Source organism: Vitis riparia, chromosome 13 (assembly GCF_004353265.1).
Source record: "Vitis riparia cultivar Riparia Gloire de Montpellier isolate 1030 chromosome 13, EGFV_Vit.rip_1.0, whole genome shotgun sequence".
Classification (NCBI taxonomy): domain Eukaryota; kingdom Viridiplantae; phylum Streptophyta; class Magnoliopsida; order Vitales; family Vitaceae; genus Vitis; species Vitis riparia.
In genome coordinates, this window is record NC_048443.1 from 15,243,759 (window position 1) to 15,315,847 (window position 72,089).

At 32.0% G+C, this 72,089-nt stretch overlaps 1 protein-coding gene across 1 annotated transcript; it reads right to left on the reverse strand.

Moving 5' to 3' along the window:
* Positions 1–26,876: 26,876 nt before the first annotated feature.
* On the reverse strand, positions 26,877–30,193 carry LOC117927530 (cationic amino acid transporter 6, chloroplastic-like). The gene is made up of 5 exons (XM_034847071.1): positions 29,776–30,193; positions 29,472–29,691; positions 29,045–29,396; positions 28,557–28,791; positions 26,877–27,764 (listed from the first exon to the last, which is right to left on the reverse strand). The coding sequence occupies exons 1-5, from the start codon at positions 30,158–30,160 to the stop codon at positions 27,196–27,198; spliced, it is 1,761 nt and encodes a 586-aa protein (XP_034702962.1). The 5' UTR covers positions 30,161–30,193; the 3' UTR covers positions 26,877–27,195.
* Between the last annotated feature and the right edge of the window lie 41,896 nt (positions 30,194–72,089).

The window sequence follows — 72,089 nt, forward strand, 5'->3', positions numbered from 1 at the left end:
CCCACGTACTCTCCTATGGTCACTTCCTCACTAGAGTATTCAAGGATGTCGGCGTTGATTTGAGCAAAGAAACAGATTTTGAGGCCCCTAGCACCTATGATACATATGATGAGCAGTCTTTAGAGTAGATGAAATTTGATAGGGCCCCCGATGGTTCTTGGATTAGGAGAGCAGAGAGACCACCAACATAGGCCCGAGGATAGGGACAGGTGCATCCCGAAGTAGAGGAAGAGGCCGAGATACGAGAGATGGGGGGTGGAGTAGACCCTCAGAGAGGCTTTCAAAAGAGAGAGTCTGAGCTTGACATTCCTCCACTCCAGTCAGAGGATGTTCAGTTTGAGGCCACATTTTTTTAGTCAATGATGTTTGAGTCGACTTACACAACAGGACCATCTTCTCATCCATCATTCACTGAGCCTTCTCACACAGAGATACCATCTCATCAGGCACCTCACGCTCCTGATCATGCACCTTGGATGGATCTATCTGCATAGATTAGCTCTCTCGACACTTGCATGAAGGAGCATGTAGTAGTCAATGATATTCGATTCTACTCCATGGAGGATCGCATGGATCAGTATCAGACTGGCTTCACCTCTCAGTATGAGTATCTATAGCAGAGATTTGAGCGTATGGAGGATCACATAGATCAGTAGCAGGCTATGTTTGAGCATCTCCAATAAAGGATTGAGCGCATTGAGAGTCTCCAGGAGAGTCAGTATGAGGAGATGATGGCTTACCTACGCTCTGTGTTTCCACCTCCACCTCCACCTCCTCAACCTTGATTTCATAGAAACCCCCTTCGTTTCTTTTTTATGTTGCCAAAAGAGGAGAGATTTTTAGGATCTATAAGACTTACATGCATATCATTGTCATATCTTTTGTTTGGATCATATATATGATAGGCTTATATGTTTTCATGTACTTTTGACTTATATATGATATGCTATATGTTTCATGACTTACACTGTTTCCTATTGAAAATTCGCATGTCTTGATTATCTTTGTTTTAACTTCATAAATTTTGATTGATTGATCCATGATTGGTTTGAGGGGGAGATTTTTCTTCTCCTAGATAATCAAGGTTTATCATCATAAAAAAGGAGGAGATTGTTAGCCCAAGGATTCTCCTAATCAGGTTTTGATGATAACAAACCATGGTTAAGTTACTAATTGGTTTGAATTGTAAAGAATATCAAGTATTAATTTGGAAATTCATCAAAGGACCTAATGGATACAAGATCAAGACATTTGGAAGACTTTTAATCATAGGAAACAAATGTAAGATGAATGCATGGGTGCACTTAGGTTTTACATTTCATTTCATGCATCTTTGGAAAACTCGGTTTATTTTTTAAAGTTACAATTTCATTAATACCCGAGTTTTATCAAATGTACATTAGGCAAAATGTTTCAAAATTGACATATCATTTTACCTAAAGACCTTGCCTAAGTGTTAGAAAGGAAAAGAACAAAAAAGATAGGTTTTCGAGGCCAAAAGGTTGAACAGGTCGAGGCATTGGCCAACCAGCCAGGGAATCGGCCGACTAATTGCCCTTGTCCAGTCGAAGCAACGGTAACCTACCAAAGAATTTAATGCTCCAACGACTAGTGGATCGGTCAACCCCCAACTTGACCAGTTGAGGCTGCTTTTTGTTTTTTCTTGGCTCCCGAGGTTAGAAACCTATAAATTGAGAGTTCCACTTCATTTATGACATAGAGAACTCTTGCATTTAATTGTCTACCCACTTATTCTTACCTTAAAAGCTCTCATTTCTTTTTTGGTGCATTAAATCTTCACTTGCATATCTTTTAGTGCACCCTTGTGAGTCATCCTAGCTTTGATTTGTATTTGTGACATTATTGAGCTAGGTTGAGAGAAGATCATTCTTGTAAATTGAGTGTTAGAGCCTTCAAGTGAGTTGAATCTTGAAGAGATTGTGTAAGAGCCCATTGGAACCGAAATCCAAGTGTAAAGAAGATTAGATGCTTGGTTGAAGCTTCAAGTTAGTGGAATCCTCACTCAGTTAGGAGCTTGAGGAGAGTGGACATAGGTAAGGAAGTGTCGAACCACTATAAAATCTGAGTTTGAATTCTCTAACTCTATCTCATTATATTTGCTTCTATTGTGCTTAAACTTGTTGTGTTGAAAAAGTTTTTGAAAAACCCAATTCACCCCCTCTTGGGTGTTTTTCTCATTTAAGATTAGCCTTTATTTTCTCATAAACCAAATTAAAACTTTTATTAAAAACAATTAATATTATTATTACTATATTTTTCAATACCCAGCAGTACCCAAACAACCTTACTGTATGTCACTTACATGCAATCAAAATCACACAATTCTTACTACTACTACTACTACTTCTACTCCTCTTATCATTATTATCATTATACTACTACTAACTACTACTACTACTACTATTATTATTATCATTATTCTTATTAATCCTAATGTCCCCTCTTACTTAACAAAATACCCCATGTACTTTTAACAACTCCAACAACCCCATCAACTCTACTTATTATTATTATTTTAATTTATTCCACTACCACCCTTTGGCTCTTACGGTTATATATTGATTTTTTTTTTTTTATCGCCCCAACATAGTGCCTCAAATCCAAAATCCAGAAACATGCAATTCTTCTTCTTATTATTTTCCAATCTCTTAAGCCACATATAATCATATATTTATTTACTCATTTAATTTTTAAAATTTCATTGTTTAGATCTATTCATCTAAAAAAAATTTGAATTTCCCAACTTTTATCAATGAAACAACTTATATTCATAATTTCAATATTTTGATCTTAAAATAAATTAAATAAATTGACCCTAATCTAAATTAAAATTTCCTAAATAATATCTAATGTGTTCAAAACTAACTAACGAATATAATATATTAATCTAGGGTTAGAATCTTACCTAGAAAAATCTGAACTTCAAACTCTAGACCTCCAAACCTTTAGCCCTACATTCTCCAATTCTTTGATTTTTGGTTAATAAAGTTTTTTAAATAAAGAAGACAAAAGAAAAATCTAATTTATACCTAAGATTATTAATTGTAAAAGGACTTTTTTACCTTTAATGAGTTTAATTAATTAATCAATTTATAATTTACTATTTTGCCCCTAAAGTTTATTTTGGGGTGTTATAGGGGCACAATTGTTAAACACAAAAAGGTATTTCCAATAATTTGATATTTATACAAGCAACAGAGGATAACAACTCAACAAAAATGATTCACATAGGAAATAAACTTTACTAATATGAATAATAAATAGCAATATCTTAAAGGAGAAAGTAAAATCACTTACTGAATTTGCTAGGATGATGTTTTTATTCCCCTCTTAAATGTCAATTCAATTTAAATTCTTTTATTGTAACTGTATACACCTTGTACACCTTTTTGTAATGCTTAGCACAAGAAAATGAAGTTCTTGAGAAAGAGAGACCAATAAGACTTTGGATTACGAAATAGGAAACAATAAACTTAGAAAGTAAACAAAAGTTCATGTACAAGGAAATCCAAAACAATTCATCCCCATATAAAAAGGTCTTTGAGTGTGGGAGACAATAGCACTCTCATGTCCAGACATGGGCAATCAAGGTTCACAAACGTGTATAACAACTCTAGCTCTAAGTCCCAACCTCGATGGGATTCATATTTAGGACAAAACTCTATTATAGAAAACACAATGAAACACAAACATTGCCTTATTGTTTTAAAGTTCTTCGCACATAGTCAATAAAAAAGCTCCTACACTATAATCAAGCTATGTACATTAGCAAATGTTGAAGAATCTCACTACTTACCCATGAACTATCAAAGTAACTATCAAGGTAAATAGCATTCATTAATTTAAACAATGTCTAATTTTCTTTAAAAAATAAAAATAAAAAGCAAAATAAAAATTCTTAATGCATTACATGAATCTGCTAGAAAATATAAAATACTAGAACTTAAAAAAAAATAAAAATTCATAGTCCAATACATAAATCTGCAAGAAAATATAGTATTCTATTTTACAAAAAGCAAAAAGTAAAAAAAAATTACTATTCTAAATCTGAATTCAAGCTTTTATAGTAAACACAAATATCATTTATTAAGGGAAATACAATATCAAATACAATAGAACACAAACATCATCCATAAATTCTAATAAAAAAACACAAAAATTCCAAAAATCTTCAAAAAAAAAAAATAACCCCAGAAAACTTGTGAACGCAAATATCATCTATTATGGGAAATACAATACAAAATATAATAGAACACAAACATCACCCTTAAATCCTGATAAAAAACACAAAAATTCCATAAATCTTAAAAAAACAACCCCAAAAAACCTTTAATAAATGAATAAAACAAAAAAGATTGATAGAAGCAGAGACTTACCACTCATAGATATGGGAAAGCTTCAATAAACATCATAGATATGGAAGTCTAACAAGTTAATGATATATTTCACCAACGAGGGGCAACCTAGGTTGTTATGGTGAAGAAAAGGTTTCTCCCCATTTGGGTTGCCAACAATTGAAGAAAGAGCCTTTGATGTCAAAGTTTTGATCTGATGTCAAAAAGCTTTGATTTATGTTGACAAAGATTGAAGAAAGGGTCTCCAAAATAGGGTTAGCTTTGATTAACACATTCAGGTTTTAGGAAAATGGAAATAGGGATATGGGATGATATCTTAGAGAGTTTTTTTTCACCATTCACCAATAAATCTCCAATAACTTGTAATCTAGTCGTTGTTCACAACCTGATTTTAGTGTGCATTACATCTAGGGTTTTTCATGAGGAAAATGTTTTGTGAGTAAGATACAATGGAAGGGAAAAAAAAATTTGGAGAGTTTATTTATACCCATAGATCTATATATATCTATTAGATTAATGACAGAAAGAAAAAGTGTCAAGGATAAAAAGTAAAACTATGGCACTTTTAATAAATGCCATTATTCACCTCGTTACAACTAAATATCCAAAAGAGCCATAATGTTCACTTAACAATAACGCCTCTAATAAGCACCATTGTAAACCCCATTATAATGGCTCTTTATCAAAGTGCCAAGAAATGAAGTGTCATAATTTTCAATATTTGTAGTAGTGAAAATATTAATTCAAATCATCGAGGATAAATATTATTTAAAATTAATGAGATAAATATGTCAATTTGATGATTTAGAATCAATTTTAAGTTAACTTTACAAAACAAGGTTAATACTTAAAAGTAAAAATTAAGTAATAAGATTTAAGTTAACACATAAGAATAATTTAAATTAAAATTAAATTCAGTTATAAAGTAATAAGTTTTAAGCTCTACCAAACACCCTTTTAAATTACAAATAAATCAATAATAAAATCCACCTAAAAATAGTGTCCTTGCTAACACCAAAACACTCCAAAGACAGGATAGTGGTATAATGGATGTTACACTGACACTTGATTTGGAATAGATGTTATAGACTAAATGATGATTTCTATCGACAATGGAGAGATACACTATAATATGTTCAAATTGCTTAACCAATGTGAAGTCATGGGATCTATATGTTCTTTTAGTTTTGAGTCTAAGTTTGTTATTGAAGTTGTGCATACCGTATGAAAATGGTAGCATGATTTCCTTAAAATGAAATCTCCATATCATATATGACTAAGATGAGTTTGAAAACAAGTTTGAGAATCAATAATTTTGTGAAAGGACAAATAAAAAAAATTTAAAGCACTGAAATCATGTGTAATCTCAAAATCCAAGCAAGAATGCAACTAAAGGTGTTCGTTGTGATTAGTAGCAAATGAGCTTTGGTGTGTTATTAGAGAAGAAAATAAGTGGTTGTGAGTGTGTGTGAAGATGATTATGTGGCTGCAGGTGTGAACAATCTAAACATTATAAACAAAAACAAACACCCAAAAAAAAAAGACAATAAAAATTAAATATTGAATCTCTTAACCACCTATCATGTATTGTCAAAAGGCCTTAATCAAGTGAAGAAAAATAAATACAAACCAAGGAGATGTAATCTTGATCCTAAACAAGATGCTAAAAAATCAACCAACCATCAACAACATCCAATTAACAACAATCAAAGTGGCCCTCATTATCTACCCCAAACAAGACCTAATATCTATATCTAAATTTAGGCAAAGAAAAAGATGGAAATGAAGATGAAATGTGTAGAAAATTTAAAAGAGATTATGCACTTAGTGATCTCTTCCAAAATTTATTGAAGCTTCTCTCCAAATATTTTTAGCACACAAAGACATTCATGGTAGCCACTCAAACCTTCAGTAATGACAATCAATCAATGGCAACCATGGACCTTCAACAATGGCATTCACAAACTTTCAGCAATGGTCATCAATCAATGGAAACTATGGATCTTCAACAATGACAACCACAAATCTTCAATAATGACAACCGTGTATGGCTCTCAATTACTCTAAAAATCTCCATCAAAGACCTTTATTGTGTATGGCTCCTCTACCCTAAAAATCTCTCTATTTTTTTCCTTCCTAATGTTGGGATTAAGCCCCTAAAAGCAAGACATGATGTAACAAAGTTAGATTTAATTTTCCTTTTTCTATTACTTTGGTGTATTGACATTGACTTGAGCATTCAAACTATGTCTCTTACATTATATATGACTCGGGTGTATTAGGAGTTGCATAGAAGATACAAGTACTGAGTTTCTTATAAGTAGATAAGTTGTCCACAATCGATTCATGGATTTAAGCAATCTAATAGAGGTTATAGTGCATCACCTTCTAATTGAAGGATGACTTGTCTTGGCTATCGAGATGAGTTTCTCATGGTGCGTGCACTAGTGTATGTAATGCACATTGGACCAAACATATGATAAATCATGACTCAAGGCTATTAATTTTCATGATTTACCAAGCTACTATACTACATGGATTCTTAACTCTGAGAGAATATTGAGTCTATGCCAAAATCAATAGGAGGCTTTAACTTATGGGTGAGATCTTAAAGTAGTCATATATCCTTATAGATTGGGTCGCTATTAATGGAGGTTGGTGGCAATAAGTATTCTCAATATAGGCACCATGATATCTCATGAATTGAGACAATGTCCCATTGGGTAATATAACGGACATGTGATAGTGAAATTTGTGGTCGTAGTAATTCCTTTAATGGAATTTAACATATGCCCATTGATCACATAATAAGTGAGATATGTAACTCAAGGATTTAAGAAGTAATCTTGATAGGTAATAACACTACCTTGTTTAGATTACAAGCACCAGTTCATGGGGAGTCTACATGTAGTGGATAGTAGGTCATGGACCCAAACTTCGTCTCATTGTTATTTACATACAGTATTGGAGTGTAGTTGATTCTCTTTAGTGGAATGTTGAGTCAACTTCAAAATTGATTCAGTACTCCTATGGGTCTTAATGGTCCTCACTCTAAACTCATATACCATGATGGCATGGTTTATGAGGTTTGGATTAGCTTTAGGTTCACTCTTGCATATAAGGGCATTTTGGTAAATATGCAAGGTTGCCTAGGAGATAGTAAACAAGATCTTTAGATTGAGATAATTGATTAATTAGATAGCCCTATGTGATTAATTAATCAATTAGGACCCGTTTTGGGCTAGATTAAATGACCCAAGTTTTGGTTGGTTCAAGTCACTTAAGCCTAGTAGAGGAATCCTATAAATACCCTTTTATGGGGGTTAGAGTTTCCTTATGACTTTAGTTAGTTATCTTCCACCTCCAGAGAGAAAGAGATAGAGATTCAAGGTTTAATACCACACTTTGGAGTGCAAAGATCATGGTTCAAGTCATTGGGCAGAATATCCTGGGTGTACGAGACCTCTAGACTTTTCAAGCTTCATCTTCATCAGAAGGATTTTGATCTAGGAACATCCAGATCCAAGTATGAGTTTCAAGTCTTTATATCTTTATTCTAAAATGTTTTTGAAGCCATTATTTTCCACTATGATAGATTTAAATGTGCTTAGAAATAGATACATGCATCCTACAAGATCCAGGGCATGGGAACAAAGCAATCAGGGGTTCCCAACAACTAAGACACCTCACCTTGTGGTTTTTCTCACATAGGTGAGTATATCTCTCTCCCTCCTTCACAGTCATATAACAAAGGGGTTCTCCTTCCTTCCTCAAAAACTCTTCATATCTTTGTCGCTATGCCTTATTTCCTTACTTGAACCTTCTAATTTTGATTTTTTTTTTTTTAATATGATAGTCATGATGTCCAAGGGATTTTCCCAATTATGATCCTCTTTCCTTTGAAACTGTGAGTCCTTCTATATCTTTTCATGATACTCTCAAATTATCTTGCCAAATCCCTTTTAAAAAATCCCTCTTATCGTGAGTCTTTCCCTGATCTCTCCAACGCCATGATTCTCCTAAAGACCTTTCATTTTGATTTCTCTTCATGTGGCAACTGTGCACCAAGAGGATTCTCTCACTCTCCCTATTTGGTTGCTCTCCTTATTTCTTTTTAACAGCCTTCCTTTTTTATTTCCCTTCATGCGTTAGTTGTGTATCCTCATTCATTCCCCTCTCAAATCTCACTTTTGGAATTTTTCTTTACTTTCCCAAACAACCTTCATGCACAGGCCATGCAAGGTGACATGAAATGTTACCCTAAGGTGTAACTAAGAATTTTCCTAAAATGAAATTAGATGTACTATCTTAAAGTGAACCTTAATGAAATGAACTAAAAATGCACCTAGATGAACTATCCTAAGATGCTCCTAAATGAAATGAATTAAAAAGACATCTAGATGAACTATCATAAAGTGCACCTAAATGAAATGAACTTTCCTAAAAATAAAACTACTATATTCTTTAACACCCTAGCCCTTTCTTGTAACACTCTATTCTTTCTTTCAACTACCACATTCTGCTAAGGAATTATAAAGGCTGAAAATTCATGTTTAATTCCTTTAGACTTGCAAAATAGGTCAACATCTACAATGTCAAACTCTCTCCCTCTATTACTCCTAATCCTTACAATTGGATGGCCTATTTCCACTTGTATTCTATTGAATAAAGACTTTAAGTGCTCTATGGCCTTTGATTTCTCCCTTAGAAAACTCACAAAAGAGTATCTTGAAAAATCATTTACAACAACTAGAACATATTTTTTGCCATTTCTACTTTCAGTTCGCATTAGACCCATAAGATCCATATGAAGCAAGTCTAAAGGCTTAGTGGTCTTTATTTCCTTAAAATTTTTGTGTGACCTCTTAGTTTGTTTTCGTTTCATGCACTCACCACTAAGTCTAGGGATACTTCTAACTTTTTCAGTATTCACTAAATGCACAAGATCCTATAGTTTATGTGACCTAGTCTTCTATGCCAAAGCCTAGTAGGATCAAGCTTTACCCTACTACACACAAGAGGTGCTCTAGAGTTAGGATCTCTTGCATAATAGTTATCAATAGCCCTATGTCCTGTGATAACTACTTTACCTTTTTTATTGACTACCTTGCATAAATCTTGATGAAGATTCACCCTATGGTCTTTGTCACACATTTAACTGATTCTCAAGAGGTTTTCCTTAAGTCCTTCAACATAGAGAACTCCTTCTAGTTTAGGACAACTAGGAATAGTTATACTACCCTTCCCTTTCACTTGAGCTAGGCTTCCATCTCTAAAAGTAATAGTTCCACCATTATAATTTTCAAGAGGAGTAAAAGAGGATTTGTTTCCTGTCATGTGTCTAGAGAAACCACTATCAAGGTACCATTCACTAGAAGATTTAGCTTTAAGAGCATTGAACACAACTTGACTTTTAGACCTATCATTCCTCAACCAAACTTGTTTAGTCCTAAGTGGTGACTTGGAGGAACTAGATCGACTTCTAGGTCTTTGGTTAGTTTTATTCTCTTCCTCACTATTCAAGATGTTATTTTTAAGGGAATTGAAGTTATTCTTAAGTCTATTCATTTGAGTTTCAAACCTTTCTAGGAACCCAGTGTAGCATCTAAACTAAGAATGTCTAATTTTCTTATAGTGTGTGCATAGTGATGCCTTTTTAGGAGATTCTGTTTGGTTAGGGATTTCATCTTTGCCTTTGTCACACAGTTTCTCCATTAGAAGGAGTTTCATTTTATTAATGTACCTAAACCTCTTTTATCACCATGGGTTTTGCATTTATCAAGAATTTCATTAAGCACTTTAGTTCCAAGGTGAATTTTCATTAACATGTGAAAAAGGCTTATTATTTTTTATCTCTTGAGTGGGAGCATTATTCTTCTCAAGGAGAGAATGATGATCAAATTTAATCAAACTAATTTTCTTAAGTAAATTAGTCTTTTGAACATTAAGCATATCAATCTTGTTTTTATGAGCTTTAAGAATGTCATGATCCTTCATATAACGCTTAATTAGTCTTTCATGCTCAATAACAAGATTACTCAAGAATTTAACTTTTGTTCATCAGTAAACTTGTCATCATCACTATCACTATTATAATCACTATTATGCATAAATTCCACAAATACAATAAAAGCTAACAAGTCATTAGGGATCATACCTTGCATCTTTAGAAGTTGTGGAATCACTCTCTTTAGAATCTGTGTCAGTCCATGTTGCTTGCATAGACTTTTTTACATCTTTGAAACTAGGACAATCATGAGCATAATGTCCCAAACCTCTACAGTTAAAGCATTCAACTTTCTTACCTTTGGAGGAACCTTTTTCTTTCCCATTGGATGATTGTTCATTAGGTCTTTTTTCTTTTCTAGATTTATGGTTCTTGTAGAACCTTTTATGAATTTCATGACCCTTTTAATCCTTTTAACCATATAGGTCAATTTATCCTTAGTTATATCATATGGAATTTCAATATCTTTTTTTTCATTCTCAAAACCCTTACAGATAGAGTCTTTAAGCTTTTGGGAACTAGGTAGGGTCATCTTATATGTTTAAATAGAGCCCACAAGTTCATCAACTCTCATGGAATTGATGTCTATACTCTCCTCTATAACAGTTACTTTAGGTCTAAATCTCTCTGGAAGAGATCTCAATATTTTCCTAACTACTTTTGAATCTAGAATAGGTTCTTCAAGGTTAAATGAGGAATTAACAATATCACTTAATTCAAAATAAAAGGAAGAAAAAGTTTGATTTTCATGCATCCTAATATTCTCAAACTTAGTAGCAAGTATTTGCAATCTAGAAATCTTTATAGCCTATGTTCATGAGTGACTTGAAGTATATCCCATGCTTTCTTTACAAGTTTACAATTGCAATCCTATGAAACTCATCCAAATAAACTTTGCTAAATATACTAAATAAAGCCTTAGCATTGGCTTCACTACCTTCATCGTCGACTTTGTCCGATTCGTTTTTAAGTTTAAGTTCTCCTGTTGGTCTTCCTTGAGCATCAAGGATCAATAGGGGTCTCCAACCATATTCAACTAAGTTCCATATCCTTTCACCATGCATTTTGAGGAAAAACATCATTTGTGTTTTCCAATAGGAATAGTTATACCTATCAAAGTAGGGTGGACTATTCCAAAGAGCACCACTTTTTGTTTGTTCCATATTGAACTTATAGGATCAATAAACATTTTATTTTTATCTTATGTGATCAATAAAAATTTGATTTTTAAACAATATGATCAACAAAAATTGAATTTTTTAATCAATGGCATAAATAATTGGTTATTTATCCCTTTTTTATACCAATTTAAAAACCATCAAAAGTCTAGTAAGGAATACCCAGAGGAGAAAGGAGGTGAATGAGTGATCTGAAAATTTTTCAATAAATATTTATTTATTATACCCAATTCTTTTAACCCAATAAATATCAAGGGTATCTCAGATAACTAAATGGGCTATACCTATCTTTAGATATATATATAAAAAAAAAACGAATCTTTACATTTTAGAAATATCTTGTAATTAGTTAGTGATAAAGTAATATAATTATTAATATCTTAAATATATATTGAGGGATGTTAGGGTTAACAATAACCAACTTAACAAACTCAATAACAACCCAACAAATCGATCAAGGGAAATCAAACTAATCAATCAAAATATAAGCAGGAATAAAAAGATATGCAATGAGACACAAGATTTTCACATGGAAAATCATCACACTAACTGTGAAGATAAAAAATCACGAGGTCTAAGACCATTATTCTAAATCCAGTATTCGAAATCAGGTTACATAGATTTACCTTACCATTTTACCCTAAAGACTTACTTTCCAATACCTACAACTTGATTCACGTCTACGACACACCAACTTCCTATTACTCCTTAGTAGATCCTTCAGCCACTCCGAAGAGATGATTGTCTTTAACCCAATAATCAAATATCAAATCTTTGAATAAGATATCGAGAATGAAGTGGCACATTAGGCTTTCTCTCTAGGATCTCTAAAAATATCTCCTCAATGAAACCTTCTCAGCTAAAGTGAGATCTCTAACCCTCAAGGGTTTATAATGAGGTATTTATAGGTGAAAACCATAAAGAGTTTTGATATCTTAAGTTTCCAAAATAGATTTTGAGTGAAATTCATCCAAATATGTTTTTAAACTCGGTAGGACTATCATGACCGCTTAAGTGGACTTACGCAACTTGAGTAAGCCTTATTGCTTGAGCAAGCTGATCACTTGAGCGAGATTAATCGCTTGAGTGATTCCTGCTTCTTTTGAAAAAATATTTTAAAACATTTAAAGTCTAAAAATGATACCAAAATTATTTATACCTCAAAGAAGCCTAATATGCCACATGTCAAACCTCTTTAGACATACTTGTGACTTCCCAATTCAATGAAAAGCAAGCTACTATCTAAAAAGACCTCAAAGGAACAAAATTGCCAACATATAAACAAGACTCAATGTCCTTACAAGGGGGTTCATATAATGAAACAACACCTTGTTGGAGTAAAAGGGATATTAGACGATGTAAATCAATTCCTCTTTATGTTAAATTTCAAATAGAGAATTATTTACAGGAGTTTGTGAAATCCAAAAAAATAACTCAAGAAACTTATGAATATGAACATTTGTATGCTCATAATGTGTCACACTTTGAAGGGAATGTGCTGAAATATGAAGAAAAGGTTCAAGAAAGGCAAAATCTTACAACAACAAGTAGTGGAAAAAGAAAAAAAAAATAACAATGGATAAGTATTTTGCACCAAGAACTACTCAAGGAGCTCAACCTTACATTAAGAGTGTACTAGTTGGGAAAGAAGATGTTTGGAAAGCTGATATCTTTGTTGAGAGATTTTTTTATGATGTATGCATTCCCATTAATGTTGTAATTCCTTTTACTTCAAGCCAATATTAGATGTTATATCTATAATCGCTCCTAGATATAAAGGTTCAACTTATCATCAATTGCAAGTAAGTCTTTTAAAGGATGCCAAGAAGGAAGTTCAGTTGCTTGTGAACTCTTATCATGAAATTTAGGCAAAAGTTGGGTGCACAATAATGGGTGATGTTTGAAAAAAATAACAAACAAAGAACACTCATCAATTTCTTTGTTTATTGTCCTTAAGTAATATCATTTGTGAAATCCATTGATGCTTCGAATATTGTGAAAGATGCAACTAATTTGTTTCGATTATTTGATAAGGTAATTGAATGGGTTGATCCAAGAATGTAGTTCATATGGTCACTAATAATGCAACAAATTATGTGGCTATAGGAAGAATGATTTCAGAGAAGTATAAACTCATTAATTGGACTATGTTGCTGAAGTACTTGCAAGACACGCATCAAAGGTGACAATTTTTGTGTATAATCATGTTGTTTTGTTAAGTTAGTTGAGAAAAAAAAGAAAGATGGATAGAGATTCTCCGACCTAGTGCAACTTGCTTTGCTACCACATTCATTGCACTAAAGAACCTTCATGATCATAAACATGATTTGCAAACTTTGATGACTAGCAAGTTTTTTGTGGACTCTAAATATTCAAAGGATAATAAAAAGCAGAGTTGTAGTTTCTATCATCTTAGATAGCAAATTATGGAATGATTGTTTGGTAGTTGTGACTCTCATGGCTCCATTTGTGCACTTATTACGTATTGTAGATTGTGATGAAAGGCCTTTGATGGGATATGTGTATGAGGCATGTATAGGGTTCGTTTGGGTATCAAGAAACTATTTAACTACAACAAAAGACTATAAAAGCCTTACACAAAGATCATAAAGCAACATTGGGATGAACAACTACGCAAAAGCATTCATGCAATAACTTATTGGTTGAATCCATGTTTCCGATATGACTAGGAAAACTTTTGTAATAAGCCAGAATTTAGTGGAGGTATCATGGATGTTATTGATCAAAAAATTATGAAAGACAAAAATAAAGTGATGAATGAATTAAAGTTATTCTATGATCGATTGGAGAGTTTTGGAAGAGAGTTTGCTTATTTTTCATGTGAGGTACTTCAACTCGATAAAAAATACTTCATTATTAGTGTGTTTGCTATTTTTCATTAGTTACCATTTAATATTTACTAGTGTACTTTAAAAATATAGATTATTATATTTTTAAATTTGCCAATGTTTTTCTTTTTCCTATTTTTAATGTGAAAAATGATAACTAAATGAATGGTGGAGGCTACAAGATATAGTGCACCAAATTTGCAAAGGTTGGCGATTCAAATATTGAGCGAAACTTCATCCTCTTCTGGATGTGAGAAGAATTGGACTATGTTTGAACGTATACTTATTAAAAAAAAAAAAAAGAATAAATTGGAACATCAAAAACTTAATGATCTTGTATACATTCATCACAATTTGTAGCTAAAAAATCAATATAAATACTTTCTTAGTTGTTTTGAATAGACATTTTTGCTTTGACAATTATGAATAATTATTTGCTTTACTTTTTTAGGTTTTACAACAAGAAAATGAGCTATGATCTCATTAATTATGCATGCATTAATGAGACCGACTTTTGGATAGTTAATAAGGATGAGTCAGGAGAGCGAGATCGTGAAGAAATGAAAAATCTTTTGTATGAAGAAGGTTCAATTCCAATAAATGAAGTAGAAGGTTAAAGTTCAACTGCTCACATTGGTTAGCAAAATATGTAAACTTATAAAATTTCAATAATGACTATTTTTTTCTTTAAAAATGATTTATTGTAGATATGTATTCAATATTTTTGTAGATAGTGAGGATGATGGTGGCATGGCTCTAGAAGGGGTTGATTTGGAAACTTTGGTTTTCCATATGCTCATTTTAAATCTTCATATCCCAATTTTCAAAATGAATGGAGACATGATATTTAAATTTCTATGCATGTATTTATTAAATAAGAAAAACCTCCATGAATACTCAAATATTGACTTGTTATATTTTGAGTAACTATTTAAGTGTTGTCGTTGATATTTGTATTATGGCTAATGTGTTAACAACTCTTTGATAATTCGATCATTGTTAATTTATTGCTCATATGTGGATGTAAGATAGTAATGTTTTGATAAATATTGTGTTGATTTATATTATGAAACAATAACATCTTATATTGTGTTAGAAATATAATATATGGTGAATCTTACAAGTAAAAAAAAAAATATGAAAAGTTTAACAAATAAAGAAGATGTTATTGAAATTTCAATAGAATTTCTCATTTTTATTTTTTATAATTATTTTTAATTTTAATAATATATAAATTATATATTTACAATTTTAGAGTTGGATTTGGGTCCCTAAGTGGGCTAACCCTAACCCAACCTAATAATAGGAGAAATAAAGAGAACAGTTTTTAGAAGTTTTAAAACTGCCTAGAAACTGCCACTATTTAATAACTTTTTTTTTTTAAGAAAAAAAGGTTATTTTTCTTTCTATGAGAACTCTCTCTCCTTGAAAACCAAAAAAAGAGAGAATATGTTTTCTCCTCTCTATCTTTCTGAAAACAAAGAAAGAATACATTCTTCCTTCTGAAAAAAGAAAAAAGAAGATAGGTGGGTCTTTTTTTTATTTGTTCAAAGTTTATATAAAATATGAGTATACATTACTCATTACTTAAAAAAAAAAATATTAAATAAAAGGAAAGAGATGAGGGATTTCCTATGAAGGGGCTTGATCCCATGACCATAAGGTTGAGAGGCTTGCACTTTATCAACTAAGGTAAATGCTTTTTTAAAAAAAAAAAAATTATGGTTATTGAAAACAAGACATTGTGTATAATTCAAATATTATTCCTTTTTAATTTCAAGGTAGATGATTAGTTCTTCTTCTACGTGTTACTATTTTATGCCTTATACATTTGATATGCAAGAGATAACATGAATATTTATCATCTAATAAATGAGTATGTCTTTTATTTACATGCATGTCTTCAGTTCTTTTGTATATATTATTGATACATGCTAGTTGTATAATATTATTTTGATGGAGTAGGAGGTTTTAGGTTAAAAAGAAATTTAAGTAATTTCTTGCCTAAAATTAGAAATATTTACATAAATTATTTCTAATTTGTAAAAATTAAAATTGCATATAGGAGCTAATTGGGAACATAGTGAAATTTCGTTTATATTGCAATTTAAGGTTTTGACATTTTGGAAGATGATTAGAGCAAGTAAAAGTATCAATATCTATAAAAGTACCAATTAATAAGATTGTGCAATATCTTTAAGCAGTTGAATATGTCGACTACAACTAGAAACATCATAGTAGAACCAAACAAGGGTGAGAAACTTAATGGTGATAACTACAAGATTTAGCTTCACAAAGTTCAATATATCCTTGAAGAGCAAGAGGCTCTTGAAACACTGAATCATGTTATGTAAGAACCTAAACAAAGAAACTCTACCCAACATAGAAGGGATCAAAAGGCTTATTTAGCTTAGAAAAAAAAAAAAAAACAAATGGCTTGCATTACATTGTTAAGATATATGCAAGATGATCTCTTGATTGAGTATAAGGTATACAAGACTACTCGTGAAATGTGGGAAGCTCTAAAGGAGAAGTATGGTGCACTTTTAGTTACAAACCTGAGAGAACTTGTAATGATTTTTGAAATTACAAGATGTGATCGAACCATACAATGAAACAACATCTCAAGAAGATGAAAAGAATGATAAGAAAGCTTAAGACATCTAGGCATGTCTTCAATGATGAGCAATAAGTTGAGATGGTTATCAAATCTCTACCAAAGAGCTGGGAACATATGGTGGTGAACATGACACATAATGAGAGTGTTAAGACCTTTGATAGTATAGTTCACCATTTTGAATTGGAAGTTGAGTGACTTATGATTGTCAGGCCTAATGAACAAGCTTATGTAGCTAAATCCAATTCTCGTAAAACTTCCGGCTTTAAGCGTAACAGAAAATTCTTTAAGAAGAATAAGAGATTTGATTATGCTTCAAAAAAAAAAGGAAAGATTGAGACACACAAGAAGTTTAAGCGTGCTAAGAAGGATAAGAGTAAGTTGAAATATTATAATTGTGGCAACAAAGGTCACTTTGCTCGTGAATGCACTAAGTCAAAGTAGACTTAGTCCCCACTAACCATATAGCTAGAAACCAAGGAGCATATGTAAAGTTTTGGCAAATTAGTTTTGATACAAGATGGATCTATGTAGAAAACAACTCTAAAGTTGAGGTAAAGAGTATTGGAATGTGCAAATTGGAATTATGTAACTCTACATACCCTACTTCTACATGATGTTCTTTATGCTTCAGATATTTGACAAAACTTAGTCTCTATGTTAGTCATTCTTGATTTAGGTTTTAATTTAATTTTGCATGATTCAATAATGAAGTTGTATTGAGGAACAACAACTTTGGTTCTGGATTTATTATAGATGGTTTTTTGAGTCTTGACATTAATAACTATTTGTTGTCTAATACTAATGATCGTTGTTATTTATTAATGACTACTTCTAGAAATGCATATGATAAAGTAATCATATGGCATGCTAGACTTGGACATATTGGACAAGGAAGAAATAATAGACTAGCTAGAGAAAATCTTTTTGGTCAATTCACTAAAATTGATATGTCAGCTTTTGAATATTGCATAGTTGATAAAACTACAAGAAAACTATTCAGAAAAGGAGCTAGAGTTGAAATACCATTACAATTGATCTATTCTAACATCTGTGATCCTATGAATGTTAAAGCAAGGCATGAGGCCTTGGACTTCATCACATTTACAGTATGTATATTTGATTTCTCATAAGTCAGAAACATTAGATTGTTTCAAATGCTATATTAATTTAGTTGAGAATCAATTAGATGGGAGGGTTAAACATAAAGAACAAACCGGGTTAGAGAATATCTATCAAGGCAATTTGAAGATTTATGTGATGAAAAGGGTATCAATGCACAATAGACTATTCCAAGGACTCCATAACAAAACATTGTCGGACATGGTTAGGTCAATGATGCCTCAAGCAAATCCTCTCATTTCTCTGTGTAAGAACTCTCTCTCCTTGAAAACCAGAAAAAAAGGATATATTTTCTTTTCTCTCTCTCTCTCTCTTTGAAAACAAAGAAAAAATATATTCTTCTTTCTGAAAAAAGAAGAGAGTCTTTTCTCAAACTTTTTCCAGTTTTTCTCTATGAAAACGAAGGTTAAGGCTCTTGTGCTGTGAAAAAAGAATGGTTCTTGTATTCGTAGTTTCATGCATGACTTGAGACAAAAAAATTCGTTAATGAAACAACCATTCAGGATTCTTGGGCATTTAAGAAAGTAACCCGAAAGCCTTATTTTTCATTATATGACATCATCGATTCGACTACGATTCAACCATTGGTCTGACCGATGAATCATAATAAACAAGTAACTTTTCTAATTCAATAACGAGTTTGGTTCTAAAAACATTAGGTTTAATCAATGCAAAGGAAGCCTCTAATTATGATCTACTTTAGAACTATTTTTCCTAAGGTAGAATAAACTAACTAGAACAATGCAAGCAAAACTAAAATAGAAACTAAAGACTATTGAAAACAAAAGTGGGATACTGAAGAAAAAAATAATTTTTTTTTTATGAAGAGGGTGGTGTGATCATTGTCTTCTGAATCCAATAAGTTAAACGAGGCTCGAACTTTATGGCACATGTACTTGAGTTTTGAGGAATCAAGCAAAAGGGAGTGATTCCCATTCTCTTTCCCTTTCCCTTTCCCTCTATTCCTATTTGATGTGTTTGCTTGGATTTGAAATCAATAAAATGAATGGGACCTATTTACTTTTGGGGAATCTCATTTTCTAAAATGGAGAATAGATTTCCTTCAAGTTCTCTAGTGACACCCATTCCATTCCATTCCATTTCCTTAAGGAATGAGAATAATACAAGATGCCTCTAAGATTAATGTAACTATTCCATTTTAATATAATGATATAATTAATTATGTAAAAGTTATATATTAATTTGAGATGATAGTATATTAAAAATAATAATACATTTTAAAAAATATATATAAGGAAAAATAACTAAAGATAATAAATTATTTTAATTATTTTTAATTTGAGATAATAACATATTTAATTATCAAATTTTAAATCATTTTTTTATAATTATAGTTTAAGCTAATGCACCCGATATATGTAAAGATTAATAATCATTTATAAAAATATTATAAAAAGGATTAGATATTGTTTTTAATTAATAAAATATAAATTTTTAATTTTAATTTATTTTAATTAAGATGAAAACATAATCATCTTAAAACATAACATTGAAACGAGGATTATTTAAAAAATAAAAAAAAATTAGTTTATCTTTTTGTCTATGCTAATTAGCTTCATTTTTATTTTATTTCCTGATATTCTTATAAATACGTCAATGGAATTCTTAATTCTGATTTCGATTTATCATCTCCATGTTCTTTCTCGTTTTGATCCTCTTTTCTTTTATTCACTTTGTTCAAAAATTTAGTAATCATGTCATTAGAGTCCAATGACCAAATTCCAAATTCATGGTGTGCTCCAATTACTACAAAAATATAGCTATTGAGTTCCTTCAAATGTAGGCGCAAGCACAAAAGAAGAGAACTCAAAGTGATATTAAATTCCCTTGTAGCTATTTAGGATTGTAAGATGTATGACAAGGGTTTTGTTTTTTCCTCTCAGTATAAACCAAATGAAATATTGTTTGACTATTTTAGGTTGAGAATACGTAGAGAACTTTCAATGATACTGAGGGTGTGTTTGACAGTAATTTTAAAAAGTGCTTTTAGTATTTTTTATGCTTAAAAGATGAAAAAAAATTGAAGTGTTAAAAAGACTAAAAATACTTTGTAAAATCATTACCACATGCACTCTAAACTTCTTAATGACTATTTAAAGACCGTAAGAAGAAGATGTATGCTAGGGGTATTTTCTTTTCTTTTTTATGGAAGAGAAGAATACACATGGAATGAAGTATTGTTTGCCTACTTTTAGGGTGAGAGCACGTTGTCGATAGAACCCTAAGAAAATTAATCAAATGGAGCAAAAGGTGACCCAAATCCAAGCAACACGCCTAATTAAATGGTTTTGAGACTAAACCCTTGAGAAATCTCAGTAGATGATCAGTGTGTGCCCTATGCCCACAAATGAGCCCCATGTACTCTCTACAAGCCTTAACAATTCATAAACAAAATCCCCAAAGACAAAAAAGAAACAAGATTCTCTCTCTCATTTTTCCATAAATGGGAAACCCATTAAGAGACAAACCAACATTGGCGGAGGTGGATTCCACCACATTGCCCAACACCATCAATTGACCCAAAATGTCCTTCTATACAGTATTTTTAAAGTTGTGAGAAACTCATGCTAGACAGTTTCATTAATATTTTATCCATGTTTGAATGTGAACACAACTACACAAGTACAATGTTACAGTTGAAATGATAACATGTTTGAATGCCAACACAACTACACAAGTACAAGGGTCATAATTGAAATGATAAAAAATTCCTTCTACTAAATTTTAAATAGAGTCTCGACCAACATCATACAACAAGATAAGATAAGATAAGAAAAAGGAAAAAAAATAATAATTAATTATTCTTTAAAAATATGCCTTAAAATAAAAATAATAAAAAATAAAAGGAAAGCTCAAGGCCTAATAAGGGTATTTCATTTTCATTCCTTCTTGTCATGGTATTTATAATGTTACTTTGTATTTCTTGATAAGATTTTATTCCCTTTCTAGTTGTCAAAGTAAATTAGCATACTTTGATTTTATTAGCTTTCTTGTGAGTCAATTTTGGGTACCATTGAGTTACTTTTCAAGTAGTAGCTTCTTCTAGCTCTAGAGGGTTGGGCCTTTTTTGGGTCATTCTCGTTTGGCTCAAGGAAGGTAAAATTTTTGCCTCTTGATTAAGCTACAAGTTGTTAGCTAATAGGATTGGAGTCCATATAACATGCTTTAACAAATACAAAAGTGAAATCCCATTTTAAGTTGGGAGTGATGTTGGAGCGTGGAACTCCAAAATTGGAGTAATTTTATGTTAGAGAATTAGGGCAGTGTGGGTCCATAGTGTACAGAGTATTAGTGCGTAAGCCATAAACCCAACATACACCTACTCCAATGGCTTGGTCTTGGACATGACCACACTTGCCTTTAAGTCTCTGCTTCTTCACTAAAACCTTCTATAGTGCCTTCTTTTGGTTTGATAATAACCAAACAAAAAATGGAGGGTGTCTCCCACATCCTCCAATACATCACTTAAAATCATTGAAGCTACTACCTACTCACTACTCCTATACCTTGCTACCCTTTTTCATCCATGGTCAGCAGGCTTGGAATTGGCCCTCAGGATTATTATCCATTCAATACTCATTAAGTTGACCTTTTATGGTGGTGGGTATTTATCAATTTTTTACTTTTTTTTTTTTTTTGGTTTTTTGCAACTTCATTGGACTTGATAAAACTAGTAACTTTTGTAATGATGTGATCTGTGAATATAATGAGATCCTACCATATTAATTAATATATTTTTATGAAATTAAAAACAAAAAAGTCCATTTTTCATACATTATACCATTTTATCTTTTTACCTAATAATCATTTTTAATAATTAAATCTTATTTTTTATACTTTTCATCAATCCTTTGGATTTAACTACCCATATCAAAAGACTTAAGCTTAAAATTTCATATAATATTAATTGGATATTTAATAAACCAACTTAATAACTTAATTTAAGACATTAAGTAAATTAAATATGTTTAATAAAATAACTTAATGATATAACTTAAAATAAAAAAGAAATTTAAGTAATAAGTAAAAATAATTAACTTATTTTTTAATTTACATCTTAATTTTACCTTTTTATTCCTATTTACCTTAATTATCTCTATGATTTCTTTTACTATTCCACCACCTTCATTGTTACTCAACATTTTTTATCTTAATTATATTTTATAACGATAAATATGTCAAATTGATTATTTAAAATAAATCTTAATTTAAATTTCTCAAATAACCTTCATATTTAAAATAAAAATTAAGTAATAAATTTTAAATTAACAACTTAAATATAATTTAATTTAAAATCAACTTAAATTATTAAATAATAAATATTATGTTTTGCCAAACACTCCATAAATCAACATCATAAAATTTCTCTCTAGAAGAAAACAAAAGCTAAATTAGGTATAAATAACATACATTATAGAGTCCTAAAAAAGTTACAATTTTTACTACTCTTTTCATGAATACATCAATTTGGGAAGTTAGAATATTTTATCATTTATACATATACATAAACTAATAGCAAGATTATGTGGAATGTTTAAATTGAGAGAATCTCTTAAGACTAATCTAGTTAATAATAAGAATAATAGAGGAAGTTGAGCTCTCTCTCTCATTTGAGAATCTTGGCTTCCACCATATCCTTGAGTATGGCCAGGACTCGGAGGTCACATCATGGAATTGCCATGGCTTTCACGTCAAATCCCAATTTCATTTCTACTTTACAAACGTAATGGCCGGTTTGTTCGGAATTCTTTTCAACTTTAAATAATGTCAATCAAATTTATATCATTAACGAATTAATTGTTATAACTTTATATTATGTCAATCAAACTCATATGATGACCTTGACATTTAAACCATTTTCTTATCACCCAAACACTTGCAAACCTAATTGCAAAAAGAAAAAGAGAAGAAAATGCTTTCAAGAGAACATTAGCTTTCCTTGGGGAGAGAATCTTTCCATGGAAAATTTTTCCCAAGAAAAAAAAATGTTCCATCCCTAGAAATATTCTCTTCATAAAGCCATGTGATGAGGGATCATGAATTTTATACGTCATTGTGATAAAAGAGAGATCCATCTGCATAAGTGGATGGCATTAGGGTGTTTATTTTTAGTTTTATTTCTTGATCCCTTTGGAAAAAAATGAAGTATAAAGGCATTATTTTTGGCATGGAATTAATTTTTTGGGCTTAGGTCTACTCCACAAAGCATTTCTTTTCCCTTTGACTTAGAATCCAATGAGTAAAAGCTTCAAGCCTTCAACTTGGTGGGAATCCAAATTCCTTGATTTGTGTTTGGAGATGCTTTTGGGGTTGCACTTAATTATCCCATTTGACCCAAAAAACAATTAAAAATAAAGAATAAAAACATAGGCATTCCATGACAAGTGACAACCATCTCACAAAAGAAAGGTTTAAAAAACATATTGGTAAGAATAACCCCCCACCCCCCCTCACCCTCCCCTTTTAAAAAAAATATCAAATATAGCATTTTTTTTTTTTTTACATTTTTGTTTACAATTTTCAATAAATCTTTAAAAAAAAAAAAAATCCTTTTTCTTAGGAGGAAGCTATAACTTGGAAGTGGGAATATGAAAAAAAAATCATAATATTTTCTTTTCTTTTTAAGTAAGATATTCACATAAATTTTAATAATTTAAAACTTTGAGAAGTAAAACATCCTTGTAAATTATTTATAAAGACCACTTATTATTGTTGTTATAGTTTAAGTGTGTGTTAAATAAAAATGAATACTTATTACTTACTAAATTTAAAACTTAAATTATTCAAAAGTTTGTTGAATTAAGACTTATTATTTATTTTTTGTTTTTAGTATTAAAGTTATTTGGTAAATATAACTTAAATTTTATTTTAAATTATCAAATTAATATATTTATCTTTATTAATTTTAATTAGTATTTATCCTCTTTGATTTTTATTAATTTTAAGTAATGAATTTATTTATAAACATCTATTTTAAAATTTATTATAAACAATTAGTGTGGATGTGGATTTATGATTGTAAACGTAGAAAATGTTTGTTTTTTTAACTTTTTGTTTAAAACAATTTACTTTCAAACTTTAAGTTATTTATTTGTTTTTACTTTTTCATTACTTATTATAAAAATTTGCTTCAATAAAAAAATTGTAATATATATTGGTTTTTTTTTTTTACTTTTTAATACTTAATATAAATAAAATATTATAAAAATAAACAACCACTTAACAGTAATATTTAAGGTGATTATTTCTTGACTAAATAGAAAAAAATGTTTTTTCTATTAAGTTACAAGTAATATGTTGATATTAATTGTTTTATGATTGAATATAAAAAAAAAATATTTTTTCTATTCCAGTTATAAGTAATCTGTTAATATCAACCAATATAACTATATTAGACTTATTATCATTTTTTTTTATTCTAGTGACAAGTGATCTGTTGATCTCAACCAATATAGTTGAATAAAACTTATTGATAATAAGTTCATTTCATTTATGTTAGTTAATATTAACATATTGCTTTTAGTTGAATAAAAAAAAAACCAAATATTTTTCTATTTAGTAAAAAAAAAAAAACAAACACTATCTAGACTTAAGTTGTATTTAGAATTAAGTAAATAAAAAATAAATAAAAAACACCACCTTAGTCTCATGATATGGGAAACTAGAGCAAAAGAAATTTGGATTAAAAATATTTTAATCATTTTGACTTAATATCTAAACTAATTTTTAACTATAAGTCATAATATTATAAAATATAATTAATCTACATAATGACTTGAATTAAATAATTAAGTCATTAGGTTAATTTACCAAACACCCTTAATTAGATTTAAAAAAAAAGATATTTTTAAACTCATTTTTTAATTTATTAATTTTTTAAAAATAATTTTGTCATCAAATTTTTAAAAATAATATTGTCAAGATGATTTTTTTTTTTTAATTTTATCTTAATGAAAAAAAAAATCACCTTTTCTTCTTTCTCTTTTTACCTTTAATTTTTTTTATATCACTTAAATTCATTTTTTATATAAAATAAAATCAAATTCAATTTCTACAATTTTGGATAATTCTTTTTTTTTTAAATATAAACTAGAATTTATAAAAACAAAAAAAAAACAAAATAAATATAACTAAAATTAATTTTGTTTTTGTACATTTTTTTTAAAATTTTTTCTTATGAATTATTATTACTCAAAAATAAACAAATGATATAAAGATAATTTAACATGAATAATAAGAATTTGTTTGGTAGTGATTTTAAGAAAGACTTTTAATCTTTTTAATACTTAAAAATTTTTATTTTTCAAGTATTAAAAATGTTATAAACGCTTTCAAGAATAATTGTAAAATTACACTCTAAATTAATTTAAAATAAATTCACAAAATTTCAAAACCAAAACCAAAGTTTTACCACATGCCAACACCATTTTTGCCTAATAATTCAAAAAATAAAATAAGTTAATAAGTCGGACAATTGTAATGAGGGGAAAATTTTACTATTAGGAGCATGCTTAGAGATTAAATAATTTGATGAATTAGAAGCCATTTTTGAAATAAAAACAAAAGTTGAGAAAATAAAATGCTAGTTTACATGAATGAGTTTTTAGAATTACTTCTCCCATAGCATGCAATATAAATATATTTTTAGGAAATATTTTAAGATTATTTAATTAAAAGATGAAATGATCACAAATTTATAAGTCTACTTCTTCATTTTTTTGGCCCAAAAAAATTACATGTCTTTCATAAAAATACCTTTATTTTTTCCTTACAAAAATAGTCTTTTTTTAAAAGAAAAAAAAAAAAAACTTTAATGAAAATATTTAAATATTGAAGGATATTTATTCTATTTACAAATTTTGGTTTTGTCATTTCTATTGGCAAATGTAGAACTTATCCTTAGCCATTACAAGTTGCGAGTAAATTATTAAGATGATATGAGAAGTGAAAAAATGATTGGTAGGTCGTAGGGCCATATGGGGTTGAGAGGGCGGCGTGGGTCCCGCCCACTGAACAATAAAAATAAATAAAATGGAAACAACAAATCAGTTGATACGAACAAAATTGACTTGCGGAGCAGACAAAAAGGATTCAATTACCCAACATGGAACCAAGGCCCTGGCCCATACCCTTTTGTACACACGGATTATACGCTTCTTCCTTCCTTCCTCCCTCCCTCTCTCTTTGATTAATTTTACCTGCTCCGGAAACAAATTTCCTAATTCATGCATAAATATAGAAGAAGCGAGTAAGGATCATATCATTCATATCCCTTTTCCCAAGGGCATCATATCCTTCAATTTTCTGCACATGCCTTACCTTTACCATTTTTGATCAATTCTCCGAATCTTCTTTTTATTTCTAATTAATAGTATCTTAAGAAGAAAATCTCAGACTTCAAATTATCTCCAAATATATTCCTTTAAGCGTCCGAACACAGAATTATACTAAACCCCCTCTGGTCTCACAAATGAATATAAAATTTCAAAAAGCAGGTCATCTTTTAACAAGGACAGGATAATAATTAATATGCTCTTGTTCAAACCCCCATGGAAAGCAAAATTTCAAACTTCCTTTTCATGTGGCATCCGGAGCCCTGCCCTATCCCCAAGGCAAAAAGGGGAGGAGGATAAAATAAGCTATAATCTTATCATATTCTGATGATTGTGTTTTGAGGAAAAATGTGAGATGCAGAACTCTGTAGCCTGTACACGCTAACTGTTTTTGCTTGATGTGCTGCTTTTACTTGTCATACATCCGACTCTAAAGTTGATGGATTTTTCCAGGAACCGAAAGGGGGGATTCCCAATCTAAAAATCTATTCCTCCCAAACATCTCTCAACTATACAATTTTCATTCCCACTCTTTTTTTTTTTTTTTTTTTAGCAAAATTGAAGCCTATTCTTATCTTCTTCTTCTCCCCCTTTCATAGTGGAACCATCAACTCAAAAAAGACAAAAAAAAAAAAAAAAAAAAAAAAAAGGAAGGGGGAGGTGGAAAGAGGGTTTTTTTTTTTTTACACTTTCTAGACCATGGTAATGGCGTCCACACTTGCTTCTGAATCCTTCGGAATTTCAGCATTCTTTTGAATGTAATAGCCATCTTCTTGGGCATCAAAGCTGGCATGGACACTGTATAACACATAGACAAGCACTGCAAGGGCCGAAAAGTAGCCGAAGCGCACATAGGAGGGCCTATCAAGGGAGCCCAAAAGGAAAATGTTCAAGAAAATGGAGATGGATGGTATCCATGGCATTAGAGGGACCCCCCAGTGTTCGGGTTTCCTAACCTGGGGGACCATGCAATGGAACATTTGCAAAATGGCAACAGCGACTACGGTGCAGGCTCCCAGCATAACCTCCTTTGGATGCCCCGGGGCTGCAAAATGCCATATCAGTGTGAATATTATGGATGTGAGCGAGAAAGATACTAGGAAGGACAGGGTCGGCCATGGATTTGTTGCCCCAACCGACACGTATCGCCTGTAAATCACTGCATTCGCAACCATGTAAAACACAAACAGGGTGCCGATGGATACGAGGTTGAGCAGCACATTTAGATCCGTGAATACTGCTATTGCCGCAGTGAAGATTCCTGAAATTCAAACAAAGCATATGTTACCAACATCTTTCACTTCCTTTCCTTACTCAAATTCATAATTCAATATTAGCGCCTAATACCCATCAAACCCCCCTGCTTCTCTCTTAAGTCACTGTCTCTGCCCCCGATCCCTATTTTTGATTCACCAACAAATTTTTCTTAGCGATTCTTTTGCCAGCCGTAAAACCGACTTCCAGTCCAATAGTCCAACCTAAGATATTTGTCTACCATCATTAGAATGGTCAAACCCAACGATTATAAAATTATAATATTGATTTCAAGAACCGCCAAAAAATATATATATATATATATAAAGACAAAGGTACCCCTTCCAATTCAAAACTAATACTTTCGCTTGTTTTCGAATAAAAAGTACTTCCCCGTATTAATTCAACAAGTTTACCCTTTCTTATTCTTAAAAAAATACCTTTTCAAAATATTTCACGTCCAATGCACACACACTTCGTAAAACAATCCCTTACCCCACTCAAATCTCACCACGTCGGCATATGCGGGACACCTAAGCAAAATTCACTGTATAAACCCTCTCGCGGTCTGTACCGTCCCTGAAAACAAATGTTTTTAACTGAATCGGTTCAAAGTGGTCCCACCCTCCCCAACGGCCTAGGCTCCAGTATCCAAAACAACAAACTTCTAAATCAAAGAAATACCAAAATAATAATAATAATAATAATAATAAATGGCAGTGCGTAATGTGCACAGTACCAGCCCCGCTCACACGAATAAAGCCAATCCCAGATAGTTCGAGACTTGATTGTAACGTACCAAGAAAAGCGGAAGCGTTGACAGGCGTACAAGTCTTATGGTGGACCCTCGCGAACCATGATGGGACCACCTTCGACCGTCCGATGACGCACATGTACCTCGCCTGACCCAGCATCGCCACCATCAGCGACGTCAGTATCCCGAAGCTTGCACCCGCTCCGATCACGTTCGACACCCATTTCCAGCCGTTGGATTGCCCTCTGAACGCCGCCGAAAACGGCGCCTCCGGATCGATCTGCGCCGCCCATTGCACGAAGGGTCAGTTCAGTCATTTTTAACATCCCGCGGCCCCAGCCAGATTTCACCACGTCAGCAGCCAGGCCCCACTGAAGTGGTGGGCCCAGTGGACGTTGGTACTGGAGAGGATTCGCTTGAAGATAGACATCGATGGCGATGCCAGGAGGGGTGAAATTGGGAAATTGGATTAAAATAATATGTACATATTTTTATTTTTAATTAGTAATGGTAATGAAAAGGGAGACTGTTACCGCATCGTATGGGAGGAGCTTCGACATTGAAGCCGCCATTAAGCAGTAGAGAATGGTAACGAGCATAACAGAACCAGAAACGCCGATTGGGATATCCTTGACCGGGTTTCGGACTTCTTCAGCCAACGTCGAAACGGCGTCGTATCCTATATAGCTCAGGTAAACCATGGCTGCCCCATTGAAAACACCCGAAGCTCCGAACGGAAAGAACCCGCCCTGATGACGCCGCGGATCCGCCGGTTCAGTGAAGTTCTTCCAATCTCCCCTCCAAAACCCAACTACTATCACAAAAGCTATGAAGAGTATATGCATCGCCGTCAGCACCATGTTCACCACTGAGCTCTCTCTCGTGCTGAAAAACGTCAGGGAAATGGCTGAAATTAGAGTATGGACATATCGATATAAGCGTGAGAAGAGGCGAATCTACCTGTAACAGATAATGAGTGTGATGATTAGGACGACGGCGACCGCGACCAGGTCGATTTCGTTGAACCCTTTGGGCAGTCCGGAGACGGTGAACCTCCATTTAGTGGTGGGAAATCCGATGGCTGTGCCAAGGTAAGCCGTGAAACTCCGGGCTACGGCGGCGTTCGATAAAACGTAGTCCATCACAAGATTTGCCCCCGTTAAAAACGCCGCAAATTCACCTGTGAGAAATAGGTGGGATGAGGGAAACAAAGATAAAATAATGGGTTCTTTTTATTAGAGAGACAGGTGGCGAAATGGCACACCGAAGGTGACGCGGAGGTAGCTAAAGGCGCCGCCGGCGACTGGCATGTCGACGGCGAACTCGGTATAGCAGAAAGCAGAGAGGAGTGCGCAGATACCGGCAATGGCGTAGGAAAGGACAACAGCAGGGCCGGCGTAGAGACGGCTGGCGCGACCGGTAGTAACGAAGACACCCGCGCCGACCATGCCGCCGAGGCCAAACCCCACAAGATCGAACCAGCGAAGGTTTCTCTGCATGTCGGAACCGGAGCGGGCCCGGACCCTGCTCATCTCCTCGAAGGAGGTAGAGACGGAGCATGCCCGGCGGGCGAGGCGAGCGGGGGTCTGAGCCAGGGCTCGGGCATAGGCTGTGAAGCTAGAGAAAGAGGAGGAGCCATGGGTGTCCATGGGTCTTCTCTCCAAAGAGATGAGGATGAAATAATGAGGAGAGTGAGAGGAGGCTTTTATAAAGGGAAATGGAGATAAACAGTGTCCACTTGTAGTCACTCTGACACCGGGACGGTAAAATAAAAACGCCCTCCTCTGAATGGCAGAGAGCCGAAACTTTTGGGGCAGCTTTTGGGGGGTCCCCATAAACTTATGTACATTTTACATATTGGATAAAGGCATGAGGCCCATGGTTGTTTTTGGATACTCTCCCTTCCTCTCTCGTATCCTGTGATGTCTCCTCCCTTATCTTAAAAAACAAAAAAAAAAAGGGTTCACTGTTTGACTGATTACTCATACCCTGATTGGATGAATTTCTTAATAATGTTTCAAAAATTGAAAGGTTGTTTCTCTCCTCCAAATATTAATTGGAGGGGATGGAGCCAAACCAAGTAAATGAAAACCAGCTCACTACGATCAATAATCCAGCCCATACTATCTTATCTATCCTATAAATATGGTTTTTAAACTTTTTTTTGACATAAGAACCCAGAAAAGATGTGAGAGAAGGGATAACTAATTAATGTCATTTAATACTTGGCTCGATATGGAGAGATTTGCCTTCGAAACAGTCCCCATTTAACTTTAAAGAAAATTAAATCCTTTTTCACTCGCCCTCACACTGCCATCCCACTAGCACTCTCGCACCCAACCATCATGTGCGCACATCCCACTCACCGAGGGAAGCAAGAAGCAAACCCACGGTAAAGTGCATGGCGAGGCTCTCTACCTGATACCGTCCTAGTAGCGGCGTCAGAAACGGCAATGAGAGGAGCGGTTAAAACAACGTTTGGATGCTTTAGGGGTCTGGGTTGTTGAGGTGGACGCGCATACACGTGTCATGCAGTTCGTCACGTGAATATGAGAAGGCCTGGAAAGAAGATAAGCACGTAGATAGTACGAGAGAAGGCGGAAGGACACGTCGCCGAGAAAAGCGCGGGGATGCTGGCGTGTACATCAATGTCAAACAACCACCCATCACAACACAAACACCGTTACTGCGGATCTGGTTCCTCCTCGGTCTCTCTCTCGTCTCCCCTTTCTATCTTCTATTTCTCCCCGCATAACTCTTTTTTATAAGTTATATCAAATCAACTCTCCCCTTTTCTCTCCATTTCCACAGGCTATTGCTTTCTCATACGAGGTCCTTATCATCAAAGGACGGTCAATCAGGTCATATCAATTATTATTATTATCATTATTTTTATATCTTTACTCTTGATTAATTTCATTCTTTATATATACATATATTTTTTTATAAGAAAATTTTTGTAACCATATGCTAAAGACACGATTTTACTTTTTAGAAACTTTACTTTTTACTTTTTAAATTTAGTGGATTTGAGGGAAAGTAAATGGTACTAGTGATTTTGAGGCATTTCCAAAAATACCCTCCTACATTTTAATAGTTTTCCTTGTTGGATCAATCGTTTGAAAAAGTCACGTAAGCAAGGTTCAAATCAGTTGTCCACTTAAACTGATGATATGACATATGTACGTGTTACCGTCCAACTAGACATTCCACATAGATTGATTTTTCAAAAAAAAAAAAATTGCCAAAACATAACAAAATGGATAGTGAGATTTACCCCAAAATCCCTTATTCTCTCTTGAACCAAACCCTAACTCCAAAAACTCATATTCTTTCCCCTTCATTCACAACCACAATTCGTCAGGGGAGCTGGTGGTGAAAATAGAGAGAGGTGGCCTGAGCTGAGAGGAGAAAAGGAAAGTGAGAGAGAGAGAGAGCAGAGGAAGACACTTTAGGTGGGTCACTAGTTTCATTGGTTTTGGAATAGTACACAAGACACTTGAAGTGAGAAACGTTGTTGGAGATAAGCTTTCCCAGGTACGAATGTAATGGATTTATTATTTCATTTGGGTTCTTATCGTTGCTTGTTGAGATCAGATCTAGCCTCCCTCGTTTCTGTAATTGTTATGGAAAGGAAACAATATATTCTTTATGATGTTTTTGCAGCAGTTTGCACTGCTTGTACAAACCAACATCTAGGTAATAGTTTCAGTTTTATTTATCCAAGTTTGCAGGTTTTGTTTTGTGAAATTAAAGTGGGGAAATTCGACACTATAGAACTTTATTCCTCAATTTGTTGTTCGGTTAGAATCTCACAATTATGATCCAAACCTAGAGAGAAGATGAATTGGTTCTTAAGAAAAAAACATGTCACACTTATCAAATAAATGCGTTTATTTTAAGATTGGAGCTATGTTGTACTAATGAAGTGCTGATGGTTTTAGTTTATATTGCCTCCTACTAAAATGAAATCTTTCAAATGATAAGTCCATTAGATAAGATGTTCCAGGGCCTTATGGGGAAGGACCCATGTTGGTTTTAGCTACTGATGATGGGGTTGCATTCGGACCAAAACAGGGGTACGAAACTGCTCTTGCTTCGTGATATTCCAAATGAGTTGAAAGATTGTGATCCCCTCCCTAGACATCAACTCACCCTAATGAATAACCTGGAGAGAACCCACAAGTTTTTATCCGCACCATGGCTTGGCAAAAGTCAGACTGGGGAAGGCTTTGGGAGAAAGGTTTTGAAATAGAGGGGCCTCCGTACAGGTAGTGGGTCTTTGTTTTGAATGAATTGAAAAACTACATATATTATTCATAATCAACATGATGGATTTTGAGGTTTAGAAAAATTCAGTTTGTTTCAATTTGAAGTTACATTATGCTAGAGAAGTGCTTTAATTATGAAAAAGTGAAAATGACAAGACAAAATTTATACTTTTTAGTTTTTAATTATATTCAAGTATTAAGTTTATTGTTTTTCTATAATTGCGAAATCATTTTTTATGGTAAAAAAATTAACTTTATGATAAATTAGCTATGTTAAATTAGTAACTAATTTTTAAGTATTAAGTTTATTGTTTTTCTATAATTGCTAAATTATTTTTTATAGTAAAAAAAATTAATTTTATGAATAATTAGCTATGTTAAATTAGTAACTAATTATTCATTTCTTAAGTTTATTGTTTTTCTATAATTGCTAAATTATTTTTTATAGAAAAAAATTTATGAATAATTAGCTATGTTAAATTAGTAACTAATTTTCAAGTATTAAGTTTATTGTTTTTCTATAATTGATAAATTATTTTTTATAGTAAAAAAATTTAATTTTATGAATAATTAGCTATGTTAAATTAGTAACTAATTATTCATTTCTTAAGTTTATTGTTTTTCTATAATTGCTAAATTATTTTTTATAGAAAAAAATTATTTTCTGAATAATTAGCTATGTTAAATTAGTAACTAATTTTCAAGTATTAAGTTTATTGTTTTTCTATAATTGATAAATTATTTTTTACAGTAAAAAAATTTAATTTTATGAATAATTAGCTATGTTAAATTAGTAACTAATTATTCATTTCTTAAGTTTATTGTTTTTCTATAATTGCTAAATTAATTTTTTATAGAAAAAATTTATTTTATGAATAATTAGCTATGTTAAATTAGTAACTAATTTTCAAGTATTAAGTTTATTGTTTTTCTATAATTGATAAATTATTTTTTACAGTAAAAAAATTTAATTTTATGAATAATTAGCTATGTTAAATTAGTAACTAATTATTCATTTCTTAAGTTTATTGTTTTTCTATAATTGCTAAATTAATTTTTTATAGAAAAAATTTATTTTATGAATAATTAGCTATGTTAAATTAGTAACTAATTTTCAAGTATTAAGTTTATTGTTTTTCTATAATTGATAAATTATTTTTTACAACAATAAAATTAAATTTCTGAATAATTAGCAATGTTAAATTAGTAACTAATTATTCATTTATTAAGTTTATTATTTTTTGATAATTGCTAAATTATTTTTTACAATAAAAAAATTAATTTTATGAATAATTAGCTATGTTAAATTAGTAACTAATTTTCAAGTATTAAGTTTATTGTTTTTCTATAATTGTGAAATTATTTTTTGTAGAAAAAAATTAATTTTATGAATAATTAGCTATGTTAAATTAGTAACTAATTATTCATTTATTAAGTTTATTGTTTTTCTATAATTTCTAAATTATTTTTTGTAGTAAAAAAATTAATTTATGAATAATTAGTTATGTTAAATTAATAACTAATTTTCAAGTGTTAAGTTTATTTTTTTTCTATAATTGCTAAATTAATTTTTGCAGAAAAAAATTAATTTTATGAATAATTAACTATGTTAAATTAGTAACTAATTTTCAAGTATTAAGTTTATTGTTTTTCTATAATTGCTAAATTATTTTTTACAGTAAAAAAAATAATTTTATGAATAATTAGCTCTGTTAAATTAGTAACTAATTATTCATTTATTAAGTTTATTATTTTTCTATAATTGCTAAATTATTTTTTACAATTAAAAATTTTATTTTTGAATAATTAGCTATGTTAAATTAGTAACTAATTTTCAAGTATTAAGTTTATTGTTTTTCTATAATTGTAAAATTTTTTTTTGCAGAAAAAATTTAATTTTATGAATAATTAGCTATGTTAAATTAGTAACTAATTATTCATTTATTAAGTTTATTGTTTTTCTATAATTGCTAAATTATTTTTTACAGTAAAAAATTAATTTTATGAATAATTAGCTATGTTAAATTTGTAACTAATTATTCATTTATTATGTTTATTGTTTTTCTATAATTGCTAAATTATTTTTTACAGTAAAAAATTAATTTTATGAATAATTAGCTATGTTAAATTAGTAACTAATTTTCAAGTATTAAGTTTTTTTTTCTATAATTGCTAAATTATTTTTTGTAGAAAAAAATTAATTTTATGAATAATTAGCTATGTTAAATTAGTAAGTAATTTTTAAGTATTAAGTTTATTATTTTTCTATAATTAACAAATTATTTTTTATAGTAAAAAAATTAATTTTGTGAATAATTAGTAATGTTAAATTAGTAACTAATTTTCAAGTATTAAGTTTATTATTTTTCTATAATTGCTAAATTATTTTTTACAGTAAAAAAGTAAATTTATGAATAATTAGCTATTAAATTAGTAGCCAATTATTCTTTTATTAAGTTTATTGTTTTTCTATAATTGCTAAATTATTTTTTACAGTAAAAACAAATAATTTTATGAATAATTAGCTATGTTAAATTAGTAACTAATTTTCAAGTATTAAGTTTATTGTTTTTATATAATTGCTAAATTATTTTTTATAGTAAAAAAATTTAATTTTATGAATAATTAGTAACTAATTATTCATTTTATAACTTTTAAATATATAATTTTTAATCTTTTACTTGATGATGTGACTTATATTTTATAGACTATAAAATAATTATTTTATTTAATAACTTGTGTAAATCTGAATTGCTAATGAGATGGAAGGTACCTCCTCCATGGGCTAGAATCTTTAAGGCATTGTGGGATTGAATTAGGATTTTTTTATAAAATTAGAACATAGATGGAGGCCTAATTTTATGTAGCAGCATAATAGAAAAGAACATTAATGAGTCATATAAAAACACAAGATATACTTGGACCACATTATAGAGAGATGCCATTATCTTCTAACATTTCAACTCTCATTAATCTAGAAATAAATCCAGTGTATCATATCAAGGCATATATATGTGATATATGGTCTTCTAAAAGTTGATGAATTGTTGAAACTCCCATTGCATGCAAACTTATCTCTTCCACCTTAAGCTATTCACACACACATACATTAGATTCCGGTTATAAGATGTGAAACTATCTCACCCTCTAAGCTTGAGAAATCATAATTTGACACCTTTAACCTCTCTTTAATAGTGTTGGGACACCTCATAAAGACCAATGAGTCTTTGAAAAAATAAAAAAAAAAAAAAGAAAAAGAAAAAGAAAAAGAAAAAAAAAAATAGAATAAACTTCTTTGCTTGCCTTGAAACCTGAGCATGGTCCGAAGGGGTGGCAAAAGCCTTTAAAGCCTGGTGCCCTAAGCCTTTATTGGTTGGGAGTCCCCGATCCTCTGCTTGTTACATGGGTGAATTGGTTAAGTTTAGTAAGTGAAAAGAATTGTGAATAAGAGGTGCGTTCCTAGCCTATCAAGAGATGGTTAATTTTGTTAAGCTTAAAGAAAGACTTAGGTTGGGGGGAGATGATAGTTATCCATACCATACTCGGAAGCTAATCACATTAACACTTAGCTTTTAGTGGAAGAATTTGATTTGGATCTTTTGAGAGTGGAAATTCTTTTGATGCTTAAACTTGCATAATATCCATTCTTTGTACTCTATGATAAAGTGAATGCTTTGACAACTCTTATTATAGGTTGAGTTTCACATCTTTATTGATCCATGGATGTCCATCATGCCACTCATATCATTTTTTGGAGTGATTTGCATGATCCCTTTTATGTATATTATTATAGTTTACTTAGTTTTTATCTCCTCCATTGCTAAGGGACTAGCAATGAGTCGGTTGGGGGGTGTGATTACTACCAAAAAGTGCTATTTTGTAGACCTAACCAAATGGTTTTAAGCACCTTTGTGTAGTAATCATATTCATTTAACCCAATTAATTCATTAAGGTCCTTAGTAATTGGTTTTAACCATTTTGTGGCAAGTTTACATGTTTTTATCAGCTTATGAATCAATTCAAGCATGCCAAATGATGGAGGAGCTACTTGGACAAGTTAAAGGGAGGATTTTTGAAGTTTACAGGCTTGAATTTCAAGTGGAAACACGAGCACAAGCAAAGAGAATGCAAAGAGGAAAAACAAGCAAAGTGAAGAGGAAAACAGAGGACAGCAACTGCAGTCTTCTTTCGAACTTTTGGAGTACTTCCCGAAGTCCATTTTCTACATGCTATATACCATTTCAAAGCTCAGGAAGTCAAAAATCCAACGCTTCAAACCGTGTACAATTTGGAGCTGAAATGAGGAAGATATGGCCTTCGGAAGACAACTGCATCAAATCTTGTGAAAATTTCGCAAGGTGAATTTCTCCTTGCGAAATTTCGCAAGGAGGATTTAGGCACATTGCGAAAATGCCGAATTTCCTCTGTTTCTCCACGCACGCACCACCGAATTCCCATATTTTTTAGCTTGATATTTTCTCATGTAAATTCCTTTTGTAACCTTGTAATCAACCAATGAAAAGGTTGCTTTTGTATTAGCTTTTGTAATTTAGCTTGTTTTTGTCTTTAAATAGAGGTGAAGAGCCTTAGACAAAAAAAGCTTGTAACCCGTAACCTTAGAAATTATAAGAGCTCTTTTGTTCAAAAGCTTCTTTTCTCCTTTCTTTCTCATTTTCTTAGTAGCCAAACATCCTTGGAGGATGAAATCCCCAAGGATGAGAGGCTAAAACCTTTTAGTTTCTTGAAGTAATGGATGCCATGTGAAGCTCCCGTGTGAGGATGGAGATTTCCAAGCCATAAATGTAAGTAGCCAAGCATCATAAATGTTTTCATTCAAAGTAAAGCTTTTAATCCCTCTGACTTGCTTTGAATGGCCAATACTTGATAACCTTTTGGTCTCAGTGGATTCTTATTGTTAGATCCATTGACGTTCATTAGTTATCTCCTACGAGCCATTGTATTGCAAGGGGAGGAGATGTCCTATATCAATAAAAGAGCATTTATGAGGTTCAGCTACCCTTTTTGTAAGTTTTCAAGGACTAAAACTTAGTTGTTAAACTCATACCGGTTCGGGAAGTAAGCATCACCTTAGTTGCTTCCCCAACTCGAGGTGAAAAGTCCCAAAATCTCCATTTTTACACCGTGAGTTAAGCATGGCTATCCAAAGCTTTGAGAAACTTCTTTTTCCATCTTTTAACCTATTTTCATGTTAGTTTAGTTTACAACACCTTCATCTTTTTATGTTTTCATCTTAACCTAATTTTTATTAAGAAAAGTTCACTCCATCCTCCGAACTTCACCAGTTAAAGTAAAAACCCATCCCAGTGTTTGATCCTAGAGCCACTATACTATAGTAGCTTTGCTACTTTAGTGTAAGGACGTTAGGTATAAATTTTGTTGATACCCTTACATGCCAAGCTACCAAGAGTCGGGTTATCACTAATGGAAGCATAACTAATTAAGTTGTCCTTCTAGGTTGTAATCTAGAGATACAAGAGAGGTTGCCCAATTTTTTTCATGATAAAATTCAACCTCTAGATATTTTTTTAGATTTATTTTGTAGACTCTTCTGTTTTCATCACTTGCTAATTTTTCTTTGAAGTAACCTACTTGTGGTTTAATTTAGTATTAATTGGAATATGATTAATTAATTTGGTCTTTTGGATATTAATCTAGACATGATAAAAATGTTAATTTTTATTTTGATGAGATAACCTGTCTAGGTATTTATTTGGAATTTATTTTATGAAAACCACTATTTTTCCTTGTACATGATAATTCATGTGTTTTTTTGACAATTTCATCATTTTTTAATATGCCTGTAAACCACTTTGACCATTGATTCACATTGTAGATCAAATATGCATATTGGTTGAACTTTTCTTTAGATTAAAATCATTCATTAGATATTTTATGATGATTGATTCTCTCAGAGGGATATAAGTTAGTTAATGTGGAATTTATAAATGGTATACTTTGCTCTCCCGTGTTTATTCATTGTCTTATTTTATTTCCTTGATTTGAGACATGTTATACATATATAGGTTTAGCCTTTAATTCTTTCTTTTAGTTTATTATCATTATTTATGAATTAACCTCATTTTATGAAAACACTTTTTCATGCTAACAAGGTATGCTTCTTTTCCTTATCTATTTGTTTACATTAGTATGTATGCTTAATTCCCATGTTTGTTTGATTTCTATATTATTGTATCCTTGCCTCTTGATTTTGGGTGACATATATATTGTGTATATTATGAAATTATTGCTTGCGAACTAACTCTTTTATTTTATGAAAGCATTTAGCATACTAATAAGGTATGTTTCTCCCCTTGATTATTGAGTATGTTTGGTTTGTTTGAGTGACTCTTGATGATATCCTCATTTATTCTTTGATATATATATATATATATATATATATATATATATATTTTTTTTTTTTTTGATTTATGGTATCCATAGTTTAATCAATCAATTATCATATTTACCTTGACTTAATTAGTAGAAACCTTTATTTAGGGCTTAGAGGGGTGTTACCTTTTGGTACCTTCCTAATAGGTAACCTGATTCCCTAACTTAGACTCGGGTTTTTCAAAGACATGCTTTTCTAAACTAAGGAGTCATTTCCTAGGTTTTTTTTCTTATCTTATTTTTCCTTTAAAAAAAATAAAATAAGTAGCGATTCTAAGTCATTTTTCTAAAAATCAAATTTTTACAAATAAAAAGCAAGTCTTGCCATCGAGTAGGAATACAAGTGAAAAATGTGGGTCCATTGTAGGGTTTTGTTATAATTTGTTTACTAAAAGTTGTAGGTTAACATTTTGGTAAATTTGGATATCATCAAAGTGGTATTACTAAATTTTATGCAATAGGATCCTTAAGGCCATGGGAGCCTTTATTTTATTATTTCATTTTTATGCTATTTTTTTTAGCATGTGTTAAAGAATGATAAAATAATTACATAGTAATTTTGGTTTTTTCTTAAGAAATAAATTTTCATGGGAAGCTTTTTCAAATGTTATTTTTCTATGAATTGGTTGTTGTTAAAAGTCAATTACTATTCCTTTGAACTATCTAGTTGGTTTTTTGAATAGGTGGTTCTCTAGGCTTTACCACCTTAAGAGAAGGAGAATGATATCTATAGTAATGGTGGTCTTCCAAGCTCTCCCACCTTTAGAGAAGAAGGAAACCACCAAGTCCTTCAGGATCTCCTTCCTTGAGAGGACTTTAGATAGTTTTGGATAGTTCAGGGATAATGAATAAGAAGTAATTCTTTTAGCACATGAGTTCCAATTTAAGTAAATAACAAATTTGGAAAATCTCATGATTGAGAATTTATGATAAGAAATGTTATTAACATTTTTGTAAAAAGTTTTAGTAATTTCATGGAGATATATAAATATTTTGAAAATACGTTTCAAAAGGGATCATTTAATTCCTTTTAAGGAAATAAACATTTTTAGAGGTTTTTCATAGAGAATATTTTATCCATTAAGGAATTATTAAAAGTTATGTTTTTGGTAGTCTTTAATGGAATAAATTATTATGAAGTTCCCATGAGAATATTTATTAAGTAAGAAAGGTGTAAGGAATAAGGAAAGTAAATGTCTTTTGAATATGAGAGCTTAAGTTCCTTTCTTAGATAAGGTGCTCTCAAAAATTTCAAAATCTCACAAATTGGTAACTTCCTTATTTTGGAGAATAAATATTTTAGAAATTTTCACTAGAAATAATTTATCATTAAAAGGTTATTACCAAAAGGCTTAGTAATTTGATGGAAATAAATTTCTTTAAAGGTATTTCCTAGATAACATATTTATTAATTGGATTTGTGTAAGAGAAAAAGAATTTTATGAAAATGGTTTTTAAACTTTTGAGAGTAGAGATCTTATCAAAATTTATTTATTTTTTGAAATATATTCTTATAGAAATTAAAATTTTTTCCTTAATTAAATTTCTCCTATTACACTAGGTTTCCAATTATAAAATGAATATTTTTGGAAAATCTCAAATTAGATAATTTATTCATCAAAGGATTTAAAATGTTATTAATTAAATCAAAAGATTAAGTGGGAAAGGGCTCTAGGCAAGCCCATTAACTCCATTGTTGAGCTTATCTTGAATTGGGTTCAACATCACCCCATCGATGGGTTGGGTCATAGGAATAAAAAGATATGGACTCTCCATTAGGATGAGATTAGATATGTTTGTAATGAGAGCAACTACTTCATTAGTGAGGGTTTTCACTTGGTGACATTGATGTCAAGGACAATGGTTATGCACTTAACTTAGATATGAAGTGGTTGAATCACCCACTACAGTCCCACTTGCATAGTCCAAGGGCCAAACTTAAAGGTATGTTGATCTTACTTTAGGTAGCTTTTGTGGTTAAGATAGGGAGATTAATCTGATAGGGTCTCTAACTAGTAATAAGGTCATGATATACTCCATGTAGGCTTGATTCTTATGATACTAGGATACTTTGCAAAAGGATATGCAATCCTAAGAGTTCTATATTTTTGCTAAACTATGGTTATGCCTTGAATGTGTAATTATGTCATATGCATGGTTATTTCCTTTGTTATAGATATCATGTCTACTTATTATCACTCTCTTTTCTCACTTTAGATTAAGACTAGCTAATCATTTGGACTCAATATTATAATTTGGATATAGTATTAGTTGCATAGAAGCTATTTTAGGTAGAACTAACTATTTCTTGTGAATTAACATACTAGGAAGAAAAAGTGGAATATTAAAGATGGAATTAGATAGATCGGAAGAACGACTCTTTCATACTTGGGTCTTTAGATAATATGTTGCAATATCAACACATGTTTATTACCAGAGAGTTTGATATTCTTTTTCTAGTTTGCATGAGTTATTTGGTGATAAAGGCAAGTCGGCTTAAGGCTAAGGGGTTTCTCAAAGAACATAAGGGTGTTTATACGAGAGTAAAAGGTTCTTTAGGATTTTCTACCAAGAAGAAGCACAACAACACCAAATAAGAAAATTTTAGGAAAGGAATAAGAGAGATGCGCACATGACTCCTTTGTGCCTTTCTTGGACACTAGAAAAAGAATGTCTAGTTTACATAAGGGAAAAGTAAAATATACATCATTTTATCATTTTTGAATATCTAGTAGTAGATTTCACTAATTATGGTGAATAGATTACAAACCCACTATCTGTAATTCTTTACATGATCTTCAACAAGTGAGAAGGTTAAATGATTGCATGTTAGTGGGAGACAATAACTTCCTTTTTTATATGTATTCCATTATCACTTTGCCAAGTAATGAGAATATTCAAATTATAGGATTGGCTCTAACACTAATTAAACATTGAAATTTAGACTTAGGTTATATTAATTTAAATAGGATCTAAAGACTGGTCATCCTTACACTTTTTGATTCCAAAAGAACTTCTAGTCTACGAATCCTATATAGATGGTAAAATGACTTATAGAACCTTTATTGTTAAAGGACTTAGAGCCAAGGAATATTTAAAGATAGTGTACACTGACATGTATGAACCTTTTAGTGTTCATGCATGGGGAGGTATGGGTACTTCATCACTTATTGATGAAGACTCTAGGTTTGGATATGTGTACCTAGTACATAGGAAGTCTGATGCCTTAGATACCTTTATTGAATTTAAGCTGGAATCAAATAATCAATTTGGTAAACATATTAGACACTTTAATTGGATCAAGGTGGTGTGTCTAGTAAGTTTGATTATTTCCATAGGAAAAACGAGATTATATTCAAGTTATGTACACTAAGGGCTTTATTGCAAAATTGAATGAAGGAAATAAGAAACCAAACTTTGATAAACATAGTGAGATCTATTATTAGCTTCTAATCATATCCTACATTCTTTTAGGGATATGTCTTACAGAATGTGTTATACATTTTTTACTTAAGAGGTATATCAATTTGTAGGACATCTAATAGGATTTCGGGATTGGTTACCTTTATAGTAAGGATCATTAGGAGATACTTGTTGGTACAATTATTAGTTTTTTTATGAAGACATGTATGCATGATAGAGAATAAGGCAAATAGTGATTTAGGTTGGAGGATATATTAGAAGATAGTCCCACTAATGCACAAGTTACTATGGGTCCAAAAGTTCTGAGACATACCATTCCCATTACTATTACTACACTAGTACCTTATCATAGTGAGAGGTTCATATTCCATGAATTATGATGAAGGAATGAGTAACATTGATGCTTGTACTTGGTAAGGACCTATAAAGAGATAGTTAGAATCCTTGTATTTTAATATATTTTAGGTTCTTATAGAAGTACCTAAAGGTATAAAACCCATAGGTGTAAGTTGGTCTACAAGAGGAACATAAGAGTAGATAGGTAGGTTGAGATTTATGTGACTAAATCCCATAGGTGTAAATTGGTCTACAAGAGGAACACAAGAGTAGATGGGTAGGTTAACATTTATGTGATTAAGGTTGTAGTTAAAGGTTATGGTTTGAAACATTGTTTTGATTGTAAAAAACTTTTTCAACATTAGCCATACTTGAATCAATTGGAGTACTCCTCTCAGTGCATCTCATTTATGAGATACAACAACTAAATATTTTCATAGAAAAGGGCCTTGTGTGTATAAGAAGGTGCAAGGAAGCATGGTGGTGTTCTAAGATCTTGTTGTCGTTAGATGATAATTTACTCTTTGAAAATGTTTTAGGGATATCATCATTAGTTAAGATCTGATTATCTACTCCAATCTAGATGAGTATTTAGAAGGGACACAATATCTTCTTAGGATTAAGGTCCATAGGTTTGGAGTTGCCTATATCATGATCAGTGTTCTTGGATATCTCAAGAGAGAAATTTCATTAAGGTCGTATCCTATGCTTCTACAATGGGTAGCCTTATATATGTGATGCGATGTGCTAAACCGGATATTTGCTTGGCTATAAGAATAGTAAGTAGATATTAGTCCAATCCATGTTTACAGTTTTGGGTAGATATCAACCATATACTTAAGTATCTTAGGAGAACGAGGGAACATATTCTTATGAGTCTTTGCATTGAGTTGGTACTCCTTGGGTACCAAGAATTAGACTTTTAGTCTGATGAGGACTCTCGTAGGTCTAACTCTAGGTATGTGTATACTACAAGTGTTTTTTATTGCTTTTGAAGCAACATAGGAAGCCTTTTAGTTTATGGGTAGTTCCCTTGGCTATATTGTCTAAGATCTTGTCATGTGATTAAATTAGGACGATAGAATACTCTAAAGAATTGAAGTATTAGTAGAGGAGGAAACGTATAGAGAGGAAGTCTTACCTTTTTGTGAGATAGTTCATAAAGGTGATATGGTTATGGAGCAAACTCTTTCAATAGTGCCTAGCATGCTTTTGGGGCTAGTGGGAGTTTGTTGGGATTGAACCTCTAAAAGCATGATATGATGTATCAAAAGTTAAACTTCATTATCTCCTTGCAATTCCTTTTATGCATTGACATTGATTTGTGCATTCAACTCTTCTAACTTTGTTACATCATATCTTGCTTTTAGGGCGTGGACCTGCATTTTTCGCATGCTTTCCCACTCGATGGTGAGACTCACTTTTTATTTATGAAAATTTAATTTTAGAAAAAAAGACTTGGAGTCGCCACTTATTTTTCGTTTTATTTTTTTTAAAGGGAAAACGGAATAAGAAAGAAAACCCTAAGTGTGACTCCTTAAAAAGGAAAGACAAATATGAGAAAACTTGAGTCTAAGTTCGAGGGTTAGGTTACCTATTAGGAAGGTACAAAAAGGTAGCACCCCTCTAAGCCCTAAATAAATGTCTTTACTAATTAAGGTAAATATGACAATTGATTTATTAATCTATGGATACCATAAATAAAAAAAATGTATCAAAGCATAAATGAGGATAGAATCAAGAGTCACTCAAACAAAGCAAACATACTTAATAATCAAGGAGAGGAATGTACTTTGTTAGCGTGCTAAGCACTTTCATAAACAAAAGAGTTAGTTTGCAAACAACAATTTCATAATATACGCAATATGCATTTCACCCAAAATCAAGAGACAATGATACAACAATATAGAAGTCAAATAAAGCTAGACAAATTAATCATGAGAATTAAACACGCCAATTAATAGTGATAAGGAGATAAGAAAATGTACCTTGATAGCATATAATAGTGCTTGCATTGAGATGGGGTTAATTCACAAAGAATAATAATGAGCTTAAAGAATAATTAAAAACTAAACCCATATATATAGACATAGTATGTCTTAAATCAAGGAAGGTTCACAAGCGTGTTCAAAAGCGACTAAATTATTGAAAGCAAAGGAATTGTCATTAATAGGGCATAATAGTGGTTTTCAAAAAATAAACTCCAAATAAATGTCAAGAAGTGTTATCTTATCAGAAAAAAAATTAGGCAACATCTTCAAAATGTCTAGATTAATATTCAAAAGGCCAAATCAATGAATCATATCCTAATTAATACTAAATTAAACCACAAATAGGTTACTTCACAGAAAAATTAGCAAGTGATCAAAACAAAAGACTTTACAAAATAAATCTAAACAAAATATCTAGAAGTTGAATTTTATCACAAAAATTTTCATAAAAAATCCCCTATATGTTTAGTTTATCATCCAAGTGGCCAAATTAATTAATTAAATCCCATTTAGTACCAAATTTAATAATGATCATAGTAGGTCCAGAATAGGGCATCTTTGTAAGGCATGCAACGATTGATTTTTTTAATTAACTTAGAGGTGTCCTAAAATCCTAGAAAATTTAAAAATACTAGCTGATATGAAAAATAATCACAAGCAAGATCATGTACATAACATGTTTAAAATTAAATTAACATGTTTAAGATCATATTTCTCGGTGTGATAATTACCCTTAGTCTTCTTTGATGGAAAGAAAAGAGATGTGTTCCCATATTTCATTTATTTTTAGGGAAAATAATATTTAAATGGGCCACAAACTTAAAAATATTTTATTTTATTTTTGTTTTATTAAAATATAAATCGTTTCCAACAATGATCTCTAGTAGTAATGAACTCAACAATAGATCAAACAACTACACTTCAATGGATTGATCTCTAGCAGTGATGAAAATCTCTGTGGATGGAATATCAAGCTTCGATGGTGATGATTCCCTGTCAGTGAGGGAGATCTCCATGGGTGGAATAACAAGCTTCGATGGTAATGAATTGCTGTAGTTTCTAATGATGCGCCAATGAGGCTGATGCATAGGATTCTTTGATGTGCTGTCTTGGAATTTTCCCGAACCGAAAGTGTATAGAGATGGATTCCTCGAACAAAATCACCAAGCCTTGACAACCTCCTGCAACATTGTCTCGACGTTATTTTGGAACCTCAGATCGATCTTGAAGTCTTGGACGATGAAAAGCTATGTGTAATGATCCAGTGCTAATATCGATCTAGTGCACTATTAGTGACCTGCACTGTTATGAAGATTGTGTTGTGCCTTCATGGAGTTTTTTTTATTCCTCTGATGTGAGCCTTTAGATGCCAAAAAGATGAAGACGTTGACAATGGTGAAGATGTAAACCTGTGATAGTTCTCTCAGATGAAGATGTCCAATGGTGATGCCAAGAAATTCCTCGTTCGGAGATGAAGATACAGAAAAAAAATATGAAAATCTCGAAATGACGACATCGACAATGATACCTTTTCTCTCTCCACTAAAGCTCCTCCATATTCCTTAGACTTGTGATTGTTCTTTTTCTCCTCTAAAGTTTCTCAAATTAGTTAATCAATGTCCTGATTCCTTTCATCGAAATCCCTAATCTCCAGAATTTTCATCTGGTATATTATTATCTTCTTGTAAAGAAAATTCCAAGTAACTTCTCAATATTCCTCCCCAAAGTCCGTGATGATGAAGCCTTCCTACAAAGACAATTTGTGGTGATCTATTGATTTACTTGAGAGCTGTATTATGGAAAATGAAGAAATCCATATGTTGATGTGATGCTTGGGAGATGCGAAGCTTCTAACCCATGTGATCATGCTGATGAGAGTGTTTTGCTACTAAATGCATGAATTTGATGGAGATCCTATTGCTATCCAATGGCATCCTCCAAATTATAATAGGCTTGCCTCTAGATTTCTCTCAAGACAGTTGTAACTTTCCTCTAAAAATCCAACAAATGGTCCAATTAATGCATGCTCCCAAGAACTTCCTCCATATGCATGAACTCACCCAGTCCAATTGTGTGACTCTCTTTAATGTGCTTGATGGATGGTTGATGCCAGAAAATGGGTATGTCTTCATTGGTCACATGCCTCTCATGCTAGTGCCTAGTGATTTCCATGAAGATGATGCTACTTCTTTGCATGGCCTGTGATGATTCCCCTCACATGAGACTAGAACATGTGCTGATGCAAAGGTTCTCCCAAGTTGCTGATAGTGCCCATAATTTCCCATGCAACCTCGCAAAGGAAATTTATATATCAATAGCTAGAAGATAAATCACAAATTAATGATAATTAAAAGTCATTTCATGGAAAAAAAAAACTAAAGATTATTCCTTATGCCAAATAAAATCTAAATGCACTCACATGTAATTCAAAATTAAGAATAAATTTCACGTAACCAAAATTAAAGATTAAAATTTTGCAACAATAATTAAAAAAAAATATCGATCAAATATAATTATGTATCAAAATAACCCAATCAAAACTAAAAAAATAAAAATAAAAATTGAACCAATATTCTTCTAATCCTCAAATCAAATAATAAGAAACTGGAATGTCCTAAAAACAATCATAATCAAATAAAGCCCTAAACTAAAAATTAGAGGCTACTAAAATCATGATTGGGATCCCCTTAATCCCTCCAAAATGTCTTTTAAAGAAAGTCCAAAAAATAGTGATCAAAATAGCCACAATGGACCACCAATGAGAGCTTTAAAATAGCTTGAAAAAGGACCGTAAGTTCTCAATAGGGCAACAAAGGATGTAGGAAGGCAATCTTGGATGGAATATGCCAAAAAGACAAAATAAAGGGTTTACATAAGGGCTCAATGTCACACCCCAAAGACCCACTCTAAGGGCGTGATGACCATTTCACATCTCAAACCCGAAGGCTTAAAGTGTAACTTGACCCAAACAATCATCTTGTAACTGGAAGTTACCAATTATCAAATGCCTGTTTAGAGTAGCGGAATAAAATTCTAAAATCTTTAAAACTTAACTTTAAAACTAAGCATCCATAAACCAAAATCCGTTATCCAAATATAATGCAAACTCAAACAATTCAAGTGCTAACAAAATTTTCACAATCTCCAAATCTCAACTTCAGACTATCACAAAAAAAATTTAAAGTTCAATATCTAAATAGCTTCCAAAAACCAAATAATCCAAATGAACATAAACTTATAAGCTAACAAAGTCAAAAAATAACATCCTAAGCAAAATCCTAATGATGACCATTCCCTGACTTAGCCATCACTCCTCGCCCGAACTAAGGGTACCTGAAAAGTAATCAACAAATGGGAATGAGCTCAAAGCCCAATAAGGAACATTAATGCAGTCCATGGATCAAATATTTCAAGTTCACTTGAAAAATAGGAGATATTATAACTAATTATTTTCATAAACCTTTGGGTCAGTTTTGTCAATACATTCAAAACTTTTAACTGTACACTTTCATTTACGATTCAAACATTTTCATATCAAATTCAATCAAAACATTCAAATCATTTATTTACTCTGCTCATCAAACATCAAATGGTGCCTAGTTAGGCGAGACTTTTCAAATAGGTGGCTGATTGCGTGCCTAGCTGGTGTACCTTGAGTTTGGTCCTCAGACATGAGTAATCAACAAAATTTATAACCTATATCACCATGCATTAGGATAGCCTTAGCTAATATAGCATAGTGGCTCTAAGATCGTTCACTGGGAAGGGTTTTCAACTTACAACTAATATCAATTCAAATCTAAATTGGTGCCTTTTCATTTCAAGATTATCTTAAAAAGAAAACATAAACTTTGGTTGAAAAAGGATTAATTTTAAGCTAACTAAAAAGAAAGTAATGGGAATTACTTATGAAGAAAAGCGTTCCTTGGAGTTTTAGGTTCACTGGGGTCGGGCTCCTCATGCAAAAACAGATCTCCGGTCACTTGAATCTTTTCCTTGCATTAGAGACTTAACATATAGTTAATTTTCTAACCGGTGTTGTACATATGTTTCCCTTTAATAGATTTTAACACTAATTCCCTCTCATTGATGCATCTTGCAATGGCTCGTGCCTCTCACCTAGCCTTCACCATTCAAGGTGATCATTAACCTTGGAATTCCCTTCTCAAGCTCGCAAGAGATAACTAATGGATGTCTCCTTAGAGTCCAAAAGCTTACCAAGTGTTGGCAATTCTAGAAAATCCTACCTTCAAGTCACCTCCCAAAGGCTCGCAAGAGGTAAACTAGTGCATCTCAATGGACGGAGATCACTTGCCTTACCAAGTGTTGGCCCAGGTGAATTGAAGGTGTTTTAAGTTAATTAAAAACATTGACATCATTAACGGGTCACACTTTCTCTTCATTAACAGTTGAAACAACAAAACTACCAATTCTTGCATTCTGGGCCTTACCCGACTACTTTAGCTCCAAGGAACAAAATGCCTAGCCACTCATTCTCTGAGGAAACATCCTTAGAGCTTGTTTGGCTAGTAAGATAAATGAATACAATAAAAATGAGAAGGTAAGGCAGAGCAAAGCTCTGTATTTTACTTCCTTTTTAAAACTATACAAAAAGTTCTCTAAGAATAAGCTCCTGAGATATGTCTGTGTTGAAATTAAAAAACAATATATATGAGGTTCTTCACCCTTTTCTCTTACTTAATAACTAAGGAATCCTATAATTGGTGGATTACAAGGAGAAAATGGGGATTTAGACATCAAATATTTGAAGCAAAAAATCTAAAAATGTCGGTTGCAAATATTTGGAAGCACTGAGGAGGATTTCGCAGGCGTGTAAGATGGCTATGAAATTTCGCAAGCTAAAGGACACCATTTCGCAGCCAAAGGCTGATTTCGCAACCTTCCTCTTGTGATTTCGTAGCCAAAGGTTGATTTCGCAGCCTGCGAAATTGGCCTTCAGCTTGGTGTGATCGGCTTCCAATGGCTCTAACTTCTTCATTTCAACTCTGAATCACGCACCATTTAAAGCGTTGGATTTATGACTTCCCAAGCTTCGAAACAACATATAGTATGCATAAATTGAGCTCCAGAAAGTGCTCCAAAAGTGTCCAACAGTTGCTGTCCTCTTGAATTATTCATGTTAGATTTCTCTCTTTGCTTTCCCTCCTTGCATTCATGATTTGCTTATGGAAAAGGACTATAAAGCTTCAAAGCTTTGGTTCTTCATGTTAATGAGCTTCCCATTGCTTTGCCATGGATTCCATAGAACTCTCTTCAATCTTGGATTGCTTTGGTGATCAACTTACTATCAAAAACACCAAAACTTACACAATTTGATTAGAAACGATTGCAAAGGTACTTAATATGCTAATTGAGTTAAAAGGTAATAACTACTACTAAAAAGTGTTTAAAAGAGTTAATTACAAGGTACAAAATAACACTTTTTGAGTAGCAATCAGTGGCTAGCCTCAAATTGTTCCTTTAAGGTGGACGAAACCAAACACTACTAGTACTAGTAACCTCTAACCAAACCCTTAGAGGCTGGGGTCCAAATCAATTACATTCCCCTCCAAGAAATGTAAATGTGAACTATTATATCCCATTGACAAGGGCCAAACAAACCAGAGTCAAACACTTATTTCAATTATTCAAATTTGCAAAACATAATATCTTCACATTTTTTTGTTGTAAAAAAAATATAAAATTCTAACATACTTTTCATGCAAAACATATTTCATCCATGCATAAAACGAATAATAACTCAAAATGTTTCCAAATGATGTATATAAAAATTTGTCTCTAAAAAAAACAAATGCATTAATTTCCCATACCTTAAAAACACTTAGAAACCTTGAAGAGTTTAGCCCCAAGAATCTAACTCCCACCTCACATAACAAAAAGATACCATTATCACAAAATCATTTTCCAACTTCTTAACCAATAACAACTTAATTAATTAGTTTCCTTTTATTTATTTTATTATATTTTATTATTAATTAATTAATTAATTAATTTTTTCAAAAATTCATCGTCAATAATTTGTTTCTAATTCCTAAACTAAATTGAATTTCTTAGAAATATTTATTTGAAATAATTTCTCTCATCACTTCATACAAGAATTTATTTATTTATTTAATCCAAACCCATCATTATGTAGGTTTCCTAGACCTACTTCTTCTTTTAATAATATCAACCTATATATATATCCCATCCCATATTCTATATGCCATTTAACTTTTCAAAGTACACATACCAATTCTACATGTCATTTGACTTTTCAAATCACACACACCAAACGACACCATCTTCAAAATTTCTTCATTTTTTTTCTTTTACATATATATATATATATCCCATCCCAGATTCTACATGCCATTTAACTTTTCAAAGTACACATACCAATTCTACATGTCATTTGACTTTTCAAATAACACACACCAATCGACACCATCTTCAGAATTTCTTCATTTGTTTTTCTTTTTTTATATACCCAATCACGTCTCAAGTCCTTCCTCAAAGACTTATTCCACGTTATTATTTTTATTATTTTTATTTTTTTTCTGCTCTCTGTCAACTGCAACTTCGAAAATGTATAATGTCCATTTTTTTTTCTTCAATAGAAAATCTAGAATTTTTTTTATCTTTCAATAGTACTAACAAAAATCAAAAATCAAAATTTTCATTAGAGATTTTATCATTAAGGTTATTACCAAAAACTTAGTAATTTGATGGAAATAGATTTCTTTGAATGTATTTCCGAGATAAAGTATTTATTAATTGGATTTTCGTAAGAAAATGAGAATTTTATGAAAAAAGATTTTAAAATTTTGAGAATAAATATTTTATCAAAATTTATTTTTGAAAAATACTCTTGGAAATTTAAAAATTTTCATAATTGGTATTCTCCTATTACATTAGGTTTTTAGTTAGGAAATAAATATTTTTGGAAATTCTCCAAGTAGATAATTTATTTATCAAAGTAATTACTAAAGTTTTAAAATTCTCTTATCTATCTCAAAAGATTAATTAGGAGAAGGCCCTAGGCAAGTTCACGACCTCCATTGTCAAGCTTATCTTGATTTGGTTTCATCACCACCCCCATAATGGGTTGGGCCTTAGGAATCATAAGATATGAACTCTTCACATGGATTAGACTAGATATGTCTATAGTGGGAGTGACCACCTCCACAATAGGGTTCCTTACTTGGTGACATTGATAGTTCAAGGATAATGGTTATACACTTTACTTGGATATGAAGTGGTGGAATCGCCCACTACTGTCCCACTTACATAGTCCAAGGACAAACTTTAAGGTATGTTGATATTTCCTTAGGTACCTTCCATGGTTAAAGCAGAGCAATCAATTTGAGAGGGTTTTTAACTAGTGATAAGGTCAGAACCTACCCTACATAGGCTTGATTCTTATGATATTAGGATACATTGTAAAGGGATATGTAGTCTTAAGAGCTCTATAGTTTTGTTAAACTATTGTCATGCCTGAATACTCAATTATGTTATATGTATGGTTGTTTTCTTTGTTACAAATATCATGTCTACTTTAGTAATCGTTCTTTCTCACTTTAGACAAAGCTCAACTAATCATTTAGACTCAACATTATAATTTAGATATAGTAACTAGTTGCAAAGATGCTAATTTGGGTAGAGCTAGTCATTCCTTGTGATATTACCTAGTAGAAAGAAAGAGTGGTATATTAAAGGTGGCATTAGATGGATTAGAATGCCAAGTGTTTCATACTTGGATATTTAGATAATGTGTTGCAAAAGCCGTTATGATTGAGCCCCTAAAAGCAAGACATAATGTAACAAAGTTAGAGTTACCTATCCTCTTGTTATTCCTTTTACGCATTGACATTGTTTTGAGCATTCAACCCATATTTCTTACATTGTACATGACTTGGGTGCATTAGGAGTTGCTAGAGGATACAAGTTATAGGTTCCTTGTAAGTAGATAAGTTGTCCACATTCAGTTCATAGATTTAGACAATCTAGTAGAGACTATAGTGTACTACCCCTAATTGGAGGGATGACTTGTCTTGGCCATCGAGGTGAGTTTCCCATGGTGAGTGCACTAGTGTATGTGATGCACATTAGACAAGACCTATGGTGAGTCATGGTTTCAGACTATCAATTGTCATGATTCACCAAGCTACTATACTGCATGGATTCTCAACCTTGAGAGGATATTGAGCCTGTGCTAAAATCAACAAAAGTATTTGACTTATAAGTGAGACCCTAAAGTGGTCATATATCCTTATGGATTAGGTCACTATTGATGGGGACTAGTGGCAACAGTTATTCTCAATAGAAGCACCATGATATCTCATAGGATTGAGACAATGTGTCCTCTTAGGTGATCCAAAGGACACGTGATCATGAAATCTATGGTTGTAGTAATTCTTTTAGTGAAATTTGACATATGCTTCTTAGAGCTTGAGTATGTTAGTTGATCACATCATAAGTGGGATCTATGACTCAAGGACTAGAGACGTAATCATGATAGGTGATAACACTACCTTGTTAGATTACAAAAACTAGTTAGTATGGAGTCTGCATATAGTAGGTCACATACCCGATCTCTGTCTCAGTGTTATTTACAAAAGGTATTAAAGTACAATTGAATTTTTGTAGTGGGATATGAATCAACTTCAAAATTGGATTTTGAGGGAGTTAGTACTCTTATGGGTCTTAGTGGTCCTTGCTTTGAGCTCACATACCATGTTGCCATGGTTTTTGAGGATTGGTTTAGCTCTTGGTTTACTCTTGTGCATAAGGGCATTTTGTTAATTACATAAGATTGTATAGGGGATAGTGAATAAGGTCTCTAGATTGGGCTAATTGACTGATTAGATGACTCTGTAAGGTTAATTAATCCATTATGACATGTTTTGGGCTAGATTAAGTGACCTTATAAATACCCCTTTATGGGGTTAGGGTTTCCTAATGACTTTGATTAGTCGTCTTTCACCTCTAAAGGGAAAGAAACAGAGTCTAGGCATTCACTTTCTAAAGTTCACTCTTTGGAGTTCCATGGACATGGTTTGAGTTATCGAGCAAAAGACTTTGGGTGTACGAGACCTCTAGAGCATTTAGACACATTCTTCACTGTGATGATCCAGGTATGAATTTCAAATCTCTATATCTTTATTCTAAAATGGTTTTAAAGCTATTATTTTCCATTCCATTAGATCTAAAGATCCTTAGGGATAGATGTATTGCACCCTACAAGATCCAAGACATGGGAATAAAGTAATCTTAGGTTCCCAACAATTGGTATCAAAGCCCTAAGGTAGGTTCTAGCATGTTAGATCCCTTATAGGATATGTTAACTCTATTTTATAGGGTTATTTTATTTATCTCATGGACCTAGGGATGAATGTATGTGGATTTTCATTATAATATGATGGTTATAATTATGATTGGATTGTTTGTTTTCTCTACATTGGGTTGTACATCCCATAAGGGGTATTGAATTTTTATTTGATTGTAAAAGTATTTTATTTTCAATAGTTAGGTTGTAAGCTCCATTATAGGAGCATAAGAATTTTTATTATTGTAAAAATTTAGTTTTTTTATATCCATCTATGGTAACCCAAGAGAAAAGAAAGAATCTTGAAGTTTCTTTTCAAGATTCTTGGAAGTTCTCATTTTGAGATCCGTGGTAGCATAATGACATCAACTTGGACTCAAAATTAGGACTATCTCCCATGAGTTTCTTGTAATAAATCGAAATTTAGAGTTGAAATGAGGGAGCTATGGCCAATTAAAGCAAGGTTATGCAAAGAACATCACAACATAGTGACAACAACTTTGTCACAATTGGGACTATCTCTAATAGGTTTTTTTGAAGCTTAGAAAGTAAAAAATCCAACACTTCAAAAGGTTCATAATTTAAAGTTGAAACAAGGGAGATATGACCCATTAAAGCAAGGTTGTGTAAAGAGCATGCTATTTCGGGATTGAGTTCGGACAAAATTGGTTTTGGTTGTTTGAGCTCTATTTTTAGGCTTCTTGTTGGGTTCATTTTTTGTGGCAATTAGGCCTTTTAGGGTTTTTTTTTTTTAAAAAATTATTAATCCTAATCTTTAGTTGTAGGACTATTTGGTAATTTAGATTTTATCCAATCTTTAATTACCAAATATGCAATAGGATTCCTAAAGGCCATGAGAATATTTTTATTTAATTTTTCCCTTGTTTTTATTATATGCTATCTTTGTTAATTGCATATGTGGCCTTAAGATATTTTGATATTCTAAATTGGATATAAATTTTCATGGATTTTTCAAAATTGGAAAACTTATTTACATTGAAATGTGCATGATTAGGAAATTTTATATTAAGAAAAGATAAGTCGGAAAAGGATTAAGAGTTTTTTTTTTTCCTTTTTAAAATTAATTTTTAGAGATTTAAATTTTATTTGAAATCTTCTCAAATCTTTGAGATCTCTAAGAATAAAAAGTTTTTCCTTTTAAGAAAGAACTTTTAATTTTCCAAATCTTTATGAAATAATATTTTTCCTATTTTGCACAAGATTCGAATTTAAAGAAAATAAGTCAATTTTGGAACTTCATGATAGATAATTTATAATTAAGAAGGTTACCAAAATAAGTGTTCAAACATAAAGAAAAGTATTTTGTATTCTTAGTAATTTTTCATAAGAAGTGTTTTCCAAGATTATTTATTTAAACTAGTTGTTACTAATAAGAACGGTATTCCTTTTGGAACTATCCACTTGGTTTTGGGATAGGTGGTTCTCTAGGCTTTCCCCCCTAAGAGAAGGAGAACTATACCTATGATGGTCCTCTAGCCTCTTCCCCCTTGAGAGGAGGAAACCGTTTTTTTGTATATGGATAGTTCAAGGATAAGAAATAAGATAGCAATTCCTTTAACATAGGAGTCTTAATTTAAAAGACAAATAATGGATTTGAAAAATCTCATGATAGAGAATTTATGATAAGAAGGGTTGCCAAAATATGTTTGGAAACTTTTAGTAATTTGATGGAGATATAAAATATTTTGAAGATACTTTCCAAAATGGATTGTTTAATTCATTTTAAGGAAATAAACATTTTTGGAAGTTTTTCATAGAGAATATTTTATCCATTAAGGAATTACTAAAAAGTTATGTTTTTTGGTAGTATTTATTGGAATAAATTATTATGAAGTTTCCATGAGAATATTTATTAGATTAGAAAGGTATAAGAATGAGGAAAGTAAATTTGTGAGTAATTTTGAATGCAAGAAGCTAAAACTCTTTTCTTAGATAAGGTGCTCTTTAAGATTTTCGAAATCTCATAAATTGGTAATTCCTTATTACATTAGAGTTTCCAATTTGGAAAATAAATATTTTGAAAATTTTCATTATTGATAATTTATCATTAAAAGATTATTACCAAAAGGTTTAGTAATTTGATGGAAATAAATTTCTTTGAAATATTTTCAAGATAAAATATTTAGTAATTGGAATTGTATAGAGAAAGAGAATTTTTTGAAAATAGGTTTTAAAATTTTGAGATTAGATATTTTATCAAAATTCATTTTGAAAAATACTCTCATGGAAAATTTAAAATTTTCATGATTGACATTCTCCTATTACATTAGCTTTTCAATTAGGAAATAAATATTTTTGAAAATTATCAAAGTAGATAATTTATTCATCAAAGTAATTACTAATGATTTAAAATGTTCTTATCTATCTTAAATTTTAAGTGGGAAAGGGCCTTATGCAAGCCCATAATCTCCATTGTCAAGCCCATCTTGATTTCGGTTCATTACCACCCCACTAGTGGGTTGGGCCCTAGGAATCAAGGGATATGGACTCTCCATTAGGATGAGACTTGACATGTCTGTAGTTGAAGCAATCACGCCACCAGTGGGGTTCCTCACTTGGTGACATTGATAGTTCAAGGACAATGGTTATAAACTTATTATTGGATATGAAGTGGTTGAATTGCTCAATGTGATCCCATTTGCATAGTCCATGAGCCAAATAAAAAGTATGTTGATTTTGCCTTTAAATAGCTTTCATGGTTAAGGCAAAATGATAAATTTGAGAGCGTCTCTAACTAGTAATAAGGTCATGATGACTTGCCCATCGTAGTCTTGATTCTTATGATATTAAAATGCCTTGCAAAAGGACATGTAGTTTGAGAGAATTACATTTTTGTTAATTTAATTACCAAAATCCTTGAATGCTTAATTATGTCATATGCATGGTTATATATAATTTTTTTATTACAAATATCTTGTCGGTTATTTATTATAATTTTCTTTCTCACTTTGGACCAAGCCCAACTAATCATTTAGACTAATTTTATTCTGGATATAGTAACTAATTGCATAGAAACTAGTTTAGGTAGAACTAGCTATTCTTTATGAACTAACCTACCAAAAAGAAAGAGTGGTATATCAAGGTGGTATTAGACAGATTAGAAGACTAAGTGTCTAATACTTGGATATTTGGATAATGTGTTGTAATAGCAACACATGTCTATTACTAGGAATTTTGATATTCTCTTTTTGGTTTGCAAGGGTTATCTGGTGATAAGGGCAAGTTAACTTAGATGAGCTACCCTTAGGAATATTATGAACACTGGGTGTTATATGATGTTTGAGACCTTGCTAGTTTCCTTCTAGATGGTTAAGAGGATACTCAAAGGACATAGGTGTGTTCATATGGGAGTTAAGGGTTCTTCAGGTTATTCTACCAAGAAGAAGAAGAACAACACTAAATAAGGAAAGTTCAGGAAATGAATAAGAGATCAAACTCAAGGGTAGGTGATTCTTTTGTGACCTTTTAGGACACTAGAAAAAGAATGTCCATCATTTTATTTACTTAAAAGAAAAAGGAAACTATACATCATTTTCTCATTGTTAAATATTTAGTGGTGGATTTCACCATTTATGGTGTATAGATTCTAGGCCTATTGTTAGTAAGTTCTTATAGGGTGTACAATAAATGAGAAGGTTAAATGATGGGATTGTACTTACCTTAATTAATTCCAAGGTTAGTTGTGTAGGTTAGTGGGAAGTAATATCTTCATCTTTTATATGTATTCCATTATCACTTTGCCAAGTGATTAGAATAGTCAAATCTTAGGATTGAACCTAGCACTAATTAAACATTTGGTATCTAGACCTAGGTCATATTAATCTAAATAGGATCCAAAAACTGGTCAAGTCTAAACCTTTTGAGTTCAAAATATCTTCCAGTCTATGATTCCTGTATAGATGCTAAAAATGACTAAGAGGCCATAGAAACCATGGAATGTTTGGAATTCATGCATATTGACATATATGGAACTTTTAGTATCCATGCATGGAGAGGGTATGGGTATTCATCACTTTTAGTGATGGTTTCTCTTAGTTTAGATATGTACATAGGAAATTCGATGCCTTGGATACATTCAATAAATTTAAGGCGGGATTTCATAACCTATTGGGTAAATATATCAGACACTTCAATTGGACCGAAGTAATGTGTTTACTAAGTTAGATTCTTTCCATAAGAAGCATGGGATTATATCCCAATTATGTGCATGCACCAGAGACTCCACTACGAAATAGAAAGGTGGAAAGAATATATCAACCTTGGAGACACATAGTGAGATCGATGATTATTGATTTTCTCATCACTTCCCATATTCTTTTGAGGATATGTCTTAGAAACTATGTTATACCTTCTCTACCTTAAGAGATATATCAGTTTATAGGATATTTAAGAGGATTTCAAGGTTATTACCTTTATAACCAAATCATCATAAGATATTTGTTGTTACAAATGTTAGATTTTTTATGAAGACTATATGATAAGGAATAAAGCAAAAAGTGATATAGATTAGAGGATACACTAGAAGATGGTCCCACATTGTACAGGATATTATGGATTCAAAAGTTAGAGACATACCATTCTTATGATTTCTAGTACACTAGTACCTCATCATAGTGAGAGGTTTATATTCCACGGATTATGATGAAGTAGTGAGTGATTTTTATGCTCATTTTAGGCAAGGAGCTATGAAGGTATAGTTAACATCCTTGTATTCTAACATAGTTTGGGTAGAAGAACTTGAAGGGATTAAATCCATAGGTTTTAGTTGGTTTGCAAGAGGAACAAAGAAGTAGATGAAAAGTTTAAGTTTTGTGTGGCTAAGCTATAACTAAAGGTTATAGTATGAAACTTTGTTTCAATTGTGGAAACAATAGCCATACTCAAATCCATTAGAGTGCTTATATCCGTTGTGGTGCATCTCATTTATGAGATATATAACAAAAAAATTTCATAGCAAAAAGCCTTGTGTGTACAAGAAGATGTAAAAAAACATGGTAGTGCTTTTAGATTTTTTTAGGTGGATGACAATCTACTTATTGGGAATGATGAGGGGATATTGGCATCAATCAAGATTTGTTTGTCTACTCATGTCTAGATCAAAATCTATAATGGGCATAATATATTCAAGGGTTTAAAGCTCTTCAAGACTATAAGAATAGGAAAATTGCACTATATCACCTACATTGATGAGCATTTGGTCAAGTGCATGATGTTGAACTCCAAGAATTGCTACCCTTTAGGTCTAGAGTTATCTTTCTTAGGATCAATGTCCTTGGACATCTACGGAGAGAGATTGCATTAAGGTGATATCCTATGCTTCTATAATGGGTCACCTTAAGTATGTGATGTTATGTGCTAGACCAGATGATTACTACCCAAAAGTGCCATTTTACACCTTTAAGTCATTATGTTTTAAGCACTTTTGTGTAGTAATTCTTCACCTTTATTCCAATTGGCATGTTAAGGACCTAGCAATGACTTCTAATCATATTTGTGGCTAGTTTTAGTGTTTTGACATCTTTTTGGATCATTAAGACAAGCCAACCAAAGAAGAAAAGCAAAGAGAAGCAAAGAAAATCAAAAGAGAAGCAAGGAGGAAATCTGAAGTGAGCAGCTTCAGTGTTCTTTGACACTTTTGGAGCACTTCCCGAAGTCCATTTTTTACATGCTATATACCGTTTCGAAGCTCAAGAAGTCAAGAATCCAACGCTTCAAACTGTGCATGATTTGGAGCTGAAACGAGGAAGTTATGACCTTCGGAAGAGAACTGCTCCAGGTGTGCGAAAATTTCGCACACCTTCTGAAGGGTGTGCGAAATTCGCATACCTGTGCGAAATCCCTCTTGAGGTGTGCGAAATTCGCACACCCCCTCCCCTGTTTTGCCGACTCCACTTTAGATATTTTCTTAAGTTTCTTTTGATGTAATTTCCTTTTTTCTCCTTGTAGCAAGCCAATGAAAAGCTTTGCTTTTGTAAAAACTATATAAGGGGTGGAAATCACCTCTTGAAGACATGGAACACGAGTGTTGAGCTGAACACTTAGCAATATACAGAGCACTCTTATTTTCTATTTTCTCGTTACTATTTTCTCTTTCTTGGAAGCCAAACAACCTCTGAGGATGTTTTCTCAGAGGATGAGAGGCTAAACTCTTGGTTTCTTGGAGTGAAGGAAGCTAGGTGAAAAGTCCAGATGAAAAGTTGGAAAATTCTCGTGCATTAAATTCAGGTAGTTGAAGTTCATAAATGGCTTTTTAATCCAAAGTTTTGCTTTAAATCCCTTAGAATCACTTTGAATGGCCAATACATGGTAAGCTTCAGGTCTTTATGGATGCTTATTGCTAGATCCATATTAGTCCATTAGTTATCATGTACGAGCCATTGGAAAGTGGTTCAAGGTGAAGACCTATATAGTATCTAAAGCCATTAATGGACCTTGACTACCATTTCTATTGATTTTTATGGATTAAATCTTCATTGTTAAACCTACACCGGTTCGGGAAATAACTATAGGTTAAATCCCCAATGCGAGGAGAAAAATCCGGAATTTTCCACTTTGCATTCTAAACTTGATCCTAGCAATCCTTAGCTCCGAGAAACTTTCTTTCTTCCATTTTTAATTAGTTTATGTTAATTTAGTTTCAAATACTTTCAAAACAAATTTTATTTTCTTTTTAAGCTTTAAGTTTTTGATAAAGGAAATCATTAAATTTAATTTCTAATCATGAGTATATCACTGGTAGAATGAAAACCCATCCCAGAGTTCGACCCTAGAGCCACTATACTATAGTAGCTTTGCTACACTAGTATGAGGTCATAGGTTTTATAAATGTTTTTGATTAAATGACCCGATTGGGTCTCTCATGCGAATCACCAGATATTTGCTTTGTTATAGGAATGGTGAGTAAATAGTAGTCTATTCCATAATTAAAGTCTTAGACGGATGTTAAGTATATACTCAAGTATCTTTGGAGAATGAGGGATTGTATACTTATGAGTTTTTGCATTAAGTTAGCACTTCTTAGATGTCAGGAATTAGACTTTCAGTTTGATGAGGACTCTCACAAGTTTACCTCTGGTTATGTATGCTCTACATGGTTTTTTATGTTTCTAAAGCAACAAAGAAAGTTAAATGGCTTAAAATGTTCCTTATAGGAACTAAGGGTAATTCCTTTAGTTGCATCATTCAAGATCTTATTTTAGATAATAGTAGGATGGTGGCATAGTTTAAAGAACTAAGGTACCACTGGTAAAGAAAACACATAGAGAAGATGTATTACCAGAATTAGTGAGATAATATATAAGGATGATGTGACTATGGAGTAGATTCTTTTTGCAATGCCTAATCTACTTTTTGAGGCTAGTGGAAATTTGTTGGGATTGAGCCCCTAAAAGCAAGACATGATGTCACAAAGTCATACTTGACTAACCCCTTATTATCCTTTTTATACATTGACATTGATTTGAGTATTCAACCCATATCTCTTACATTGTACATGACTTGGATGGATTAGGATTTGTACAAAAGATACAAGTTATGAGTTCTTTGTAAGTAGATAAGTTTTCCATAGTTAGTTCATGGATTTAGGCAATCTAGTAGAGATTTTAGTGCACCACCTCTTAATTAGAGGGATATCTTGTCTTGGCCATCAAGATAGATTTCCCATGGTAAGTGCACTAGTGTATGTGATACACATTGGATAGGACCTACGGTGAATCATGACGTAAGGCTATCAATTGTCATGATTCACCAAGCTACTATACTATAAGGACTCTCAACCTTAAGAAGATATTAAGCTTGTGCTAAAATCAACAGAAGGACTTGACCTATGGGTGAGACCCTAAAGTGGTCATATAGCCCTATGGATTGGGTCACTATTGATGGGGACTAGAGACAACATGTATTCTCAATAGAGGCACCATGATATCTTATAGGATTGAGATAGTATGTCTCTTTAAATGATCTAAAGGACATTTGATCATGTAATCTGTGATTGTAGTTATTCCTTTAGAGGAAATTAACATATACTTCTTGGAGTTAGAGTGTGTTAGTTGATCACATTATAAGTGGGATATGCGATTTAAGGATTGAAGAGGTAATATTGATAAGTGATAGCACTACCTTGTTAGATTATAGACACCAGTTTATAGGAAGTCTGCATGTAGTGGGTAGTAGGTCACACACCCGATCTTTATCTCATTGTTATTTACATAGGGTATTAAAGTGTAGTTGATTCTCTATAGAGGAATGTTGAATCAACTTCAAAATTGGATTATGAGGGAGCTAGTACTCCTATGGGTCCCCATGGTCCCTGTTTTAGGTCCATATACCATGTTGACACGATTTATAAAGGTTGGATTAGCTCTTGGTTCACTCTTATGTATAAGGGTATTTTGGTAATTACGTAAGGTTGCATAATGGATAATGAAGAAGGTCTCTAGTTTGGACTAATTAATTAATTAATTAAATGACCCTATATGGTTAATTAAACAATTAGGATCCATTTTGGGCTATATTAAGTGACACAAGCTTATGTGGGCTTAAGTTACATAAGCTTAGGAGAACCTTATAAATACCCTTTTATGGTGTTAGGGTTTCTTAATGACTTTGATTAGTTGTCTTTCACCTCCACAATGAGAGAGAAAGAGAGTCTAGGCATCCAATTTTCCAAAGTCCACTCTTTGGAGTGCCATGGACATGGTTTGAGATATCGGGCAAAAAACTTTGGGTGTATGAGACCTCTATAGCATTCAAACACGTTTTTCACCGCAAATAAACTAATATGAGAACATCCAAATCTAGGTATGAGTTTCAAATCTCTACATCTTTATTCTAAAATGGTTTTGAAGCCATTATTTTCCATTGTGTTAGATCTAGAAATCCTTAAGGATAGATGCATGCACCCTATGAGATGTAGGGCATGAGAATGGGGTAATCTAGGGTTCTTGGCAACAACAACACATGTTTATTATCGATGACTTTGATATTCTTGTTCCAGTCTACAAGGGTTATTTGGTGATAAGGGTAGTTTGGCTTAGATAAGCTACCTTTAGGACTATTATGAACACCAAGTTTTATACAATCATAGAGACTTTAATAGGCACTACAAGAAATTATACTTTTAACTACGAATAAAGTTGGAAGGTTGTCACTAAATGATTTAGTGACAATATTTTGATTGCCACAATCCTACAGGTACAAGTGCTATTACTAAATGTTGTAGCCACCACTTTAAAATGTTACAGTTAATTGTTATAGTTTTAGTTATAAGATTTTCTTTGTAGGTAAATATATGTTTTTAGTGACAATAATTGTTGTCACTATTGCAAATTATAATTACAACAAAAAGTACAAAGATATCACTAAATGATTAAATTTTAAATTATTTATTACCATTAATGTGAGTTTTTAGTCGAAATAATACATTATTATCAAAGTTATGCTTTTAGTGACAAATTAATGTTGCAACTAAAAGAAGTGTTTTAGTGACAATATTTCTCACTAATATATATATGCTACACTTTTTATTATAATTTTAAATTGTACTTAAATATATATTTTTAGTCACAATTAGTGAGTTTATATTGTAACTAAAAGATTTATTGTAATTGTATATTTGCTACACTTGTTACTATGATTTTAAATTGTTGTTAAAAATATATTTTTAGTTGTAGTTAGTGACAAGTTTATATTGCAACTAAAAGAAATGTTGTAGTGACAATTATTTATCACCATTGATATGCTCCATTTTTTACTACAATTTTACATTATTGTTAAAGATGTATTTTTAGCTGCAATTATGTATAATTAGTAAATATTTTCTTTTGTTATTATAACATACTAACATCAATAATGTGCATTTAGCTTCATTTATACAATGTTACAAACTAAATACCTATATATATATATATATATATATATATATATATATATATATATATATATATATATATATATATATATATATATATTCATGAAAGAACATATTAGTGGCCATTCAACATTGTTCCTAAAAGTGTAAAATAAATAATTTTAAATTATTGAATTTGCTTTTGCATTTCATGTTTATGCTTTTCCAAAATTTGCTTATATGTAAATGATAATATAAAATATTCACTGCTAACATAAATTTAATATATAAGTTTTCATATTCAACTCATATAAATCACCCAAATATATTATTCAAATTTAAATAAAATTAAATCGTATATTTGAGTTGAACATGATAAAAAAAAATATAAACAAAACATAAAGTCATAACCAACAAGCTTTGTTATTGTATAATTTCACATTTCTCTAACCGAAAACTAAAATAAATAAAGAATAAAAAGATTATCATCACAACAAAATATCACAAATTCAATAAATTCAAAGTCATAAATTAATATACTCAAACTTAAAATTAACTTAATATGCAATGGTATTGAAATTTAATAATAATAACCTTCTTCCCAAACAAGCATAACCAATAAATTAATTAAGTCAATCTCAAACTAAGCCCTGTAAGACATGACTTCTCTACCTCTAAAAATTTCGAAGATCTTTCAACCTATCATCAGTAGACATATCAACAAGGAATTTATGTCCATATAATGACTATGCTTTCTAGATTAAACATATTATGTAAGAAGGATAATTATAAGTTTTAAGCATGTGTTAATAACAACAACAACAACTATAACCTTCTTCCCAAATAAGCATTACCAATAAAAATAATTTAGATATTCTCAAATTAAATGAAAATAAGTCAATAATCTTGTAAAAAAAATAGCATAAAATACACAAAACCAAGAAGCAAAACCAATTTTTGTAAACACTGTAAGACATGATTACCTTTACCTCTAAAGATTTTGAGGATCTTTCAACCTATCATCATTAGACACATCAACGAGGAATTCATGTCCACATAATAACTATGTTTTCTAAATTAAACATATTACGTAAGAATGATAATTATAAGTTCTAAGAATATGTAGTGTTTGTGTAATTTTTCATATTTCATAATTAACTTATAATTTAAAAGAGATCTTATGTTGTTAGAATGGAATGACATCTAAATTTTTTCAAACTCTTTGAATTGTTGTAAAATGGTTGTAAGTTGAGACTGAATGACAACTTGAACTTGATCATTCAAATTTATTTGTTGTGATGCTACTTAGGACTCTAAGTACTGTAGTTGTGAACCCATCTCACTCATAACCTTCCTATCTTCTTAAGCTTTCCTTTTGAATTCTTCATTTTCCTTCTTTAGCTTCTTGTTGATTTGTTTCTGAAGTGAAGATGTCACACGTTTTGGCCCAGCTCCATAATCACGTATATATCCCAAACACTCTAATCCAAACAAGAGCTCAAACCTTTGATCCTCGGTCATGTCTTCCTTAATTGGTTGTGACTCTAACCTCCTAGGCTCATACAAATGAGCACGATAATTTACATAGACTTCTTGTGATCTCAAATTAACCCAACTATTCTTCATCTTGCTAAATTGAGTAGTAAACCACGAGTGAGTTCAGGAAGGTAAATCCTTGGTCTCAAGATCACTCTGTCATTACACAAATCAATACATAAAGATACATCTTTATGAAAACAAATAGATTCAAAATGTTAGGAACTCTCACATTATCATAACTTATTCACGCAAAATCCTTTGTCCCATTGACATGACCGATTTTTTGTTTCCCTCTATTCTTTGTGTTTCTCTTGCTCATTTTCTAAATTAAGAAAACTACACATTATAAGGAACAAACCAAAAAATGGTACATTGGAAATGTATTATAAAAGTTAGTACCTTAAATTCTTCTGATCCAAAATATCTAACTAGCATAGCCCAAGTATTTTCATTCACACTTAGTAGAGGATTTTTTAATCTCGTTTCATCATTGTCATACTTGCAATAATAATCCTTGTGCAATCTATGCCTATAGTCCTTATATTGACGGTTTAGTTGTTGATATATAGATTCTTGGATATGAGGCCCCTCTTCTAGAGTCAACTTTTGATATAAAATATTGTAAGAATAAATACATATATGCAAGGTATCACACTAAGTATATGTAGAAAATTTTAAATTGGCATACAAATTTGTTATAAAATACATATATGCAAGGTATAATACTAAGTATATGTAGAAAATTTCAAATTGGCATGCAAATTTGTTAAAGTACATTAGTTACCTTTGTAGCAATCCACATATTCTTTTTGTCATCATTTGGAATTGCCTTCCATTTAGGAAATTGAAGCAAAGCCATTTGTTTAACAATAATTCCTAACTTAGTTATTAATGCTTGTGCATTATGGCCAAGGACTCGTATCAAGTGTGGTGGAATTTCTATCCTTAGCTTTTCCCTTGCATGTCTTTCTTTCACAATTCTACCACCCTTAGTCTTTTCTCGCCATTTTTTCTTAGGTGTGCATGGAGATAATCAAGAAAATAATATAACTTTTAATTCAATTATAAAATATATTTGATATTTCATAACAAAAAATAATTGTATAATATATAAAAAAAAACTTACAATTAAAATACTTGTGTTGCTAATGATATTCTGATTTGGAGCAAATACCTCCAACTGTTATGAGTCTAAGAGTCTTATCTTAGTTGAATGTTGTCTTCTTACACAACTTTTGTTAACCATATTTATGTTATATCCTACAATATTTTGCATTAAACTTAATAATTGAATATAAATATGTGACAATAACAACACCTTTACATGCATAAGATTTAAAAGTATGCAAATATATATATATAGCCAAAAAAATTGTGAGCAATAAATATAAAATTTGATTGACATAAATTTTGAAAGAAAAATAATATGAGCATATCATAACAATTACATTAAATAATCACTATCACTATTCACATCAATGTTCATTTCATCCTACTCAGAGTTAGAATTAATGAGAGAACAATCCTCTTCACTTCGATCATTACTAAAAGTGTCTAAATCATCATTTACCTTTTCATCATGAATTAAATGACTTGTATCAATAGAAATTGGAGGAATATCAACCCTATGCCATGAGAAAATGTCATCACCACCAATTTTCATAGTGTTACTAACATTAAGTGACTCATTATGTTGATATGGCTCACTATCAGTGCTTAACACTTCATCTTCATGTTCTGGAACATCATACAATTCTCGAGATTGTGTCTTCACCATAACTTTCCAATTACTGCCTATCTTGGTGTTGTTGACATAAAAGATTTGTTCAATTTGTGAGGCTAGCACAAATGGTTCATTAGTATTCCATTTCTCTGTGACATTAATACTAGTGTAATTATATTTATCTATTTGAAATCCTCTACCTTCATGATCAACATCCCCCAATCACATTTAAATAGAAAAACCTTATTCTCACCAAAAAAATCTAAATGAATTATGTCAGTCAAAATACCAAAGTGATCTTTATTCCATGTTTCATGATCTCCCTTTACCATCACACTGCTATTTTGATTTTTTTTGAAGCATCTCATGATATTTTATATGAAAGCGTAAGCCATTAAGGATGAAACCCTTATATCATGTGACTCTTCTATTTGGGCCTCTTGCTAAGTTAAGAAGTTTCTCATTTTTTTGTGCACTCCTTTGATTGTACAATTGTGTAACCTATTCAAGTAAATGAATATAAATGAAATAAACTAGTGTTATAGTAATAAAGAAAAGTTCTTTTTTATAATTAATTTTGGATGTGAATAAAAATCAAATCTTTTGTAAATAAATTGAAACGTTGTGAGTAAATAAGTTTAAAGTATTTAATTTGGAATTGTTCCCAATATAAATAAACTTCTTTTGAATTTCCTTTGAAATGTTGTAACCTTAACAAATAATTAAATTCTATTTTGTTCATTCACATTCATTAATTGTGTACATTCTTGTGTACTCTTTTCTCACCTCATGGCTTATATGTATCTTGTTGTCCTATTATTGGTATCCTTGATTAATTAATCAATTGTCAGGATTCTCTTTATTCACTTAGTAGAGATCGTAGGTATACAACCTTAGACGAGTGTTACGGTTTAATCATTGCACCTTCTCAATAGGTAACCTGATCCGTAGACCTAGACTCGGGTTTTTTAAAGGTAGACTTTTCCAAAACTTAAAGAGCCATTTTTTTTTTAGGATTTTAGTTTCTTATTTTATTTTCCTTTAAAAAAATAAAAATAAGTGGTGACTCCAATGTTTACAAAAATACACTTTTTCATTAAAAGAAAGTGAGTCTCACCAATAAAATAAGAGACAAAAGTGAAAAATGTGCGTCCACAAGTATTAGCTTATTGAACCTTAGGAATTACTTAGTGAACTTTAGGTATTACCTTAATACACCTTGGGTACTACCTTAGTGAACCTTGGGTACTACCTTTGTGAACCTTAGGTACTTCATAGATGAACCTTAGTACTTCATATGTGAACCTTAGGTACTTCATACGTGAACCTTAGTTACTTCATTTGTGAATATTAGGTAGTTCCTTTGTCAACCTTAGGCAGTTCGTTTGTCAACCATATGACCAATAAGTGGAATTTAATTCAGACATAACTTACAACATCTTCAACTGCACATAGAACTAAGCATGACATTATGTGTTTTATTACGATGGTCGATTAGTTCACTTTTGGTATAGTGGTGGCTGAACCTTAGGTTCTACCTTAATCAACCTTCGGTATTACCTTAGCACACCTTGGCTTACTACCTTTGTGAACCTCAAGTACTTCCTTCAACATTATGTTTTACAATATTAGTTAGTTTGTTCATTTTATGTGCTTACCGAACCTTAGGTACTACCTTACTGACCCTTAGGTACTATCTTAATGAACCTTGGGTACTACTTTAACGAACCTTGGGTAACACCATAACGAACTTAGGTACTACCTTTTTGAATCTTAGGTACTTTATTTGTGAACCTTGGGTACTATCTTAGTAAACCTTGGGTACTACCTTAGTGAATCTTAAGTACTACCTTTGTGAGCCTTAGATATTACCTTAGTAAACCTTAGGTACTACATTTTCCTACCTTAGATACGACCTTTTATTATTTTAGGTACTAATTTTTCTTGATTACAGATCAATGAATGGTTGCGTTTCATTGTAAACATGCACTACATTTGAATTTTAATATTTATTTTAGTATGAATTCAGTTAATTAGGCATTATGTCTTTGTATCAACCCATAACTTAAACCATGGTAGTAGTCACACAAAGCTTGAATAAAATTTTATTTATTTTTTATGAATAATAAAATTTAAAATGCAAAAATGAGTAGATTGGAGTCAAATATATAGGACTAGAAGAATTTTCCCATTTTGAAGCATTAGCTGAATTACATACTCAGAGCTCATAATGAGGTGCTCCACAATATCCAATTCTCTTCCATATAGCTCCTCTCAAAATGGTGTAAAGAGGTTAAAGAGATTAGTCTTCAGATAAGTTTGCTTTCCCTATTGACAATTCCAACTCATCACTAAAGCAAAGGAAACACCCTAAAAGCCCCCCAAAAGGGAGCAAATCAAAGAGAATGGCTAAGGTGCAAAGTTTTCTTAGTTCTAAGGGATTATTCTTTTAAACTTTTGTATTTCCATGTCAGGTTTGGCAATGAAAGACAAAAGAAGATTCTATGGCTACAAAGTGGCTTAAAGAGTTGGAACTAACCCCTAAAAACAAGACATGATGTAACAAAGTTAGACTTAACTATCTCCTTGGTATCCTTTTGGTGTATTAACATTGATTTGAGCATTTAGTCCTTGTCTCTTACATTGTACATGACTTGGGTTCATTAGAAGTTGCATAGAAGATACAAGTCATGGGTTCCTTGTAAGTAGATAATGTTAGGAATTTGAGGCTAATCCAACTTATGGTAATCACCTTAGAGGGGGGGTTAATAGGGTGATGGTCTATTTTCGCAAATTTAAACAAGTGAATGCAAGAGATAATTATATGCAAGTATATAATAATCAATATATAGACAATTGCATATAAATTAAAGAATAGGGAAGAGAGAATACAAACACAAGAGTTTATACCTGAGATTCTTAAACATTTAAACCAATTAGTCACTTAACCATGGTTTGTTATCATCAAAACCCGATTAGGAGAAGGAGAACCCTTGGGCTAACAATCTCCCCCTGTTTGATGATGACAAACCTTGGTTATCTAGGAGAGAAAAAATAAAATCTCCCCCTCAAACCAATCATGGATCAATCAAATGATTTTTAATAAGAAGCAATGTAAAACACAAAAAATGAACAATGGATAAAAATATCATATCATATATATATGGAAACCTAACATGTACAATAAGATAGATATGACAATGACAACAATGACATGCATGAGGGTCTCCTAGATCCTATAAATTTCTCCCCCTTTAGCAACATAAAAAAGAAACAAAGGGGGATGTCTAGATAGTCTCAAGGCTGAGGGGGTGGAGGAGGAAACACAGAGCGGAGATATGCCATCATCTCCTCATGCTAACTCTCCTGATGGCTCTCAATACGATCAATGCAATGTTGGAGATGGTCGAAGGTAGCCTCCTCTATGCGCTCAAATCGCTGCTGGAAGTGATCAAACCAAGAAGTGACTCTAATCTGATACTGATATAGGTGCTCCTCCATAGAGTAGAAGCGAGAGTCATGGACTAAGGCAAGCTCCTCCATATGAGTCCTAAGAGAGCTGATCTGAGCGGAGACATCCATCCAAGGCGCATGATCAGGAACGTGAGGTGCCTGAGATGGTAGCTCAGTAAATGATGGCTAAGATGAAGGGCCTACTGTGAAAGACGACTTAGTTATCATAGGCTATGAGAAGATAGCCTAAACATGAATGCCCTCTGACTGAAGTGGAGGCGGAATGTCAAGCTCGGGCCCTTTCTGCTCAAAGTCCCTCTGAGGATCCAACCTATCCTTCATTTCTCTGATCTCAACCTCCTCCTCTACTCCGGGATGTATCTGATCCTGTCCTCGGGCCTGTCACTCGGCTTTCCTAACCCAAGAGCCATCGGGTGGCTTCTCGAACTTCATGCGCCCCAAAGACTGCTCATCATACATGTCATAGCTGGTGGGGGCCTCAAAATCTGTCTCTCTACTCAAGTCGACCCCGACATCCTTGAAAACTCGAGTAAGGAAGCGGTCGTAGGGGAGTACTCGGGTCGTGCTTTCAACGTAGGAGATCATATGCATCATTATCAGGTATCCCACGTGAATCTGTCTCTCGGTGAGGATCGAGTCCACAATAAAAGCCTTGAGATAGGAGACCTCGTCTCGATGTCCTCCACGTGCCAAGAGAATAGAGCAGATCATGTGGTGAAGGACTCGGCTGGTCACGGTCAGGATGTGAGCCGATGGTTTGCCCATCCCCTAGGGATCGATGAGTCCGCACAACCTCTGAACAGCCTTTCTAGGCTCGAATCCCGGCACAGTGGGCCATGCCTTGGACTCATAAACATGGAGTCCAACCGAAGGGATGTCGAGAATGCGGCAGATACTCTCGGACTCAATCTGATCTCAACTCCCCTCACAGTGGATAATACGGGCATGGGAATAAAAAACCCACACTAGAGTCGGGAAGATCGGCTCAGAAATCGTCACCACTGGCAGTCATCCCATCCATCCGAATAGCCCCTCAAACCCAAAGTGCTGAAGTTGGGAGAAATTAACACTTCTCCCTGGGATGACTTTCCTCTGGGCAAATTTTTGCTTGTAGCGTTGATAGTCTTCATTCGAACTAAAGAGAGCCGTGTTATTCCTTGCCTTTCGACGAGCCTCTGCCTACTCGGGTTGAGATGGCTCAGCAGGATGCTTGC

Coding starts and splice junctions, on each gene's coding strand:
- LOC117927530 (XM_034847071.1), bottom strand. CDS start 30,160: ATGGACACCCATGGCTCCTCCTCTTTCTCTAGCTTCACAGCCTATGCC. Junction 29,692..29,775: donor CTACCTCCGCGTCACCTTCG/GTGTGCCATTTC, acceptor TATTTCTCACAG/GTGAATTTGCGGCGTTTTTA. Junction 27,765..28,556: donor CAACGCTTCCGCTTTTCTTG/GTACGTTACAAT, acceptor TTTGAATTTCAG/GAATCTTCACTGCGGCAATA.